Here is a 72,089-nt window from a genome sequence, read left to right as displayed (position 1 = left end):
AGAAGCAAACGGAGCACGGGAGCGGTGGCCGAACTAAGGGACCTTAGGCCGAACTGCATCGTTGCGCCGCGTATGGGCGCCGACGGGAACCAAGCAGCGCCGGTCAAAGAGTGTTTTCGAACTGCCCCAGCCGCCCTATCTGATATTCTTAGTCGCCGCTCTGCTGGCGTGTCATCCTGTGCGTGACAATCTTCAAAAGGCAGGGCTGGGCTATAGAGGGGTGCTGATTGCATTGCGCCCACAGGCGCCAGCGCCGACCGAATCCACCGCTGTTGAGCTGGACGAAGCTGCGCGGGCGCGGAAACGTGCCTTGTTGCGCGCTGTCAGTGGCGGAATAAAATTGTAGGCCGCTGCGTCTTGGGATAGCAAGTATTTGCGATATAATTCATTGTAAGCCCACAGCAATATTGCCTTGGACAAATCGAAAGCATATTCACAGAAATGTTTGTTATTCGGAAAAAATCTCGCTTTCAACATTGTTTTTTGTTTGGTTTCTCCCAAGTTACTGCTGCAACTCAGCTCAGGCCTGTTTCTGAAGAAAGTAAAATACAAAATGACCATACGGTGGAAATTTTATGTATAAAGAACACCGTGAATAATAGATATAATGGTTGTCTTCTATTAAAGCGGGCCTGATAGGTTGCATATTTTGTTGTCGCTATAAAACCGGCGTTACTTTTAATGAGCACCTTCTATTAGTTAAGAAAATGTTGCAGCTTTGAATTAGGCCCCGCACTGCATTAGAAGATGGCTTCGCCGCATGACCTAATTGTCTTGCAAAAACGCGCCTTCCGGGTGCCAGAATGGCCGATGACGAGTATAGTCGTCGTGCCAAATGACCGTACTTGCCATCTGTCATTTTTGTACACAATCTTATGACGGCCATACTCGTCAACGGGAGCGAAAGGGGCAATGCGACAACAAAATATGCGTCCTACGAGGCCCGGTGTAATAGAAGACAACCATTCTATCTGTTCGTTGCGGCGTTCTCTACTACAAAATTTCCACAGCATGGGTATTTTTTTTTATTTCCCTTTCTTAAGAAAAGACCTGTACTGAGTGGCAGCAATAACTTGGGACAAAACGAAAATGTCCGAAGCGAGATTTTTTTCCGAAAAACGAAAATGCCTGTGAATGTGCTTTCTATATTTTCCAGGGCAATTTTGTTCCGGGCTTACAAAGAATTATATCACAAATACATGCTATGCCAAACCACAGCGGCCTACAGGTTTATACCGCCCTTTACAGCGTGCAACAAGGCATGTTTCCGAGCGCGCGCAGCTTCGTCCAGCAAAACAGCGGAAGATTCGGTCGCCGCTGACACCAGCGGGCGGCAACGCAACCAGCGCCCCTCTATGGCCCAGCGCTGCCTTTAGGAAACCGTCACGCCCAGCATGACATGCCAGCAGAGCGGCGATTAAACATATCAGATAGGGTGGCGGGGGCAGTGCGAACACACTCTTAGACCGGCGCTGCTTGGTTCCTGTCAGCGCCCATACGCGGCGCAGCGATGCAGTTCGGCCACTGCTCCCGCGCTCCGTTTACTTCTGCGCGGACCTGTGCATTGCGGAAGCGTGGGGCGCTGTGTATTTTCACACAAATGCATACTTGCCGAACTTACTACATTTATTCTTTTTACTGGTCTGTTGAAAGACAATTGATGTAAGAAAATTAAAAAAAGAACTATAAGCGCAAACAAAAAAAAAACTAAAGAAATAATAAAACTTAACTAAAGAAGTACAACATGTCTATCAAAGTTCCACACTACAAAGACCAAGTACACCGCAAGAGTGTGCGCCAGCAGGAATTGTAAAGCCCACAATATAACCAAGTGGCACAGACTGTAACGTGAAGGAGAAGAAGTGGTTCGGTTGTGGCTGCCGCTGTTGTGTGTGTGCAGGATCTCCAATAGACTGAGCTCTGTTGTTCGGAAGCCCTTCCCTCCACTGTGGCAATATATACAGCACTCTCACAAAAGGAAGCCACAAAAAACCCGAAAAAATAACCCGAAATACAAATAAAAGTCCTAAAAGTGGGCTAACCGTAAAACGCCCTCCATTCGGAAATAAATGCATAATTGGCATACTTGCCGCGTTTATTCGTTATGGTAGCGTAAATGGAGATAATTAGAGAAACGACACAGAGGAACACTACAGAGCAATGAACTAATCAAACGTATTTCTACTCATAGCCAAATCAGGTATGAAAAACTGCAGTTAAGACAGGCCGGGTAAGAATGCTAACATTCGAAGGCAATTATGCAGAAATTATGAGTGTCTGCAGTTTTTCTATTCTCTTGAGCATTCAAAGCGATAATCCTGAGGGGACCATACATTCATGTACGTACTTTTACTTTGGCTCTACTGATCTTAAAAATAGCGGTGTTTACATCTGTTCAAAATGTATTTCCATGCGATGAGACGCATAGGAATAGGGTATAAGTGATGTTTCGAACCTGAAAATGGTGCTTGGTATTAACTATAGTACTCAACATACATATCAAAATAAAGAGATTATAGGCTTGACACCCAAATAATATTGTGAACAGCGTGCAAACTCGCTGGTGGCGGCGTGCCGATACCACACGCACTGGGACGTCCATTTCCCAACGCCTCGCCCTATAGAACTACTCGCACTTCAAAGATACTGGCAGCCTAAAGAATTCTTGGCCGCGGACATGAAGGATACATTTAAAACCATATAAATCATCTCCCCTTTAAAGTTAGAACCACTGGGACCCCAACGCAGGCCCGTCAGAACCCGCGACTCTATCCGTGAGGGGTGGGCCACGTTAGTCTCCATTTTAGTGACTGGAAGAAAGCGCGTCGGGGGTGCGGACACACAGGAGAGTGTGCTTAAACCAAGAAAGGACCGGCGTGGGTATAGCACAGGAACTACAGATAGAACGCTGATGTGGACGAGGAGAGTACACGAACACTAGGGATAAAAACAGAATGACAATTGCTATACTAGCAAATGCGAAATTTGCGCGCAGCGCGAATTCTTCTCAGTCACGGCGCATAGCTAATGTGTCAAATAAAGTAATCGCGTGGTCAGAGAACTCATGGTGGCGCACCGGAGAACAAGTTGTTTAAAATTGTGTTTGAACCTACAGCGCATATGTCACGTGGACAAAGGGGGCATCAGGGTGTGGCGAAAGGTGATGGGGAGGCACGTGATAGAAGTTGCGCTATAGCATCGCGTGCCGCCCTCCCTCCTCTTCACTTTCGCAACACGCTCCGATGAGCGTCTCGTGCAGGCTCAGCATACCGCTCTCCCCTACGAATTTTCGCCACACGTTCCTCTCCCGTTTTCTTTGTGTCGTCGCTGGCTGGGTTACAACGCCGTCACTCGTAGCCGCCGCCATCGCCGCCGCCACACCCCCGTGGCGGTCACCAAAGGGCTTTCGCACTAAAACGAGGGAAACAGAACGTCCAACGTAAGTCTCGATTGGCCGCCGGTGATTTTAGATGCAGAGCATCTGATTCACTCGCCTTGTCCCTCCGGCGTCGTCGTCGTCGGCGGCGGCGGCGTTGTCCACCCCTCCCCCATTCTCCTCGCCGCGCCAGCTGCGCTCTCCGCCGCTCACCCCCTCCCCTCTCCGATAGCGAACACTCTCTCGCGAGGGGCATTGGATTGGATTGGATTGGATTGGCTTGAATTGGATGGGATTGGATTGGATTGGATTGGATTGGCTTGGAATGGCTTGACTGGGATTGGATTGGATTGGATTTGGGTTGGATCGGATTGGATTAAAGTAGATTGTGTTGCGTCATCGCCGCGGCACGTTGCGTCATAGCCGCGGCAGACGCGCTGGGGCCGGCGCATGTGCAGCACTCTCTCTTCCGCGGTTTCCTCTCCTTCGGGCGCGCTGCGCATATAACCGGTGTGCTGTTCTCCGGGGAAGCAACATCCCCGCTTGGCTCAAACACGTAGAGTCCACGCCGCTTTACAAGTACGCCAACGTCGTCATCCACTGGGACCGGCTTACGCAGTCCCCTCAACGTTATGCGCGCTATAAAACGCGGTCCCTTCGCCGCTCCTCCTATGCGTCGCATCTACACAGGGGTTCCCGCGAGGGGAGGTAGGAGTTTTTCAACGGAGCGCCGTCCCGCTGTCGTTTGGGCGGAGCCTTTTCGGAGGACGCGTCGCAGATCTCGCCAGCGGGAGTTGTGCGGACACGGGACACGGGACTCAGGAACGGCGATGGCAACGGGGCGCCGGGAAACCCCGTCTGAGGCTCGCGCACCCACGCGAACGCCGAGTGAGATGCCCGGCCTGAATTCCCGTGTGCCGAATTGTCGCCTGTCTTGGTCTTGCCTGGTCCAGGCGCCTTCAAGCACCTTCGAGCATGGAAGCCGCTTACGAACACCGCCGTTCGAGCCTCCATCTTCTTCTTGTCTATTTTTAATGGTGCATGCTCACTGAGGGGGATTGGCCATGGCTGGAGTACTGTCTAATTCTGAAAGAAAGTGCTCTTCAAAATTAGAAATGAATGATTGGTAATAGAAAAAAACACATACGCGCTCTATAGAGGCGGGGATGACATATGAACGTACGAATCAGCTAGCATATAATCCTTCCGGTGGCCATAATGAATTCATGAAGGAGGAAGAATAAATTCCCTTCCTTGTTTTGCCAAAGCTGCTAGCACGAAATGAGAGAAGAACGGAATTTTTTAGTTCAGGTGGAAGGCGTTCGAATGGGACAGTTACGTAAATTTTTATTTGCTCTGAGATACGGCGATATTGAAACAAATAGCCTTCTAATGATTCGGGTTGGTTGCAAAACAAGCACGCATCTTTTAGTGCCAATCCTGAGCTGCTCAACTACAGGTTTGATTTTTGAAGGTGGCAACCTCATGGCTGTGAGTGCCACTTCACACTGGCAAGAGACACAAACCTATAACTTCCATTTGAATTTGAAGTGAACATACTATAGTTTATCGAGAATACCGGTGGACCGCCTCCTGAGTAAGAAATATCTCCGAAGACCTTCCTTGTGGTCGTCACATTTGGACATAAATTTAGTGCGGGGCCACCTAAGGCGAACCCGCACATGAGTCCGCCCTTTCATTGAGCAGGCACCCGCACAACACGTACGGATACGATGGGCTTTGGAAAAAAAAAGTGGCGAAATGTTTTTAGATGAAGATAATTTGAGATTTGACAAAGGAAGAGCAAAGGGACAGGCAGTCAGTTATAAAAATTGCAGCATGTGCTAGAGAGCTAAGGTTTTTTTTTATGGCCAGGGCCATGGCCAGTAGGTCCGCCTCAATATAACAGAAAAACTCCAGTCCAGATCATTAGAACAAATACCTACCGCTGATTTAGATTCATATTGCGAGCCATCAGTAACAATAAAAACATGGACTGGAAAATGAGCAACGTGCCCTTCTAAAATTGCTTGTCGGATACGACGAGGAAGCAGCTTGGCATTCTTTGAGAATACGTAGTCGATATAAACCGGCCCTAGTTTATCATCCGCAGATAATGGTTCAATAGAAAAGAAGTCAACGTCCGTAGAGGAAAGAATTGCATTAAGAAACAGGAGGTGAGGGCGTCTGAAACTAGGTCATAGCGTCGCAAGAATGTAAGGGGTCGGTGTAAAAATATGCCGGCGCTCTACGAATCGGGGAGCCTATTATCCTGTTGTATGGTTTTACTGACAACAGTTGGAATCGCCTCTCTAGTGGTGGAAGTTGCGTATGTACGTATAGCACAGTGCTAGCAACAGACCTAGCAACCCAAGGAGTAAGCGCAGGACACGTTTTCTGAGAGGACGGTGCAAAGCCAAATTCCTGGATTGCACGAATGTTAAATTTGCACAAACTTAACCATGTTTCTCGACGTATTCTTGATTTGCTGTGAGCCAACCTTCTCTCTCGGCATATATAGAGCCCGTTCCCCTTACAAAAGTACGGATTTAATGTGGGAGCACCAAATCAAAGAGCGATAATACATAACGCCAAGGTATTTAACCGTACTCACTTGCTTCATGATGTGATTTTGAAATATAACAGAAATTAACACATGAGGTTGTAAAGCAAAATCTAACAGGCAACGTTTTTTCGTTTAGCGATAAGTGAAGCGATTAGAGCCATCTAGTCCAGGTATCAAGATAATTTGGAGCCATTGGCATAGGGGCTTGAACTTGCTTGAACGCGGGATTGAACTAAGTGAAATGTTAAAGATAGTTGGGAAAAGAACGCACCCTTGAGGGACTCCTCTGGTTTAGGTAAAGTAGTCGGAATTCAGTCTGCCAACTGCACAAAGAAATTCGCGCCCTTGCTAGAACTTATGTAATCATTCTGTAGTGTAGTGTGGTATATTACAGGCATTAGAGGATCAAGCAAGATCTCATATTCTGCACGGTCGTGGGCCTTTGCAACATCCAATGTGACTAAGGTCGAAAGCTTTCCTATTTTCCTGGTGAGCGGAATCCTTCCTTCTAAATCAACATGGGCGAACCAAATAGAGCATTCAGGTAGAAAACCAATTCGGCAATGTCTGAGTATGTAATCGCTTGCAATATAAGCCATCAGACAGTCATGTGGAACCTTCTCCACCAATTTTACAGAATTCGAGGTGAGAGCAATAGGCTTAATGTTGTCGATATCCCAGAAGAAGAAAAACCGAAGAAATAATGTCTGTTTTGTGTTCATAAACGGCAGGTATAAGTCCCCGTACAGCCTTACAGGAGGTCCCCGTACAGCCCGAGGCTGTACGGGGACCTCCTGTAAGTAAGTACATACATAAATTGCAAATGATGAGAGCAGCTAGTTTGATAAGAAGAAAATACACGAACACAGAAAGGGGGGAATTACAAAATCAAAAGAGTAGTCAAAAGTGTTTCTACAATGCCAACCATCATGAAAGAAGGAAGGAAGCGCAGTTTTGAACGAATTTGTAAATGATCGCGTTTTAATTCCACTAGGAAGCCTATTCCCGTTTAAAATTGTCGCAAAATAAGCGGTGTGTTTGCCATAGTTACTGTTCACTATTGGCAGTAAATGGTGATTTCTGGAGGTGAACCGGGTACAATTTTTATTAGTTATTGTTTCTTGGTGGAACATGATCGTAGGTATCAGTTTAATTACTCATTCGTAGATAAGGATACTAATGCCATATTTGAAAAAATTGCGTATTGCTAGTAATCTATTAGCCTTGAGTAGCTAAGCGGCGTTGCTATTTTAGGGACTATATGTCATTATTCGTATCACTTGAGTTTGAATGTGCTGAATTGGGGCGGTATGAGTATGATAGGTATTACCCCATGATGCAATACCGTAAGTGAGGTGAGTGTGAACGAAGGCATAAAAAAGCGATATTAAGGTTAATAGACAATATAATGCAGAACTTTAACTATTATGCGGATACCATATTACATTTTTCGTTTGATATTCGATACATGGTTAATGTATTTTAGATTTTAGTCCACTATGGATCCTAGTAATTTGAATTAGTGAGCTCTGTGAATAAATAAATCACTAATCTGTAAGACCAGGTAAAAAGTAAGACTTTTAAATAAATAAATAAAGAGAGAAATAAATAAATATTAATAAATAAATAAATAATATATAACTATTAAATAAATAAACAAATCGATTGACCGGAATGACTCGAGAACGGATTTTTTTAAACCTAACAGGGTTAACAAATTTGCCCCGTCTAAAATAGGAAGTAATCAGGGGAAAGCCACAGGTCACTGTTAGTCCTGCAATCCACCGTGTCGCAGTCAAACAGAAATTCCATTTGAAGCAAATGTTTGATCAAAGGGCGATCGGACGCCACAACACAAATACGTAGTGGAGCGAGAATTTGTATTGTGGAGAACGAGAGCGAGAACGACAAAATCATTGCCTGATACCCATGACCAAAGGCGCCTCGCGAAGCTATCTGTGCGGACGCCGCAACAAACATGATGCGGATTAAAATATCCAGCTAGGATTAAATGCCTTTGTTTAAAACAATGTCATCTACACAAGCAGTGCGGGTGACACCCACCAGTAAATAAAACTTTACTATGTATAATAGTCTGATCCCATCAATGTGTACATCCAATACTTCAATCATTGGGGACAAGATCTGATGCGGCATAAAAACTTTGGGGCAAAACATGGAAGAGATCAATATAAGGAGGCCCCGCCGTGACTCTGGGCCCTATACAACCCAAATGAGCGAAAATTATGATCTTCGGGGGAAGAGCAGCAAAGCTGCTCATCAAGGTCTGCCTCCATAGCCCGTTCCAAATCGAGGCGCCGTTCCCGATCCCAGAGCCGGGCTCACTCCACATCGAAGCGTCATACTCGATCCCACAGCAAGGCCCACAAGAACTCGGGATGCCGCTCCTGGTCCCGGCACCGTTCCCGGTTTCGGAGCCGTTCCCGACCAGGCTCCAGGTCTGCCTCCAGATCTGGCCGTCTACCCAGCTCCGAAAACAGGCCCAGATCCAGTTTCAGACTGTCAACGTGGACCAGAATCTCATCGACCCGCAGGCAGGAGGCGGAGGTGCCACCAAGATGAACTGGCCGGCCCATGTAACGCTGCCTCCCACTGCTCGAAATCGCGCCGACTCATCTCGTGACACAACACACACTTCTGGCGACACCTCACTTCTATTCCAACAGGCACTAGCGGAGGTCAAAGCACTTCGAGCTGAAAACGTGGAGTTTAGGAATACAAACCAGTAACTGACAAAAGCGCTCCAGGGTAAAGAATAAGACAGTGGGCTCCTACCTGAGCAGCCAATCGAAATCCCGTCATCCAACATCGATACGCAGGTGCAGATAAATTTACTAAGCGGAAATCAAGCCCTAATACAGCAGAACATGTTGGCCATCCATGAAACCCTTGCTAAGCTAAGCACGATGGTGGAAAGGATGCAGAACATGCATATTACGACGCCGACCTCTACCCCAGTGCCCAATAAGAATCGCGAATGTCCATACGCACGACCCACCATAAACCTCGCCGCATACATCTGTTTCGCAGCAGGATGGCTAGGGCCCCAAACCGACAGACAAAACCCCTCACGCTTTGGCAGTGGAATGGCCGGAGCTACTCAAACAAACAAGGCGCGCTTATACAGTACATAAGCAATGCTACCCCAAAACCCGGTATGATAGCACTGCAGGAGATAGAAAGTACACCACATCATGCAGGCGACGTCACACATCTCTCTGTGAACCTACCGCATGGGGTAGCAACCCGCACGTCACGAACCATCATGGTTGTGCATCAAATTGATGGCTGCAGCATTGAGCATATACTCACAGAAGTCGTGCCTCGTACCAGGGGCCAACCGAGTGCATATGTGTTAAACATATAGAGCCCGCGAAACCATCGCCGCCATACCTTCGAATAACCAAGTGAGATCGTCTAAAAGTGAGAGCGTCGAGTAAGATCGTCTAAAAACGGGTTTGGACTTCCTTTAATTTTATGAGATAAGCTGCTCTTTGCTTCAAAGGGAAGCGTTTTACCTCTACCTACCAAGGGTTCTGTCGCGACCGTTGGTGTCAATACAAAACTCCCGCGAACTAATAAAAGTTACTGGCACCGCAACGACTCGAAACTGGAATGAATACACAAATGCAGTGAGAGCCCGTTGTCTTACCGATTGAGCTGCCAGCCCACGCGTGGCGGGGGAGACAGACGGTACACTTACCGAGCAAATCGGCAGGTTTACACCCTGCGTTCTCTCTGAATGCCACGTGATAGCGCCAAGCGACTTCCCGCGCCGCTTTGCGCTCCGCCCACGGCACGTGTAGCGGCAGTGCACGCGCCTTGCGCATGCACTAAGAGTTCTAAAAATAAATGAAATTCACAACAACCCATGGAATCGCACTTCTCCGTCCCTGCCGCCGATCTCGTCGCCTCCGTATGCGGTGGCAGAGGCGGAGGAGAAGTGAGATCGTCTGACAACGGGTTTTAACGTCCTTTAATTTTATGGAATAAAAGAATGTCCACTCATGCGCTTCACAAATGCGAGTCAACCAACCGCCATTCATGAATCATGAATTGATTTAACCTTAGCAAATGATATCTCTTTAAAGTAATAAAAGGTGTGTTAAGTGCATTCCACTCGTCTCTGGTTTCACTCTTTCTAGAGCCGCGTGTGTGAATTCAAGTGATGTCGCATGGGCAATCGTAGTGGCTGCCGTTTACTGCGTCGCTTTCAAACCCCTTTCACGGGGTGGATTGGCGCGCATATTTTTAATACTCCAATAATTTAGCTAAAGACGCGTGAAAGTTCCCAACATTTGTCGTACCTGATCTTCCAAACTCCATAGTCTTATTTCAGGCGACGAACTGAATTTGAAAACGAATGCGCCGTAATTTCAGTCGCCGAAGTGAAGGAGCCTTTAGTACGCTGCGTGGATTGGAAAAAAAAGTAATAAGAAACCGGAAGTTTCCTTCTTGTCGACTGTTGATAAGGAACGGTTCCACCCATCGCTTTCATGCGTAATCCGCCAAAGATTGCATCCCTATATGGAGTATTGGACGAGCCATGAAAACAAACTCATGGCGTCCTGGGACTGATAGCCAAAGACGGCACGTGTTTGAAGGATTAGGTGCTCATTATACGCGCAGATTACTTTTGAAATCGCCGCCTCGTCGCGCTTAAGAAAGGATTATGTCCAGCAACAAAAACTGAAATAAAGCAACTCCGATTAAGAAAAGTTGCCAGACGCCAGGCTTTCTGAAATTTCAACTGCACGCACGATCCATTGTTTCGGCATTTATATTTGGTTCGGACAAAAAATAGTTAAGTACTTTACGTAAAATTGGGGATTAAATGTAGAAAATATCAGCGGTCTCTGCGCTGCATGAGATTACAACTGAAATCAATAATTTCAGTTCATGAGGTGCGATGCAGCGTTATATGCTATGTACACGCTATGTATGTACTATAATGAGCAATATGAAAGGGAACACAGGAACGCGTGGCAAAACGCCTCGAAACAGGCTCGGAGCGATACGCGGATGGCGCTGCGAAAACCAAAGGGGGAAAGGAGGGTGCTCTTCCACTTACTGTTGGCACCCCTACCATGGTGGAATTTCTACAAAGCATCAGCTTACGTCCTTTCACCGATAATATGTTATCGTCGGGCAGCCGATGAGGCGCACGGCGAGAATAGGAACAGTTGCCAGAACAGCGTCCCCCTTTCCGCTGTTTCCGACGGCGGCCGCTGCATATCAGTCATAGCTGGGTCTGAAGGTGTTTTCAACGCGTTCCTGTGTTCCCTTTCATATTGCTCATAATAGTACATGCTATGTACACGGAATTGCAATTGAAGCTGTGAAGGAGGCTGAGAACTGCGCTGGAGATAAAAAAGTTGCAAGTGACATCTACGTTTGGGTCTTAAGATGTAAGTCGCGATAGCGTTACTTCGACTCCCAGGGAGCGTTTTTAAAATCCGTAGCTCCATTTACGATCTATGCTTCACGAGTCCTGGAGGTCAGTGAAGCGAAAAGGCTAACAGCGAAGGTTTTTAATCGCCGTGGGCCAAGAGAGACAAAGGCCCTCTGCGCTTCTGGGACTACAGGTTTGATGGTGAAAGATTGCGGCTGCAGGGAGTTTGTCAGTTTGAGCAAGAAGGTGTTAGTGCCAGTGTTCAACGTTTTTATTCTGTGATGTCTAGGCCGGACTGAATATTTTCTCTTTTTGAGTAAAGAGAGAGAATGAAGATCTTTGTTGCGGACGAAATAGATGACGTTTAGGGAAAGGGGTAGAGATATGGTAGGGAGCTCAAGGGTGGAACATGAAGTCTACCGCGCCAGATGCAGCAGCTCCTTCCCTTGCTCTCTAATCAGCTCACGCTGATCTTGAGGTAACGACCTAGTAAAAGATGCCCCCCATATCTCGATAGAAGTATAACTTGTTGTGTTTTAGTTTTTCCCCCAGGGTACCCTGGACATGGCTAGGTTGCGTGGAAGAGGGTGAACGTTTGTCCGATTTTAGCAGTTTTAACTTAATGTGTAATGTTCCGACCAAAAATCTTCACCCACATAAATTTGTAGATAATTGTGTTGGTTTTGGTTTATCCTCCACAGAGTTTGCGATTCATGGGCATTGAGATGCCCTTCTATCAAGGGAAATCGTGTTACTAGACGTAGAATGAGATGGGGATATTAGCGTTTTTCTTGGAGGGAAGTGCGGCTGTCTTGGTGCCAAGGAGCACGGCATGTGAATTCGTACACCTTTTGATCGGTGCCTACTTCTCTTCCAGACCCTTGTGTACCGTTGTCCAGTTCATGCTAGTAGCTTTTTTTAATTCTATAATGGTGTGTCTTACCGAAACATTTAGGTATTGTGCCTGCAGAAAGCGGTCTAATGCCCGTTGAGAGGCTGTAATGGTATTTACGTTTCTATTCGATACATTCATTAGTGGGATTGCAAAGGGGATTTTCCAAACTTCTTTTTTGTTGTTTCCGTAAGTAAAAGGGCCATTCAGTCGCAAAGATTGCCTAAGTAGTCGACTACGACAATTCCTGTCTTCTCGATTTGTACTTGCCTGAGTCAATTAATACTGGGGTCTCATGTGTTTGGAACTTCCCTCAATTGGACTTGAACCTGCCATGTCGCCTGTTTTTGGGTAGGCTTGGATCCATGTTTTTTGTAGAGGAGAGCTTTTATGCGGAGTCGCTGGATCTGTGACATGTCTCTCATGGCGCGGTCGTTTCTTCTTTGAAGGGGTCTCCCATACAATGGCCCGTTTCCATTTTGTTTTTCCAACCGCTCTCTTGATTCTAGGAGAATGGTTTCGCTGATTTCTTCTGGAGCGTTATGAGCACACAATTTTTGGGCCTATTCATCGTCATCATCATCAACTTCCTATTTTGGTCGACTGCAAGACGAAGGCCCCTCCAGTTGACCCTCACTGCTCTTGTCCTGCGCTGCCTGAGTTCACTCTTTGCCTCCCAATGTTCTTTCATCGATTTAATGCCCTTATCGTTCTTCTAGCCTCCGTCTCAGGTTGTCCGTTACCCTGATTGTCCACCGGCTGTGACTTAGTCTCTCGGTCAAAATTGCGAAGTTGAGAACTGCCTTATATGTTTTCTTGATGATAGTGTTTCTCTGATTTTCTTCGATGCGGATAAATTTGAGGTACGGTAATCTGTGTGATATCCTGCTCGTTATCAGTGGCTCATTACCGTTCCTACTTTCTTTCTTGCGCTTCTATTGTTTATGCGTTTTATAATGGCAGCAATTTAACTATTTTTTGTTTCGACGAGTGTGAGCTTTGTTCTGCCGCCTGACTCAAGAGCCCAGCCGAGAATTCTTACGCGGCAGTTCTCTGGGAAGGCATCCGTGCCTATTTCAGGGTGATTTTTAAAGACGATAGTCTTTCTTGGGCTACTTAAACCCAGAAATTTTGGTCTGTCTGTATGTCTGTGTGTCTGTGTGTGTCTGTCCGTCTGTCTGTCTGTGACTCGATTCAGCCACCCGGCCAAAGCAAAGCAATGCCTGTGCAATAGTCTTATATAGTTACAGCTAAATCTACCCGTCTTGGTCCGGTGTAATGTTCATACTTGTCAACATTGTTGAAGAAGAACAAGACATTACGCAAATATGAGACAACAAATCAATACAGAAGTGATATTTGCAGTGTTCCTTTATAAAAATTCAAACATGCTTGACTTTTGCGAAATTAAATACTTCATCAACTGCAGAAAAAGAATTCACTCCGCCGTCGCCTGCTGCCACCCGCGCCACTATAGCTTCTGGCGCCATTTTAAGACATCAACCGGCAACAATTACGCAAGGTTCCACTAGGTAGTTTCCACGTTCTGCTTGCAACGCACGTGGAGTAGGGAAACGCGGTTCTATAAACGTTTTAGTAGGGTGCCTCAATTAAAGCCCGTCTTCGCCGTACGGCAGCGTTCGCATCGAGACACCCGGTTCGGAGCAGTGGAACGCGGGAAATTTAAAATGATTTAAGCAAACATTTGGCATCTTTACCTTGGGAGGAGCGCGACGCAAGAGGAACAACATGAGAGGTGAGCGGTAAAGCGAAAGGAGGCATTTACTTCGCAAAAGCCGATAAAGATTATCGTCTTTTGACGTCATTTGCAACGAAAGGAGCAGATACGCGGCCAATTTTTTACCTGGCCGTGGGGCGCCCTCCGTCGTTTGTCCAAGAAAGATGCTGTGGAGACAAAACCAAGGGTATATTGAAAAGCAGTTTGAAAATTCATGTTATTCGACCCTATATGGTGGGGTTCATTTTAGTTCGTCTCTGCTCTGTATCAATGCCTTCCTTCATGGACTTAAATCGTTGGCACTTTTGTGATCGTCGTGAATGATGCGTACAGCTTCTCTACCTTCACGTCTTGCGCGTTAATGTGAGATTCCTTCATTTTTTTTTAAATATATTATTATCCGTGTGCGAAGGAATCAAACAATGCTAACAAGCGGCTCAAACCCATGTACACCCTGCGTCGGAACACGTCCGAGGTGGCAGGCCGGGTTGCCTGACGCCGACACGGCAAGGGCCGGACGGCAAGGGCCGGACGGGAAATCGGGTGGCGGCGGGGCTTTTTTTTTAACAGTTCAAAGAAATACAGTGAAGATGTTATCCTGCAAAGAGTGAACAGGGGGGATGTTACATTCGCGAAGACGTCCCCGAACCTGTTCGGTCGCCTCCGTCATGCAGTGGTAGTGAGGTGAACGAGTGTAGAGCTAACGCAGCTGCCTTGGAGTTGATGACGAAGAACGGAAGTCAAACCATAACATTTTTTCGGCATGGCAAGAGGGGAACAGCGACGACACAGGAACAGCACCCTTCCGGGCGAGCTTACAGCTTGACTCGAACAGAGCATAGGCAGGATCCTATGCAGACGGCCGAATGAAACGCGATCAAGGGAACGCGTATTTGTAACTTCAAACGCCAACAATCAATCAGCCCTCACAATGCTTTGCACGTGTAAACACGAGAGAGACCGGGGAACCATCTGCATCCTTTCTTTAATGGCTGCCAGAATTTCGATCGCGCCCTCGCGCCACAAGGAACAGATCTTCTTGCTCTTCGTCTTCAGTGTTCGTGATGGTGATATTTTACAGAGTCCCGCCCGCCGGAAGTGCGCTTGAAGGATCAGTGGGGCGCTTATTTGAAACCATCCTCGAGCGGGTAAACGTGCTTGGTAGACCGCCGTATAAGCTCCTTGTTGCTTCTCCGCAGAAGACACGCCCTTGTCCCACCATCACGTCCTGTATACGTCTTCTCTATTCTACACATTTCCCAGAATGTTCTTGGGCCGGTTCCTCCCAGAAGAACTACGTCGCCTTCCTCCAATGCTTTACTGACCGTTGCTTCTGTGCGCGCTGTCGCTCGGATTTCTCTCAGATATTCTCGATGCCATCTTGCCCACCAAGTCCGCACGATCCGACACCTACTTCGCCAGGCTTCTTCGATATTCCCGCAGATGAGACGTTGTGAATCGTTAAGTTGCTGTCTCCCTCCGATGATATCCGCAGGGGTTATTGGCATAGGCTCGCGAGGCTCGCCGTGCACGTAGGTCAACGGTCGGTTATTTAAAGCTCCTTCCACTTCTGTTATGACGGTTCGCAGCTCTTCTATTGTAATAGTCATCCTCACGATGATTTTCCGCAGGGAGGTTTTAAGGCTGCGTATAAGACGCTCATAAAACCCTCCCCACCACGGTGCGCCCTCCGCTATCAGCTTCCACTTGATATTACGTAAGCTGCAGTAATTATCCAAGTTTTCTCGTTGAACGGTGCCCAGTACATCATTGATGTCTTTCGCCGCCTTCTTGAAGGTTTTCGCATTATCTGAATACACTATTGCTGGCATTCCTCGCCGCGCTGTCAATCTGCGGAATGCTTGCAAGAAGTTGAGTGTTGACATGTTGTTGACCACTTCCAGATGAACTGCTCTTGAGACAGCACAGGTGAAAATCACGATATACTGTTTCAGGCACTGGCCCTTGTCTGCTGCGTAGAGCGGGCCTGTAAAGTCTACTCCGCTGACTTGAAATGGCATGGTTTGCGTGACTCGGTCCGCTGGTAAGGGAGGTGTCACTTGGCTCAGTGGTCTTGCATTGTGTCTTTTACAAATGATGCATTTGTTTATTACTCGGTTGACCGTCTGACGGCCTTGCAAGATCCAAAATCGTGTTCGCAGCTGAGCAAGCGTTGCTTGAACTCCACCATGCATCGTCAGACGGTGAACTTGATTCACAAGCAACTCCGTGAAATGTCCTTGCTTCGGTAACACGATGACGTGCTTGTTTATCGTATTGCTATATCGAACGCGTCCTTTTTGCCGCATAATCCCCTCATCGTCAATAAATACGTCTTGTCCTTGTATTTGAAACACGTTTTTTTTTCCTTTTCCGTGCGAATGGCTGTGCCCTGTATATGTTTCTTGAGCTTTCTTAATCCAGTAATTTTCCGCTGAGGTTATTTCTTGCGTTCCCAATGGCCCCTTCCAATGTTCTTTTCTAAGGTTCTTGACGAATCTAAATACCCAAGCAGTTGTTCTCAGAAGGCGATTGTATGATCCATAGTTCTTGATGTTCAATTTCGATGATGTCGCTCTCTCTGTTCCGTCTGTGTTCCGTCGTGTTTACACTTGTAAACACGAGAGAGACCGGGGAACCATCTGCATCCTCTGTTCTTCAATCATTAACTGGTCGTCTCGTCCGCAGTTTTTGTAGCGATCAATTTCTTGTGACGCTAGCCAACTGGGTCCGCGCCACCACAGTTGTGACTCAATCAAGGCACGTGCTTTGATTCCCCGCGTTAGTAGGTCTGCTGGGTTATCTTCTCCTTGTCAAAATGACCAGCTCCCCGCTCTCGTTTTCGCCCGTATTTCCGCGACTCTATTCTCTACGAATGCTTCTTTCTTGCTGCTTCCGTTGATCCAGTGCAACACTATCATAGCGTCAGTCGAAAAGTGACTGCTTCCCAGGTTTCCCACGTAGTGTTTTTGTACGTAATCTCCTAACTTTGCGGCTAGCACTGCTGCCATCAGTTCCAATCGAGCCAACGTTCGTTCTTTGATCGGAGCCACACGACTTTTCACCACCATCAATGTTGCCGTCGTTGTTCCATTGCTGTTTGATGTCACGAGGTACGCTGCTGCTCCATATGCTAGTGGGCTTGCGTCGGCAAAGACGCGCAGCGTTGAGTCTTGTATCATACCTTGATTTTCAGCATAGCACCTGGGCACTTGGAGGTGCTTCATCGCTAATGCCTCTTCAATTAAAACTCTCCACCTTTTGTTTTCTTCAGCAGGTAAAGGATCATCCCATGTTGTGTCCAGTTTCCATAGCCTCTGGAAACCTATTTTCGCTCGTATGGTGAATGGCGACAATAGTCCGAGTGGATAAAATATTTTAGCAGTTGCCTGTAGCACCGTTCTTTTAGTCAGTGGGAGCATTGTTAGTTCTGACACCCATTTCTCCACTGGAAAGCACAGAACGTCGTCGTGGTGTTTCCATATCATTCCTAACAACTTCGTTCGGCCGCTTGACCGAAGCTCCTTGTGCACACCCTCGTCCTTTTTGGTTGCGTCGAAGACTTCATTTACTCGCTTGTCGTTTGACGTCCATTTTCTCACGTTCATCGAGGCTCTGTCGAACACCATTTTCGTCTCGTTGTACAGTTTGATGGCTTCAACGACTGTGTCCGCTCCGAGCATCACGTCGTCGACGTAAATTGCTCTCTGTAGCCTTTTTGTTGTTCCTGGAAATTCAGAAGTCCTTTCTTTTAGACGGTGCTTAATTGTGGCTGCCAGTAGAAATGTGCTCGGTGTGGTGCCGAATGTCACTCTTGTCATCCTCCACGCCTGAATTTCGTCAGTTAGTTTTTCCTGGTCGTCGTGTTTCCACCACAGAAACCGCAAAGAGTCTCGGTCTTCCTCGTGGATGCTGATCTGCAAAAATGCCTTTTCCACGTCTCCGATCAGGGCAATCTTTTCTTTTCTGAAGTTTATAAACATGGACAGTATGTCCTCGTTAAAGTTTGGACCGGCTTCTAAATTGTCGTTTAGCGATCTGTTTTCCATCGAGCCTGACGACGCGTCGAAAACGACTCTGACTTTCGTGGTTGCTCGGTCCTCTCGTATGACTACGTGGTGGGGCATTAGTAGCAAAGGGTATTTGGTTTTCCTGCTCCCTCCTGTACCTCTTCCGCCACCCCAGAGGTGAAATATTCTGAGATTGCCTCGTCATACCTTCTGAGAGCACCACTCTTCTTCAGCCTCGTTGTTAATTGCCGTAGCCTTTTCACTGCAATTTCTCTGTTCGTGTCCAGGTTTACGTTCTCTTTCCATGGCAGACCTACTGCGTAGCGACCATTTTCCATCGTTATTTTCTCCTCGAACTCCTCTAACACCTTATCTTCGTTACTTGGTAGACCATGTTTCATTGTGATGCCGATTGACTCCAAATTCCAGAATTTCTGTAATTCGTCCTGTATTCCTTTATCAGTAGCTTCGACATGAAGTACCATGACTGCCTGGTCTTTTGTCACTTTCGGTTTGTTTTGACGGTATGGTCCTTGCACTACCCATCCGAGCGTTGTTTCCGAGGCCATTAATTTGTCACCCATTCGTTTTATCTTTCCTGTGAAGAATTCCCAATAAAAATCTGAGCCAATTAGCAAACCTATCGACTTTTCCGTTCTTGTTTTACTGGTGTCGTCGGCAATTGCCAAATCTAGTTTCTTCATATCTTCGCTGATGTCTTTGCTGGGTCCTGGCAAGCAATTCGATATCACGTCTACTTTCAGTGCTTCGATTGTGGTGGTCGAGCTCTTGGTTTCCAGCCCTACTGTTACTTGCCCCACATCCATGGTCTTCACCGTTTCATTACCGCCGAACGAGCCAATCGTCAACTTTTCTTGTTTGATGATCTTTGCACCAATTGCTTCTGCTAATCTAGCTGCGATGAATGACCTTTGGCTGCCGCTGTCAAGTAAGATTCGTGCGTAGTTGCCTGAGGAGTCTCCTTCAATCCAAGCTACCGCAGTTTGTAGCAGTACTCGCTGCCTTTCCTGCCGTTCAATGGCATGCATGGTGCAGGCCGTCGATTCTTGTGGCTGTACCATCGCGGCATGTTGTTCTGCTTTCTTTTGTCGCTTTGTCGCGTGCCTTCATTGTTGTCGCGTGCCTTCCTTTACACTGTTTGCATCGCACGCTGGCTCTGCAGACACGCGCACTGTGATTTGGCCGCGTGCACCTGAAACATGCCCGGTTAGCTGTTAGTGCTGCCTTTTTCTCTTCCATTTGCATATTGCGCCGGCAATCCTCAGTCGTGTGGTTGTTTTGTTTGCAAAATACGCACACTCTTTCGGATGAGCTGTAAAAATTTGTTGTCGTTGGAAACTGTCTCGTGCTTTCTTTTGACTGTTTTTGAGAGACCGTTGTTTGCTCCTTTTCTGTCTCCTCTCGTAAGTTTACTTGATGCCGAAGGAATTCAAGCAACCGGGTTAGTTCTTCTGCGCTTTTTTTTCCTGTTGACTCGTTTTGCTGTCTTTCTTCCCTGTTCCGTGTGTTCTGCGACAACTCCTCCAACTTGAACTCTACTGACAGTTCTGCTGGAATAGCCCTCTTCAACACTGGCATTAGCATTGGTGCATAGCACTCGGGTTTTACATCTAGGGATTCAAGGGCGAGCATGTTCACTTGTACCGCCTGGACCAGCCGTCGAAGATCTTCAATATCCTTTATTGATTTCACTTTTCGAATGTTTAGCAGCTCGTTCATGTGAAGATCCACCGATTTGTCGTGTCTTCCATAAGCTTCCAATAGCAATTGAACTGCATGATCGTAGTTCTTTTCTGCGCAAAACTGTAAGCCTTCTATTTCAGCAGCTGCCTTTCCGTCTAATGACGCCATCAAATAGTTGAACTTCTGAGCTTTGCTCATGTTAGGCCTGTCGTGAACTGATGACTTGTATTGGGTCCAAAATCTGTTCCACTCAAGCATATTCCCGTCGAATTTTATAAGCTCTAACTTTGGCAATTTGACCAACTCCGATTCATCTGTCCTTGCGCTGCACTGTGGGAGTGGTGCTATCGGCGGGCTATTTATGTTGCTTGGGATGGATTCCACAATGCTCATTTCAAGCTTCAAGAGTATAGCCAATATTTTCATGTCATATTCAAGGATTCTTTTAAATTCGCTGTCCGCCACTTCGTCTGTTAGATATTGCTCCATTTGGTTATTTGCTTTATTAAGTCGCGCTTCCATTCCCTTGATCTGTGCTTGCGTGGAGCATAACGTTGTCCTTTCGGCTCTTTCGGCTATTTGCTGTTCGGCTGCGTTGATAAGCTGCGTAATTTGCACGCGTATCGCCCTCCTCTTCTTTGTTACTATCTCTTTGCTCATCTTGGAAGAGGGTTGTCGGAAGTCCTCTTACGTTTCAGCCAGCTCGGCGGATCCCGTTGATTCCGCCGGGGTCTCCTCGTTGTCTGGACCAGGTCGATCAGCTGCTCCGACGCCGCCGTCTTCTCCGCTGCTCCACGGCAGGCTGCTTGCTTTCGTGGCGTGGAGGTAGATATCCTGGTCACGGCACCACTTGTAAACACGAGAGAGACCGGGGAACCATCTGCATCCTTTCTTTAATGGCTGCCAGAATTTCAATCGCGCCATCGCGCCACAAGGAGCAGATCTTCTTGCTCTTCGTCTTCAGTGTTCATGATGGTGATATTTTAGAGCACGTGACATGAAACGAGAGCAGTACAGACACGAACAATCTTTCTCGGTGTCGTGAATACCGGCGCACGTTGCGTCTGAGAGAGGGGGAGAGGAGATCTTGGCGAGTGGCGTCCGCTCGCAGATTCAAGTCTATTCGTCTCCGTTAGAACAGTGTTTGGTATTTTGCAACTGCCGCGGTCATGATTCCCCGCCAGGGAGGCTCACGCGCGGCGGACACACTCCCGCTTCTCGTAGCATGTTCGCGGAAGGCGGGCTTAGCCACCAAGCACAGGGAACTTCCCCGCACTGCGTAAAGCTTCAAGCACGCTGGCAAAGGGTAGCGCCGCGCTGAATCGTAACAGGGGCAACGTCAACTGGAACTGACCTGGCTCTGTTTTAACCCCATTTGAGGTTTAAATTGCTATGTCAGCCTTCGGATAAGAATTGACATAGGGAGGGCGGGTTCTGACGTCGTTCTGGGGGCGGCATAATAGTTTACAGTTGGCGACAAGTTGCCGACCACTGATATACATGGTTGCTGACAACGAAAACTAGCAAAAATGCCGCCAGACGCCTACGAAAGGCGTGAATAGGAGCTCAGGCGATTGGCGTCGGTCAGAACAGCGTTTTAAGATACTTTATGGGCCATTTTTGGGACTAAGTAGTCTCTGAAGGTTGGAACACAGTATCTACGCGTACGATAAGTTCCTCTACACAGCGACACTCAACGTAATTGTACAATTCGCCCATAAAGCTGCTGCGGCGATCGACGATGCGCCCCGGCCCCATGGAAAGCCTCGTCGAGAAACGCGTTCTTCAATGTCAGCAATGGATAGGCATGCCACAACATCCAACATGGCTGCGCACAGGCTGCCGCTCTGTAAACTGTGTATGCAGTACTCTACACCGAGGACCTTTAAGGTCGGATTCAGTGCTGCACACAAATGAAATGCTGGGAGGAATTCGGCAGGACGATCAAAAGAAGTGTTGTGTCCAAGTAGGATGAAGCAAAGACCTCTTATTAAACGCGTCCGTAAGACACCGCGTATCCCTCCCCTCTGGAGAGATATACACCGCATCTCCTTGTAGCGAGCTTCACTGTTATATTCCAGTTCACTGCTGGATATACGCTCTTTCATGGCATTATGAGGAGTCTGATACTAAAGAATGTAGGCCCTAGCGCGTCTTACTAATAGAATCTTAGAATGCGGTGAAAGTGTAAGACATCAGGCTCTCAAACACGCACACACTCACACTTACGCAGGCACACGCGCGCACGCACACGCACACACTTACACACGCATTCTCACGCACACACGTACATGGACACGCACACAACACACACAATACACACACGCACAGACAGACAAACAGACAGACAGACAGACAGACAGACAGACAGACAGACAGACAGACAGACAGACAGACAGACAAGGGTTTCTACATTGAGTTCTCAAAGAAATGATTATGCGTTTAACATTTCATATTCTATGGGAATTAAACCCGGATATTCGGAGTTGGAGCTTACTGCGTTATTCGTACGCCTCCTAAGCACATTGTTAGGGGCCGAACAAGAGGTAGGCAAGTCCTTCCCGTCCGTAGCTGTCGCCCAGTATTTTTTGGGTCCTAGCGGATACTTCGGACACCCCGACTGCTCTGAGCTGTGGCCTCGGTCAGCCATCCCAGAGCTGTTTTTAATGTGACAGGGGTCGTAGTCATCTCTAAGGATACGCGGCTGTTGCTCAGGGGCAGGCAGTCGCTATATGGTGGCCGCGATCCTTTCCATCTCACGGTCCTAGAAATGGAGCAGTGGTGCACCTGCCGCTTTCCACTTTTTCCTTCCCTGTTAACCCAGGTGATATAAGTTTTAAAAAATGTAAATTTCAAGAACGTTGACAATATTCGTCATCTTCCTTCGTTTCTCACCATATTGGTAGCAAAGACTTAGATTAAATTGGTGGTACGGTGCCATCTGCTAGTGCAATTAGCGTTCGTTCGGGATAGGCAGTCCTAGGAACTCCAGCGGCTGACCTTGTCTATCTTTCTGTCTCTCTTCGTTTCGTTTGTTGGTTCCACCCAATAACGTCGTTCCAACTCGCCCAGTTCTCAACAATTCTCCAGCTACCCGTGCCCTGGGTTGGCGCTAGGTATTTTAGCAGCATATATGCCACGCCGGCCCATTGTACATTATTCGCGCTTAGGTCCTAACAAATGAAAAAAAATCTGGGCCCTTTTCAATCTGTCTACGCGCCATGGAGGCCAAAGTTTTATCGCTACCATTATCAGTGCTTATCACACATCGCTTTACTGCTGAATCATGTTTGGGAATCTTTCTTCACTTCCGTTCCTTGTCTTTTGACGCGGATTACCTCGACAGGCATACTGTCACCACTTCACCCCACAGCTTTCTATGAACAAGAATCCTCTGTGGCTGGGGGAGCACCTCTTCTACTCAGTTACCTGCACGGTTAATTTTCCGCGATATGACGCCAGCACCACATGCGTTGGGGTAACTCTTATTCCACCGGGGCCAGCATGCTGGGGTAGCATGGTGGTCGCGGCTCCTGCGTTGGAGAACCGGGCTCAATTCTCATACCAACTCAAATTGCGGTTTTTCCGCGTCAAAGCGCCGGTATGTTATGTAGCGGACAACGCCGGCTTTTAGCACAATGGGGGAGTTAAGGCCTTTGCCTTAACCTTATCTTCTCGGAAAAATCTGTAGCTAAAATAGAAGCGTTAACGTACCGTCCTCTAGCTCTTGTGAACTTCGATGTCATACATGCCAAAACAAGGTGACTTTGTCAGAAAACGGAATGTGTATCAACAAAGTGGCGATTGCTGGAAAGTCGTGCTCCCCTACTTCAAGCCGAAGAGTTTTAAAGTAGCTGTGAAACTCACCTCATGTGCACCCAGGGATACTCAGAACATCTTTGTACAAGAACGACGTTCGTAGAGTGGCGGGGGCAGTGAAACGAACAGGGGCATATTGGAAGGAGTCCAATTTTGAGGATGACATAAAGATGGGCAAATGTATAGTAGTAAAGGAAGTGAGTAATCAGGTGGTTCGATAGACTGGTGCAACCATAGTTCTCAGCAACGGCCGCTCGATGGTATTATTGACGTTTTGTTAGACACTCCGGAGCGATCAACAGAAATATAAATCCAGCGTTCTTTAGCTGTCATAACAGCCGCTCCGAAATACGCACTCTTCGGGTTTTTTTTTATACCCTTGCAGTTCCCTCATAGCGAAAGCAACATCCTTGAGCCGTGGCAAATTTATCGTTTTATTGCGGAAAGCTGAGTTGCACTAAATTCCTCAGTCAACTAAGTTTTTGCGTTTCTACTGCTTATGTAACCTAGAACCCGGATGTGAAGGGGATGGCTCAACAGGCAAGATACATCTACTGCCATCGATTGCAGTCTCTCCACCAGCTCCGCTCACGAAGATTCCCCTGTGTTCTCAACCAGATGGCGGCACTGGATAAGCTCTGCAGTACGGCTTGTCACTGCCAGGGCCGTACGTGTTCAGCCGCAAATAACAAAGACCCGGGCTCCAACTCATGCAAAATGAAGGGATGGGAGCCCACTTGGAAAGTGGAGAAAGACGGCGGAATAACCATTCGTCGCGCAATCCTTCCTTCTGGCCTGTTGTTCGCCCTCCTTTATCCTTTTTTTTATCTTGTCTTTTTGCCTCCTTTAATAAGTAATTTCTGTGTAACCTTTTTTATGACTATTTTCCCCTGTCTTTTATTGTTTACCTCCCTTCTTTACTATCCTTGTATTTCTGCGTTGCAACTTTTTATATCATTCGCTCTTAGTTCTGGAGGCGGAAGTGCTCATATTTTCGTCGGTAGAGGCGAGTAAAGGCGTGAGGGGGGACATAAGAGGGAGGTAGATTTATCGCCCGGTAGACAGCTTAGCAAGCAGTCTAATTAAACATCCAAAGCAACAACAATTCAACGGCGCAGCGAAAACTACAAAAGAGAACATCGAAGCAGGCATGTCAACAAATCCAAACCGCAGTTCCGTAAAAAGTAATAACATTCATATTTTAAACATTACGCCCCTTAAAAAATAACAAAAGACGAATGTTTGAGACTAACAAATTATACAAGACATTTACTGTACCAACCAGTTAGTTTGCACAATATCATTACACAAAAAATGTGACGCTGTCGTCGTTTTTTCTGTCTCAACTACGCAGTCTTTGTCACCGGCTTTGTTCGAAGCGAAACAAGGCTTATTACGGCGGACAGACCGCTTAGACAGCCATGAAGGGTAAATTGGCACACATCCCATGTGTTGACAAGTCCGTTGAACCATGCCGGCTTCAAGGGGATACTGCAGTTGCACACTTTGATCGGCTGTACTACAAGCGGATACGAATTCTCCTTTGTTACTTAAACGACAACGGACCGCTGTAATTGCTTAAAAGGACCCTGCAACACTTTCAACTTTATTTGAAATCTTAAATGCATGCAGAACGTAGCCACCCAACACACCCAGTACTCAGGTTAGGGGGTCGCAAAGTACCGCAGCCAGAAATTACTGCTCTGTGCCCATAAGATAACTTGCAAACTCGCTCAAAACATTTTTCTCTCTTTGCCGGTCTTGACATTCTTCGACAGCTCGAATTACGTCACTAAGGCCATTTAGCGGCTGTTGGCCGGTTTCCCTTCAGTCGCAGCAATGAACGCTTTTCGATAGAAACTTAACAAAAAAAGGCACAGAAACAAAGCAGAAATGGAAGGCGTATCTGGTGCGACGAGGAAATCGCGCAGTGCCGCTCCGTGCTGGCGATAACTATAGCTTTCGCAGCGGTTCCAGAATCTAAGGAAAGAGTTAACGAGCTTATCGAAAGTGTTTCAGGGTCCCTTTAATGATCATGATTTCCAGGCTCACACCATCCGCACAAAATGCGTGTTATATTGCCAAGAACATCTGTTAATGTTTTGTTACTAGCGCATGACTGCATCCAGTTATCCTATCGTTGTTGAGCTGAGCGGGTGCGCCATTTTTGTCGTGACGCACCCCAGGCAATCTTGTTTGACAGTGAGAGGGTTTCACCCTGTCATCACTGGCCTAGACTGTGCCTGTCTGATCAACTATGTTCTTCGTGTACTTCGATGGTTTTGCAAAGAGGGTGTTAAAACATACATGCTCGCCCGGAAAACGCCGATAGCTTGTGTGGTTTAACGTGCCGAATCTACACCTTGGTGATGACGCACGCCGTAGCGGTAGACTCCGGATTAAGTTTTACTACCCGGGTATTTTTAACGTGTGCAGGAATCCCGACACACAGGCATTTTCGCTTTCCGTCTCCATCACAAAAAAATGGCGCAGCTTGCAATAGTGGTGCAAGGATGTAGGAACAGCACCGTTGGCGGCCATAACTAGGAGAAAGTTCTTCGAGCTCCTTCTTGGCATTGCGCACTCGAACTCGCTCCTCGGGGAAGCACGTGGGAATGTAAACGACTCCTCGACTCTTCTCGGGGATGTCCTGACGGAGAAAAAACCACGCGGCTTCCTGGGCCCACATCTCGACCTTCTTGAGCACATTCAAAGAAAGCGCCTTGAGCACTTCGGGATACCCCATTTCCCCGCGTTCCTCCAACATCTCGGCCACGGCGTTGTGCAGGTTAGGCTTTCTGCGGTCTACCTTGTTCACGTAGACGACGATGTACGTGGCGTAGGCATAGCGATTGAGAATGACCTGAATGTCCATACTGTAGTCACGCTCGGAGGCAATCCAGGGGTGGAATGGACTGACCCACTTCTGATCGGGGCGCCGCTTTTTCAAGACGCAGGGGCGACCGACGGCGGCTCTGAGAATCTCCAAGTAGTGGACATCGTTGCACACGCCAAAGCGGTGCTGGAACTGTTCGATGTCGTCGAACTTAGTGTGTTTCAAGCAATCGTGCATCTCTTCGTAGAGGCGCTTTATCTTTTGAATCCATTTCCGCACGTGTTTGTGTCCTTCTCGTCGTCGAAATCTCGCTCCTGGCCATCGCTATATACAGGAGCCGGGTGGAGAGACTTTATTTTAAGCGCCTGCCTCAAGTATGTCTGCGGAAACCACATCTTCTCGCGCTTGTTATCTTAGAGAAATCCGGACCCTACTTTCTCCCCTAGCCCTGGCCAAGTAGTGTCCGAACATGTTACGCGGCGGCTGGATGGAAGACACGAACCATGACAGATAAAGGGATGATTTAACTGGCGACCATATTAGCACGACCACTCGGGGTATGCGCTATTCTGTTGGACGTCATCTGCCATCATCACAAGCCTATCTACGCCCACTGCAGGGCAAAGGCCTTTCCCAGTGATCTGCAATTATCCCGGTCCTGTGCTAACTGCGACCAATTTATCCCCCTAAACTTCTTGATCTTATCTGCCCATCTAACTTTCTGCCGCCCCTACCACGCTTGCCTTCTCTAGGGATCCACTCTGTTACCCTTAATGACCAGCGGTTATCTTGCCTTCGCATTACATGCCCTGCCCACGTCCATTTCTTCTTCTTATGTCTTTCACACGCGTTTGTTCCCTGACCAACTCCGCTCTCTTCTTGTCCCTTAATGTTACACCTATATTCTTCCGCTCCATTGCTCGCTGAGTCGTCTTTATATTACGTTGAACCCCCTTAGTGAGCCTCCAAGTGAGCTTAGTGAGCCTAAGCTTACTAGGCTCACTAAGCTCCTTGGTGAGCTTAGTGAGCCTTCTGCTATATGTCGGGTTAACATGGTGCAGCAAGCCCCAGTTCCGGCTTCTTCCTTCTCGTAGCATTTTGCGCTCGGCCTTATCTTGGTATGTTTTCCTGGCGCTCCTCACGAGGCGCACACTCACGTGCCCTCGGCATTTACTGGTATTTTTCTGCGTATGGACGGCGCAACCAAGAGCTTAAACAGCTCTACAGTTACAACAGCCACAGCGGCCGGGATACAACCCACGTCCTTGGGCTAAGTGGCACAACGCCTACCCACTGAGCCTCCGCGTCGGGAACAGCAGCGAAAATGTCACAGGCTCATTCCCTTCGCCGGCTCTCCTCTGTGAACGTCCTTTCCCTGGCTGTTTCTCGACGTTTTTGTATTGTTTGAGTTTTTTGAGGTGCCCAAGTTCGCTCTAGTGAATTCTACTCCATCAAGAACACGGCGTTGTCCTTGGCCACGTGGTAGTATAACAGTCTTTATTCTTATGATATAAGACATTACTCATATCGAGTTGATAACCACCCTTGTTTGCTGTCGCACGGTGGGACTACACTGAAACTTACATTAGGTAGGAGCATTTTGTTTTATTTTTGCGGCAATTTTTCTTCTCCATTATTTACAGGGGCATTCTAAATTCCGGGAGACGCGGTTTTCGAAGCGGTGAAAGGAAATGTCCTTTTTCCCTCGACTCTGCTTCCCCGCAAACCGCGCAGCAAGGGTTATAGGATATCGTGTTCTCATCCTTGTAGAGCGACTGGTGCTCAGCGAAACAAGAACAAATAAGAAAGAGATGAAGGAAGAGTGGAAGAAGCTCACCTAAGCCCCGAATTTAAAGTTTTGATAGCACCGGCACAAAAAAGAAGACGGATTCCCCGCCACTTCTTCCTGCAATTTTTGAACAAGAGAGAAGGTAGCATCGTTTGTCTTTTATTCTGTTCACGCTCCCGGAAAATAAAGGGGTGGTCCAGAGAGCGGGTGGGAATGCGTCCAGGACGGAAAGTAATAAAGACAGCTAGGTAAAGAGGAAATCCTAGCAGAACTTTAAACGTTCCCGAACAGCAGGCGACGTGTACGTGAACGGCATTCTTTTCAGGAACAGGCCAGTGACGAAAAGAAGGCATTATAGCATTAATGTTATATATAGCAACATATGCCCATTTCATTGTTCGTTTTTTACGTCCCTTCAGATCCCTACTCATCTCAAAACGGATCAACTGTAGCAGAAAAAAAAATTAAACGCGAAATTGCCGCATTGCGTTGAGCAACGACTAGGGTTTTTCAGAGTAACGCGTTCACATGTACAAAGGTTGGATCGAGACATCCATGTTTCGGCGCATTAAAGATCATCATAATCATCGTTGTTGTCGTCATCATTATCCAAGCAACGTTTCTGTTGCATTCTAATCACGTGAACGGGCTACATAAATGCCGTACCACTGGCATTGGCGTATTTCCCTTTCACGCGCTACCCTGTGTATTACGAGAGCGCTGGAAACGAAGACACCTCAACCGTACCCTCTAAAAAAATATCCGTGGATCTCCTTTACCACACTTCAAGAAGGACCAATCGCGGCGTCTTCGGTAACAAGTTTGGCAACTAAAGAGGCCTGACATAAGATTTAACTGAAACATTTCATCGCGCAGTGCAAATCGTCATGTTTTCATTACGCGATGTTACAGCGCAACTCGAATTTCCAAGCCATATCTCATCAAGGGTGTCATTCATGGCGTCTTCTACTGCTCGGAATTCCTGTGATTGTCCTTCTGTGTACATTATGGGCCAGCAGATACGTGGAAACTTGTCAGAAACTTCCAGCATAATGGATTATCACGTAGAAAACTCTCCGCCATCAATCACGAAAACAGCGGAACGACGAATTTGACAATTTGTGCATTCGGAAAGTTTTAAACATCGCAGAGTTAATCGGATCAGTAGACGTGAGTGGAACGCATTCGAGAGAAACTCAGTGCACTGAAATGCATGCCAGAAGTCAGCGTTTTTTCTCGCAGACTCGCTGCAAAAAGCCGAATGCAACCGTCCCTAGTTATCGAGTTCATGAACTCCCAATGAGCACCCACCTTCCTTCTAAGTAAGCAACTTCGGCTAGACTGACATGCAATTCAGCCTTGGTTCCATTACAGGCGGATTGGAGAGCAAGTGATTTGATTAATGGTATCAGTGCCGCCCGAAACATGGATGGCACACCGGTAGAAACTTGGTTCTCTGAAGGGATATAAAACTTCTATTCAATAAATATTTCAACAGGATCTCAATAGGAGATCAATAGGATGGTCCCTGGACCATTTGAAGAACCAGAGGAGGCTGCCGGTGTTCTTCAGCTATCTCGTTGACTTTTGGTACTGCAGTCAAATCTCATTACTACTAACGCCACATTACTAAATTTCTCAGATTTACAAACATTGTAAATATCCCCGCCAGATTGGATATATTTTTAACGTAAAAATATTTCAGAACTAGGAATTTTACTATAGCGATATTTCAGAATAACGGACGTAATTTATTCTCTCCTTTTCAGTCGAGGAACATTAGTGTCACTAATTCGGGTAAAGTAACAGCAACGCAACCCTCGCGTGAAGTAGAAATCGCCGTTGCTGCGTGTGTTCCACCAAGCTGAGTAGCTTTCATCATCATCATGTTGGGTGCTAGTACCACAGTACCACCACAAAGCTGCAGTTTAATGGGCACTAGCCTATCCAGCGTAGCCGCCTTTGCCCGGTTTCTCTCTCGTTGCTTTCGGTGTCAGTAGGTGGCCTGTCGGTGGTTCGGTTGTTTCTCAGGCTATTCGCGTATGCGGGCAGGTATTTCTTTGTTGTGAGTGATATTGCAGCGACTTTTGTGCGATATCCATCGATGAATGTAGCTGGCGACACAGCCAAGAAGCGACAGCAGTCACCGTTCCGACGCCAACGACGACGTCTGTCGGTCACAGAACGCAGAAGAAGATGAGATAGTGTCAAAATTGATGTTTTACTGCACATGAACAAAGTCCACACTTCCATTGCTCGATGCGATGATGTACCCGATGAGGTATTGCGCAGAGTGGAATCCGTCGTGCATGCTGCACTCGCAAGAACTGATTTCTTCAAATAAAGCTGCCTCGAAGTGAGCGCAACGTTTTGATTTGACAGTTTGCTTGTCTGCACACGCGTATACCTCCAAGGCACGTCATTTTCACTCCCAGGTATGAGCACTGGCATATAGACGGAAGTTTTTCATTACAACAGTATTTCAACACAAGGAATGATTTTGGGCGGTCCCACGGGATTAATTATACCGAAATTTGATTGTATCCAGCCGAGCAATGCTCTTCGCAAGCAAAGACACAGCGCCACAGGGTTTCTGAATCCTAGACTCCAGTGACCGCTGCGTATGTTCTCGGTGGCTATGCTGGCAAGCGTTTCCTGGAGCTGCTGGCAGATTTCATCGCAAGGCGATAAACTCGTCTGGCGGCTGTCCAACAACGTATTTGCACCGCCTTCGAGCAGGAAGTAATCGATACGAATTTTCTGCTGACATTCCCCCTGGTTGAGCAAAGCGACGCGCTCAAACTGTTCAAGCGAGTCGTCAATGTTTTCTAAGACATCGCCCTGCCCACACACAACACAAAGGAGCAAAGCCTGCTGGGAAAGCTTGGGCTTCCGCACTTAAAAGGGCGAGTTTTATGGCGCGCACTCGGCATTCTATTGGCAAGAACCACCAGAAAGCCAGCGCCTTTCTTTTCAGTACGAAACGTATGAATATAATGTGTAAACCTTCGGTATCGTCTGAGGCTGCAATTCACTGTTCTCAATCGCTTATTGGGAGGTCTCCCATCTTCCCGCCTACAATGAACATACAGGTTGCCCCGGATCTCTGTAGGAGCAGGTGAACCGCTTACGCACGAGCATTCGTTCACACAACGTGGGAGCGGTGAACTGAGGACTACGTCCAGATCCTGGACCTAACTCCATTGCAGAACAAAATTTGTTCTCTCTCTCTCCGTCTTTCGGCCGCAGTAAAACGCGACAGTAAAACGCGACTGTCCACGGGTGCGAGTGCGCCACAGAAGCAGTAAGCGAGCACTCATAAATACGGGGCGTACTTGGAAAGTTGAACACATTCTCTATTCCTGCCGACGTAGTTTGATCCAGCCCGCAACCGATGCGGTGTCAGACGCCCTGTTCATTCCACGAGGAAAGCAACATAAAACAAAACTGCTCACGAACTCTCTCCACGCTGGATGGAGTTTAACGGTGGTTGCATCCTTCCCGCGGGTGAGAATAAAACAGCGAAGGAACTCTGTCTGCCGTAGGTGGAGCCCAATTGCAGTTTAACTCCCGCACTGTACGAGTGAAAGCGTACATGTACTCTAGGAAATATCATGAAGCGTCAACTCTTGCATAATTCATAGGGCACGCACGCACGCGCGCGCACACACACACGCACACACACTCACACCCACCACAGGCGTACATCACGCACACAAACACGTACACGCAACACACGTGCGCAAGCACACAAATTTTATGCATAGAACCAGACATAGAGAGAGAGAGAGATTTTTAATGGGCACACGTTAGGTCCGCCTTTACTGCGTGCAAGTGAAAATCATCTCGTTTAATTGCATTGCAAGTGTCTGAAATTATGAAAGTTTGCTGCACTGCTGACATCACAATTCCGGTCGTGTTTGGAAAAAAAACCTCCGCTACGGATCTGAAATTATTCACGCAACTTAACACAAATCACGCTGATGTTAGGCCATATCAGCATAGCCACCAACCCAATCGGCGTGATTTGTGCTAAGTTGCGTTGTTAATTTCAAAGCCGTGACTGACGGCAAGCGAGTATTTCGCTGTTTGTTTCTGCTTTAGTCCACACACTAACGTCCGCGTAAGTACCTGCCCTGGATACATCATCGCAGAAACCATCAAACACACGGTGTAGTGGGAGAACTGCAACGAATTATAAAACAGCAGTTTTCCAAAATAATAAAACTTGTATTTTGTCTTAATGGCCCATTTAAAGGAGCACTGACAGATAATTTCAAAGCTGAGATGACTATCTAAGAGGCTTCCTTTGTATATGGAGATATCACGAAGCAAGTTTCAACAGTAACCATTCTGTATAACATATATTTAATCCATTTTATTCTTTCCGCACGAGAAAGCTCAGATGGTATACCCCTTTCGCAATCAGCACCGCCATGACGCCAGCTGCTCCTCCTGGCCCCAACTGCTGACGTGAGGGCCCCTGTGACTTGGACAACGTTCTTCCATGCGGTTGGCGCGCGATACTCCGGCATGTGTATCACGCCAAATGTTTTGGAACTGGCTTCATGCTACCCGGCCACGTGTAGATGGTGGATACCACGGCCAGTCTGGGTGCGCGCGCGTGCGCGTCGTATACCGTCAATGGTGCGACGATAACGGTGACGTCACGAGAGCCTTCCTGTCATGGCAGCTGCCTCGGAGTTCGTTGTGTGGAAACCGAAACTAAAATCAGTAAACCAGGCTGTAAATACTTATTTAGCCTGCGACCTACCGAGTAATGTGCCATTTTATGATTAGTGGGTTGGTAGGCGCCTATAACAGCGAAAAAATGTAAGACGAAAATTGTGTGTGAGTACATTTTTAAAACACCTTGGAGGAAACAGCTGACTCAGAACCATGTACGTTCTCATGCAGGACAGAAAATGAAGTGCAGTGATAGTAACTCTTCTGTACAACACAAAACCGGAGTTTCCCAGCCTCCCTTGATATTGATCCAAAACACTTTGTCTGAACTAGCCGAAATTACTAAAATTAAAGATAATGGAGCCTTGAGAACCAAAGTACTACGACTGACTCACTTGCATCATGGTAGCTTCCCGGGTAGTGCCCGCCAAGCTGCACACAATGCCGTTTGGGCCCATCGAAGTGTGGTATTTTACCATGTGCATTCTTTTGTGGCCCGAATAGTACAGCGTCTGGTTCCTCTTGGACCGCCAATTTGGGCGGGCCTTCACATCAACTATGGGCCAGCAGTTCGTCAGTGCAGCACCTTTGTCTTGTACTGCCGGCGAAAAGTTGATAAAATATAGACACTTGGTAGTTTTACAGGCTGCTCAAGTTTTCAGAACCGCAGAAAATGTTTTTGTACAGGGCACACTATCTGTGTGGGCAGCACATAAGAGAGCTTTTGTACTGCGTAAATTTCTGAAATAATGGGCGGACAATGAGAAAATGTGCGTTGTACCCCAGCGAACTGTTAGGGGAGTCTGGCGTTCATACAAATCAAATGCCAAATGTTGCTGTGTAGAGAAACATGTTTTGGTTTCAACGCCGCACTCAAAGAGGACAATTTTCGTTTACATTCAGCTTTCTGTCGCCATCTCCTGCGTTAACGAAGATCACCTCGGCCACGGCCGCTCGATGGAAACTACCTAGTTTCCATCGAGCGGCCGTGCCTCGGCAATAATGGCGAATTCGTTGACTGATGTCTTTATGTTGACAAACACGACAGCGACAATCACTGCTTAACAACCTTCACTTGGTCCAATCTGCGGCATCAAGGCAAATGACAATAGAGAGTTATAGCAGGGCGGAGAACCTGTCCCGGTACGATACACGGAACACCTGCGCATGCGCACAGCCAGTTTTTCCGCCTCTGCGCAGGCGCAGTACCACCGGTTGCCTACCGGATACCGTACCTGCCCAGTTCTCCGCTCTGCTATAACTGTCTAATCACGATTGATCCTACCAACTAATTGACTGAGTTACAGTGATATCCGCCAACGCAGGATAAGCATGCTGTGTAATAATCTCAGTGGTTAGTGCCAAAGACAAATCAACAGCCAACAAGATATTTTGTGACCGGGTCGTGGTAAAAACCACTCACATTCAAGAAGCAATAGCAGCTAGTGACGAAAAATGAGGGGAAGAACGTAACATTAGCGTTATGAAGTAAAGTTAGAGCCAAATACAATGCATGAACGGTGAAATATGGCATGATATACATCATAACAGTTACGAGGTACAGTCATAAGCAATGGGAGGACGGGTACATGATTATAGGAAATTTTCTCTGTCATCTGCCCAGTCAGCAGCATTAAGGCGAGTTTCGAAGAGCACGCCTTTGAACTGAACATCGCCTGCCCAAGTATTTTCAGTATATGCTAGCAGCTGTGAAAGTACGGGAATGATAGGTAAAACAACCAGACAAGCTCACATGGGCAGCCGTTCAGTTGAGTGCCATAGAGTGAGCACTATATATACTTGTTCTATGGGTACGTTGTTGAGCACTACTTTTCTATACCACCTTTTTGACCTGGCCCTTCAAACTAAAATGTTTAGAATATAACCAGCTTTTGGCGCCCATATAAATCACAGCCTGAAGTGACTCAGCATTAAAAAAAAAAAGATACCCAGGGGAAGGGGGAGCGGTAGAAATGACGGCCAGGCGAAAATCACGGTCACGCCAGGCGAAAATTGCTTGTCCAAAATTAGTAGGAAATTACTAAAATACTTGAGCGTTGCGCACAATAAATACCTGAAATATTGCGCAGTAATGCTCGCTCTTCTTTTTGCATTGCAGCACAGTTTATTTCTTATAAGGGTGTTAATTGTTAAAGATTCCGGAAATTATGAGCAACAACAATGAAAGTCGGCTCCGCCACTAGACATTTGCTGTATTTTGGCTTCACCGCACAGCCCGCTCCCCATGTGTTGACGTTCCCGCAACCTCGACTGCGAGAGAAAATTGGGGAATAATCAATTGAAAGGACTAGGAGTACGGGAGCAAGTGTGTTTTGACAGGCCAGGCTCCTCTAAGGTGGCTAAGTTTGATAACTTCGTTATCACCAGCAGTACTCAGCCCTTCATGGTTAAGCTGAATGTAAAAACTGTGATTCGACACCAGAGAGTAAAGTTCGCAGAGTCGTCTTACCCGTGCGAAGGACCGCAGCGAAGCAACTGAAATCCAGTCATGATTATTCAAGTATTTTAGAAGGTGCCAAACGTCGTCACGATATGGTGAACGACTATGTACGAGCAGCTGGACGTCACGGAGGTGTGCCGCCCAGTTTCCCCAGGTCGTACTAACGGCCCGTCTGAGCGACAGGGACAGCGCTTCTCGCCCAGGTATCGTGACGCTTTGCGCTCTCACGATTTTCTCTGGCAGCATCAGGGAGCTGTACAGTTCATCCAAATCATCCTTCCGAAATCGGAACTGCTGTTTGAAGATCGTGCTTTCAATGTTTTGGATGTCGACAAGGCCATGGCGAGACGATACGGAAAAAGTTCCATCTCTTTGCTCCGCCTCATCAGGTACTCCAAGTAGTTCATCGTAATATTTCCCTGCAGGAGTTGGCGTTAGGCACGTGTAAGAAGTAAATCGTCCATCTCCTGCCATGTCAACAGCAGACGACGATTCGGCTGTATCCACACCGCGGGAGGGATTGCTAGGATAACGGGAATAATAACGGAATAACTTTGCTTGCACAAGAAAAACAGGCGTGAAGCCGCTGGATTGGGCTCGACTTGACTTGCATTTTTGGGGAAAAAACGGCAAGCGTTTTCATCTGGTTTTTTTTTACAGGGCGGTTTTAAACACGCTGAAGCAGTTGTATCGCTCTTTCGTATAACCGCTCAAAAACCCGTTGCAGAATATTCAAATAAAGCGTGGAAGGGCGCGTAGCGACAAGCACGCGATCCGTTTTACGCCTCGCAATACGCTAACGCTGCGAACGCCCAACAAAATTTCTCTTGTGCGGCGCCACAGACACGTGCGGGTTTTCACGACAGTGTACCCTTCCTGGTCTTGCTGTACGGATGTGTTGTCAACGGATCAAGGTTCACAAAGGCAAGGAATCAAGCTAAGGATGGCTTTCCATAAAAATTCTCGTGTTCTGCTTCTTAAATAAAACAGGTTGAAGATATGTTTGTCCACTTGTGTATAGCCGCAAGGAATAAAGCGAGCCAATTTTCGAACCCTTAAACATGAATGCTCAGTGAACATTTTTTATTATTGAGCAGAATAAATTTGCTTCCACAAGCCGATTGAGTTTTATTGACGGAGTGCAATGACGCACCAATGGATTCAGCAGTACAAAATCAGCTGAATATATAGCCCAATTTATTCTGAATATAATTTGTAGCACTGCTTACGTTTACGTGAAGAAAGTGGGTCATTGGTCCCTGTTAGCAGCTACGTGGGTTTCTAATTATGCGATAATTAAGGGGAAAAGCCTAGCGCCGGAAGCTTCCAAGCACAGGGAGCTCCGCACGTTCCAGCCCACGTTCCAGCTCGTGAAGGGCAATGTACGACAGCCAGTTGAGGCACGAACAAGCAGTTTCCGAACACCTCACAGTGAGTTCAGCAATGAGCAATGCTGCTTCTAATGAATGGTATGATTTTGAGAAAATAAGCTAACCGTCTTCGGGAATTTCAGGCAGGGCTCTGGTAAAGCGTACCATAACTCCGTGGCAGGTGGGATTCCCCAACTCGTGTTAATGCAGTTTTCCGATGCTGTTTGAAAAGGCGCGTCGCCACTCCTGTAGCAATACCTTCACCCCTTCCCCGAGACCACTATCAAGTTCTTGAGCCAGAACCCTCCGAACAAAAGGGCATTTATTGTCTGGACACCGGGTCACACTCCTCTATGCAGTCATCTCTGCCCACGAGACTGCTCGAGGTCTGACCGGCCAAGCGCTGCTGGAGCGTTGGTTAGAGACGACGATCCCCTTGGCATCATTCGAAGAGGTGTCGCAATACTATAGGCCAGCCCGGCTTATGCTCCCCCCGGGAAACCCCTCTCTCAGGAAGAACGTGGAGAGCTATGGCGGCTCCTACAAACGAACACGTTTCCCCATCCGACCAAAACTGCACTTCATGTAGCAATGTCAATTCTGCGAAGTGCCCTGCACTCTGTCTCGTATTGTGTGAGAGTGCCCGCTCAACCCCGCTGTTTTTCCGATTTCAAACCCGTCGATTGAGCAGTGGGAGGGAAAAGTGGTGAGAGTCGCAGATCAGCTTCGGCTGATCCACCGGCCTGAGGCGCTTCAACGGGGTCCTGAACTGAAGAAAACGACCACTTCACTCCTTTCATTTATTAAAGTTTATTCTTTCTTTCGCCCCGCGAGAGTCTGTCAACTCCCGGTTAAGGCTACGGGTGTGCTGGGGTAAGACGAGTTACCCGATGCTGGTATAAGGATGTGTATATAGGACAATCGCTTCAACTACTTTGAAGAGTTACCCGGGCTCGTTAGCTTCTTAAAGTGGGCAGACTGCAAAACGTCGTTGTCAGACAGTACACTACACGCACTACACGCACTCTGAGTACGGTTGAACGAATCGCATTACACAACAAGACGTCAGGACTGAAGTTACAGCACGCCACAACGCAATTAAGATCTCACAAAGCTACACTCGCTGCAGTCATCCGCGACCCGCCATCACCCGTCCAACCGATGTCATGGCGACGCGAACGCTGGACACCAAACCTCTCCATGCCACACGATGAGGAAATCCTGGCCACAAAAGCAGACATTGGCGGATAGAATCTACCCGTCGACGTCACCGAATGCGCTGTACGACAAAAAACGGACTTGAATTCTCAGCAACACTGTCCGAATCACCCCTGTCTTTCATGTTTAAGTGAATATGCTACCGTAGAAACTCTGGAAGTCAACCAGCACAAATTTAATTTAAAAATCTTAAACTAAACCCTACTGGGAAAGTCTAAATCGTTACTTTTAGCGCACAGCTAGACGGGGCTCATGGCGGTGTGTTGAATTAAACGTTAATGATTTCGCATTCCCTGCACAGAACAGGTGCTGTAAGCCCTCGAGGTCTTTTCTGTAGAGTGTTACCCGAGGCAGTCAATCTGTGCACGCTGAAAGGAGAGTGAGGAGACTGTCTCGCCCCGCCCTCCCCCCCCCCCCCCCCCGGATTGAATTTTTGGGCCTTTGGAACGAAAAGGGGTTGGGGACTGGTCGAGGCCACTGCCCCTGCCTATATCGAGAACTTGCAACACCCAGAAATATTTTTAAGGACGATAGACTTTCTTGGGCTACTTAAACGCAAAAATTTTGGTCTGTCTGTATGTCTGTCTGTCTGTCAGCCTGTTTGTGACTCGATTCAGCCACCCGGCCAAAGTGAAACAAACTATGCAATAGTGTTATATACCCTCCACCAATCCTAAACAGCTACTTCCGATGTTAATGTTCGTACTTGTCAACATTGTTCCACAATAATATCACATTACGCAAATATAAGGCCGGAAATCATTAAACGAAAGATGTTTGCAGTGTTCCTTTATTACAGAAATTGACGGTTGCTTGGTTTTTGCGACAGCAAATAAAATACTACATCTACTGGAGAAAAGCGTCGCCTTTTGTTTCCCGCGCAACCTGGGGAAATTTCAAAAAATCAAACGCTGTCAGCAACGAAATCGTCCATAGATAAATTACACGTTCCGCTTGGAACGCTCGTGGAGTGGCGCAACGTGGTTCTATAAACGCTGCAGTAGGTTGCCTCTGTTCACGCGCGTCCCCGACGTTTGTCTGTTTTGTTTGTCTGTTTGTCTGTCTGTCTCTGACCCGATTCAGCCCCCCGTCCAACGTAAATCAAGAGCTGCGCATTAGTCTTATATACGCCTCGAGCTTCGCGATCACTGCGCCGCCTGCCGCCGCTTCACCGCGGCGTTTACGGGATTTGCGCGGCCTGGTTGATAGGGGCTCGTGCAGTGTTTTGGTTCTGTTTCGCTCGTTTTCGCATTTGCGCGCCATACAAAAATTGTTATGGTGACGTCTATAAGCAAAGAGTACGTTTAGGTCACTTAAAAAGCAGCGGCGTCTTCGTGGAGTACTCGAGCGCCAACAATAGCTACCCGGGTTGTGTTCCTGCGCTCTTCGTCGGCGCGCATCAGGGCGTCGGCGACGGCAGCAGTATATATCACCACTGTCAGCTCCGAATACGTCAGGCACAATTTAATTCTACTGTCGCCTCGTTTAGACCTGATACTGGCACAGTGAGAGGTTGGTTTCGTTTTGTAGCGCGGACAACGGATGCGGCTTCGTTTAGAATATATACGTCGCAGAAAAATATGATTCGGGGATGTGATTACGCAATCCCGGACAACCTGTGCCTTTTGTAATATTCATGCAACAATTTTAAGTATATTGCAAGGATGTACTCCGTTAAATATGCGCCAGCTCACGCCTCATAGAAATAACCAAGGAAAGCTAATGAAACCACGGAAAAATAAATGCTATGCAGGTCCGGAAGCTACAGAATAGCTCACTCTAACTGGAACGGAACCAAAAAAACCAGTGCAGCTTCTGGTATGCTAAAGACGTTCGTCGAAACTTAAGCCTGGTAGGAGTCACCAGACCAACGTAGACGCGAAATGCACTGCTTTTTCGCGAGACATGGCAGGGGGGAGTGGGGGGACGCTGTGCAATACGGCGCGATATCAAGCAATGAACGTTTTAGTAATCACACAAAGATTTCGCGTTCACTTCCCCTTGGTTTTTCGACTTCAACGAACAGCGGATTGTTCGGCGGACGCGTTTTTGCAAGTACACATAATAGCAGTTCACAAGCGATGAAGGGTGTCGTTGGAAGAGTGTGGTATCTGATAAGGCCCTCTGATTCAGTATTTGCTTTATCCTGCAGGCTCCCTGTGTCATATGACGATGTTTCGAAGAAGCGTTTAGTGGCGGACGCGGAATATATTCTAAGCCCGTCTCCGCGCTGCTCGGGGGATGAATGTTTACGGGCGCTCACCTCACGACGAGACGACTCCGTCGTGGGCTGATCCCCGAGTATAATTCGGCATTATCCATCCTACTTTCCTTCAATTTTCACGAAATTAAGACACCTTGGCTTTTAAATGGGGGTGGTCCATATATGAGGTATAACATTGGCAAACGTAACTGGCTTGATGTCAGGTATGAATGCTCTGCTAGAAAACTGATTTACATCGTACTGTATACCCGTAGCATGAACATCTGAGGAACCGGTGGTTACGGAGACACTGCTAGTAAATTCAGGGCAGTGTAACTACAATCAGCTCGATGCATACGCCGGTTCCGCGACGCTGGCGTGTGAAACACACCTGGCGCTTATTCAGGCAGAATGTACCACACTAAGATCGCGTCAGAAACATGTACACTCTCGTAAACACACTCCATTTGCGAACAGAGTAACTGTTCCACATAAACATGGATTTCCAACGCCCAGAAGCGGTAAATCTTAGTCATGAACGTGCCGCAAAAGCAGCACGGGGTAGGGGGGGGGCGTGGGTATGGTTTTCTTTTAAGACCGGGTCAAGCTGCGGCAGTGGGTTTGGTGCGGTTTACTTTAGAGCTGGGTTAAGGTTGACTGGGGACGGCCTTGGGGTTTTATTTTTTTATTTATTTATACAGGTACCTACATCGCCCTCACGGGCATTATTGTAGGGGGGAAAACAAGCAAAGGAATACAGTACAGTCAATATAACAAAAAATGGTTGCGGGTAAAAGGCTGTATGGTTGAAACAACAAAGTGTTGACTTACACTGTCATAAATAAGGCATCACATTGCAGATACAAAGCAAAAACGCAAAAAAGAAGAGTGCTATCGGTTACACAGGGCAATAAAGTAAAATAAAAAGCAATTAGTACGGAACGCATCAGAAATGTACAGCAGGGATTAGTTCAACAAAAAATTGTGCAAATTTCTAACAAAAGATGAGGGAGGCGCAGAGACAATTTCCTCTGGCAAGCCGTTCCACTCATGCGTGGTCCTTCGAAAAAAGGCGTATTTGAATGCGTTGATCCTGGACGCGTATTCACGCAGTTTTAAAGAATGGTCAGTACGGGGTGACACATAGGTAGGTGGTCTTATATACTGTTCTTTGTCGATGCCTGTTCTGTTCATGAATATGCTGTAAAATAGGGACAGTCGTAGGTATTTTCGTCATACCATCGTTAAACGATGGTATGACGTTTTGCGTTTTTTTTGTTTGTTTGTGCTGACTGGTGGCCAGCTTCGCCCGCACCGCTGCTCTCTTTGAGGCAGTGGTTGGTTAATGTTTCATTTCTTATTGCACTACTTTCGTTTTCTTTGAGCTCGATTCCTCCCCTCACGCACCCTACCTAGCAGCAGTCCGCAATGAAATCTTGCACACTCTAGCACCCGAGACTAATTCCATCGTGCCGGAAATTAGAGTCTTGAGAATTTTGACATGGTCCTTAACGTACGCTGAACAACGAGCACTCGGATTTCGGCGTTTCGTGTTCCCAATATGCAGAGCGTTTCCCTTGCATGAGCTCCTATCACGCATGGCCTGGAATGCAGCCTTGCGAACGCAGTTTTAAAAAAATTGAGTAAGACGCAGAAAGCACTTCGAATTCGCACGCGCCAAATCGGGGGTAGAAAAAAGAAGCATTGGAATGAATCCTGTTGTCAGAAGCGGGTCAAGACATACATGTAAACAGATGTTTGTCGCAGGTGCGACACTGGACTGAGAAGCCGGCAAGCAATTTCATCACGATTTGAAAGGCGACTTTCATTTTCCAATCTGAAGAGCTGAATGCGAAGCGCGAGCAAAAGAACCAAGAACCTCGGCGCAGGGGCCCAGCGGTTGGTGATGGGATGCATTAAGACAGCACCGGTCCCATGTCTTGCCACCGAGTAGTCGAGTAATTGGTCTTTAAACAGGAGTCTGGTCTAAGATGCCCCCGAAACGCGGAGCCGAAATGTGGCCAGGTGGAAGATTAACGGCGTCGCCGCAGGTGGCAGTAAAGTTTAGGATTTCAGTTCGAAAGCGCCGCAAATGTTGCCTTGTTATCGGAAGCCCTAGTCGCTCCCGGGGAGAACACGGCTCTCTGGCCGCAGCGTGGTTTCAATATCCGAGGGACCCAGCAAAAAATAAAGGCGCTGCCTTAGCACTCGTTATCAGCGGAGAAGACCAAACGCGGGCTATGATCGGTGCAAAAAATGCCTTATTGCATTCTCCGGGTGTAAAGTGCCCATTCCCACCAAAAGCCCGAAGAAGTGGAAAAAGAAACGGTTGTGGCAAGTTCAGCAGAGAAAAAACACTTTGCCGAGTAATTCTGAAAAAAATAGAGGCTCGATAGGTAAGCCAGTAAGAGCGCACAATTAAAAATAGCGACTAATATGAAGGCGGTAATAGGAGAAGGTATAGAAGCAAAGACAAGAGCTGGAGGCGGGCACTGGAAGGGGCCTTTGTGAGGCAGTGGGCCTGAATTGGGTGTTGTTGATGATGATGAAGATCAAGGTTATAAAAGTGTTAACATTTGAAGGGGTACCCTCTAAGTATTCTTGAAGGATGCGAAGCATACAATTAGTGAAGCGCATTCACACATTCGCTGTGAGTGAGCGTTAATCTCCTCCTTTAACAAAAAAAAGTATTTGTGATATGAATACTGTGGCTTTTGCAGCTATTCGAAAGTCGATGCCTGCTTGAGTCGAGAAAACAGAACGCATAGGCAAGTAGTACAGAAAGTATGTCCAGCTATTGGCACATCGCGAGGCGTCATTCGGCCTGGTGGAACTATGGCAAAAGCTGGGCTGCCAAGAAACTTTATCTCTTTGGCAAGGGTTTGGAGACGAATTGCTGATTCTCTCTTTGCCCGATTAGGTGATTAAACAGGATTGAACCACGCACTGCTGGATTCCTGTTTGGATAGCTGTGGTCAGAAGATGAACGATTATAAGCGTTTCGCCACAGTGTCCGCTCTGCTTTGGCCAACCGTGATCAGAATATGAACGGCTAGCGTACGGCCAGCAGGGTTGTTTTTTTCCTGTGGGCGCTAGATGTCGTACGACTTCTCGTAGTCATTATAACGCTTCGTGATAGAAAGTATGATTAGCTACCTGTGCGGAAAACCCTCCCAATTATAGATTTGTCAAAACTGTCTGCTTTATGTTTGGCCACCTTTGGGTAAACGGTTATCAACAAGCGTGTTTGGTCAAAAGAACGATAAAATAATTATGGCGACCCCACCCGTTCAAGCTGGTTGGCTAGCGAGACTGAATTTTATGGTTAAGAATAATCATTGCATAATTTATCACTTTGTCAAAACGACTTTATGTCGCTGCGTATACACTCAGTGGCAAAGTTGCCAGGTCTCGCGACTTGTCGCCAAACTGGCGACTTTTCGAGACTCGTTGCGAGGGAAGTATTAGTGTGGCGACATGACTACTTCCTGGACACTTTGAGCATTGGTGATTTTCTATATTTCCAGGCCCTTCCGACGCCTCACTTTCCACAAAAACAGCGTTCTACGGCTTTTCAGTGCATTGCAGCCATCGAGACAAGTCGAACAAACAGAACAGAAGAAAATTCTAGACAGATGACAGTAATCTGGCAAAGTCTAGAATAAGTGCAAACGAATCAGAGATTCAAACAAACAACCGTACAGTGCTGCTTACCGGCTCAATTGAAACTTTGCCTCACCCTGTTTATTATGCGGCACCTGCACTTGATGTCATGTGAATAGCGTCAAAGGCATCAAGCAGCGCCGTTTATACAAAGTGTAATGCTTCTGTAGTTTACGGGAGCTTGTGATTTCGTTCAGTGCTAAAAAGAGTGTATGATGATGCATAATAGGCACGGGAAGCTAAAGAGGCAGTGAAAGTGGTAAAACATAGTGTGCAGCAAACGCCCGTTCTACGTCATTCATATACCTTGAATTCTTTAGCTAAACCTGCATATTATAGCATTTTTGTACGCAGTAGGGTGACGAATTTTCGGTCTACTTTCAGCAATTTCCCGGGGACTTTTCCTGCTGACGGCCTGGAAACCCTGTTCACTGGTAGAGTCCCAACCGCGTCCTATCATTCTTCCCATCGTCATCCTTAACCGCCATCGTTCTCAACCGCTTCCTAATGCATGCTTTGACATTGGCAAATTACTGCACGGCGGACCCTGAGTTCGGCGTTCTTTTTTTTTTCGTCATGAGCCGCGACTTCCCACATTCCCGCTGCAGTCCCCCACCCCCCAACCCCCCATCGCTTTTCGAACTCACGCTGCTCTTGGGTAGTCATCATAGAGTTTCATAATAATATATTGGCGGTGAGCTCGACCACGGGCGGCGCTGCCAAGCGCGCCTCCGTGACGTCGGCTCAGGGATTATCGCATTTGCCGTCTGCTTCACTCGGATTCGCTCTCTCTGCTGTTTCTTTGCGCTCGGTTGACGTCTGATGCTTGATTTTGCGTAATCATAATAATAGGCTGCAAATCGCCCACACTTGCTCAAGCCATGAGTTAAATTATATTTTTGGATACCGCTACGGAAGAAACATTGCCAGCGTCGGCCCATTCATTGCGAAGCTGGTCCTCTGCGGAGCACGAAGAGTCGGAGCTAGGCGTCAATTCTTTAATAATCAATCTTTCGACCAAAGGGTACAGCCAGCTGCTAGTAACTGACAACAGCGAAAATGCGAGACCAAAACAAATTCCATGCCTTGGGGGCTGTCAGCTTTGGCAGATGGCATTACCATCACCGGTAGTCATATGTAAGGTAAAACAGTTTTTGCAACCTTGCCGAATGCTCGAAAGTATTGTATTACATAACTTTACGTTTTCATGGCATGAAAGTATGCCGACATGCACTATGGCGCGCAAAAAATGTTGTTTTAGTTCTAAATAATTTACTGTGTGTACAGGCGCGGGCTAATTTTATACCAGGTTTCTAACCACTATGGAGGTTTATTGAGCAAAATGAGTCACGCCTACGGTAAATATACAGTAGCACTATGTTTGTTCGGACCTGAGGGGATATTTCGGTACGTTTCCAGCAGCCATATCTTCCCACTATTCAGATATGCGTTACAGGAAAACTGCACTCAAGAAAACTTAGGTCACAATAAAATCGAGGTGATTAGTGGGCCGGGTCCATAGTCCAGAAAAACATAGCAAGATAAATTTCCTTCATTTCATAGAACGCCATCCCGAGAAGATGAGGATTAGTTCTTTACGTCTGGGAGGGTTGGAAAACAACCAAGAGCTGCTTGGAAATATTAATCTGTTTGTATTCTTGTAATATGTGCACGTATACTATTGACTGCGTTCGTGAGCGAGTATATCAAGCCTTCAACACCGTAATCATGTCATAATTGTTTGGTTTGAGAGTGTATTTGTTATGATAACGATAATTAAGACAGAAATTTGGAGCACAAAAGCCGGCTTCGAGTAATCCTGACCACGTTGTCTGGAGCGTGATCGCGGTGGCGTAGCACAAACCTTCTCATTATATTTGCTTGCGAATAAACTACGCACGCCGCGGATATGCGCCTTCCCGCACGCAGCCATAAGAAAGTCAGTTTGTGAACATGGAGCCTGGGGAAAATATCCAAACGACCTTTGTGAGCCTCCGAAACATACCCAAACCTCCTAATAAGACGTTTATGACGGGGCAGAAAAATCAATAAAAACATTCATCTCATACAAGTCAACAAAAATGAAAGATATACAAGACAGCCGCTTTATTTCCTGCTGTGCCATGCGCGTGTAGTGGCCACTTTCTTGGTACGTGGTGCCGCCCGTGGTACGACTGTTAAGTCTTCATAACAGCATCTCAAAAATACTGAAGGGAAGCCTACGCATTCTGAATATCTATCTAGGAGCTATGCGCGCTGAAGCTGAACCTCGCTAATAAGATAGAAAGGACGAGTTGTACCCGATCTTCTAACCGATTCTCAGAAGAAAGTTGTTCTCGCTCTCTGCTCGTGTGTTGCAAACTTGTGGGGGATACAGCTTGAAGTTATTCATATGTGTCAGAAGCTGGCAAACATAACTGAATTACTAGAGATGCGCTTTTTAATGCACTAAAGCATCAAAGCGGGCGATTTCTAGCACAGGAAGTGCTTCCCCTCACAAGCGCAGTGTAGCAGACGACAGCGGCGCAAGTCCCTAAGCCGACGTCAGAGCCAGGGGGCGCCACTCAAACATCTCACCGCCAATACTAGAGGGAAGTCTGCTGCGGCTGTCTAGTGAATCCGCGCTTCAGCGAGCGTTCCGTCATGTACCGGGCAGGCACGTTGCACTTGTCCTTGGCATGACTCATGAACAGGCTAAAAAGTTGGCTCTGGCTGAAAAAAAGCAACAATATTACTGTAGAAGGTTCATCCAATATATTTTGTTATTATTAAATTGAAGCTCCACGAAGATTATTTGTCAGTGATTATGTAGAAGCTTGTCGCACGATAAAATAGAAAAAAATGTTACCCTTTTTTCTCGATTTTGGCTTCGAGACAAAAAAGAAGCCATATGACTAGCTAAGCCAAGTAGGCGAGGAACTTCGCTAGCGGCAAGGGCGCCGCCCACGGCGTCCCGTGATTGCAGCGACAGATTCCCCTCTAGTATAAGTATGAAACTTTGGCTTTAACCTGTGATAGCTTTGCTGGTGCAGGTTTTTGTTCCCTCTTTCATTTATTTTGCTTTCATTACACAAGGGAACAGGAATTTGTTTCATGGTAGTCATACTAGTGCCACTAGGTAAGGCTACAGTGTATCGGCACTGTATTCGATCGTTCCGTGCCGTCGCCGTGATCACTGGTCAGTTCACATCACGCGACACTTGTTTACACTCCGACGGTTCATGGGCGCGCCATTTCGTTGTTTATGCGTTTTCTGTCGGTCAACTGTGGTAGTCTCAGCTCGTCTTTCCTGCTCTGCGGCTGCACGCGACTGGCGTCGTTCCCAATGCGCATCAAAGAGAAAGCGCTTGGAGCATTTCAGCTGCAGCAATGTGTACGAAGATGCCGTGCTGCTGCGTGTTCGGAAGTGTTGTTCACAAATGACGCCGTCAAAGTTAGGGCTGATGCCGCAGAAACGTCACTCTGGCAACACTGATAAACAACAAAATGGCCGCTGTTGCTCACTTGCGTGCCTTAGTGACGGTACTCTGTATCGTGTCTAGTGACACAAGTAACCGCGCGTGGACAGCTCTTAGACGTATAGTGCTGGAAGTGGTCGCCTGCGCGCACAACAATTTTTCAGGGTCCTCCCGTATACAGCTTCGCACTAAAATGCCGCGCACACGGGTTACGCTCTCGGGCGCGAATGGAATGGTGCGGACGGATAACCAGGCGGGATGGCGACAAACAGTGAGCTCGTTCTATAGCTTCACAAGAGCGGCGTGGTGGCAATGAACTCCAGCGTGTTCCTCGCTTTCCTTAAGTTAGCCACTGTCGCAAATTATTGGCAAGAAAGACTTTGCTGTTTGTTATTGTTAACACCTTTCGAGAAAAGCTACGGAGCAAATTTGCTTAAACCATAAATACATAAATGCCTTTCCAAGCATAATGTCAAGCATCAATTGCCCTATACGGATTGCAGGCTTCGTGTTGTGTCCAACGTCCCACTGTCCTGCGGGAAGTCGCACGTAGCGCAGACGGGGCGTTGCATCAACGACCGCCAACGCGAGCATACTAATTCGCTCAAGACGTTCCAGGGTGTCAATCTTGCTTCTCACTACGGAAAACATTGGCTGTTCGCCTAAGCTCGAGTACGCCTGGATTGTGACGAGGTACCCTGAGCAACGAACACGTGAAGTTTTGGAGGCGATCGCAACCTATAAAATGGGGGACTCCTGTATAAGCATGTCATCAATCGCCTGCATGCTAAAGAGATAAGTTATTACGGTGGCGTGACTGCGGAGCGTGGAACCACTGTTTAATAATCTCTTCGTAACGTTTTTCTTCCTTTCTTGTTTTGCTTGTGTTCTTGCTTTTTTCATATGTATATTGCGCTGTACGTTTTAATAAAATGTCGTCAGTCAGTGGCCGTCCTTTTAAATACGGAACTTAGGCTCGCGATGTCACTCGTCGATGTTGTCGGCGCCGTCCACACGCTCACTGCACATGCGCGTCGCGTCGAGGCGCAGGTGCGCGTCTCTCCCCCGTACCCTCCTCGCTCTCAACAACAGGTGCGGCGGTGCGGGAGGAGCGCGTGTACACCGTGCGCTCCGTCGCTCTCAACAACAGCTGCGGCGGTGCGGGAGGAGCGCGTCTCTGCGCGCATGCGTCGTAGCTACTCGTGCGCTGCGTCGCGCTCAACGGTAACGGCGGCAGGGCGTGAACACGTGATAACGGCGTGGTGGGTGCGTGGAAAGTTCGCGCGCTTGTGTACGGAAGTGTGCGCATGCGCGTCTCTCCCCGTACTCCTCTCCCTCGAACGCGGGCGGTGTGTATATAAGCGGCGGAGCGCGCGTTCGGAATTCAGTCATGGGCGTCTTTGCTTGGCTTTCGCTTGACTTGACGCTTTGCTTGACGGCACCAAGCAATAAAGACAGACTTTAACTTTACACTCCTTGCCTTCGCTTCTCCTTCATTCAATAAATAAGAATAATAAAGACGAAATAACAATTAAGCATTCCCAAACCATACCCAATTACGCAACATTCACACGATACCCCCACCACTCTGCGACGCATTTACTCGAGTTCCCCCCGTGGGAAAATGCGGGCGGGTTTTTTATACTTTTCTCGTCCTGTTCCTTGGCTGTTTTATTCATGTATCCTTACCGACTCGCCCAGGTTCGCACTCTTGTTCAATATGGAATTTATAACTTAGCAGCGTATGAACCAGCGGCCCGTCACATATAAAATTATGAAGGTCAAGGCACATGAAATTAAAAACAATTTCAATGTTCCCCGCTTTAGTTTTAATGCCAGCAGGAGCAGGAGGAAGCACGTTCAAGAAGAAGTCAGAATTTTTGCTGCCCCATTTGCGTGCGTCAACTAAAATATCCTCTGCCAGGCACGGGGTGTCATTGTATTTACTTATTCGTGGTAGAATCGGCGTGCAATTGTTTTTTTTTTTTTTTTTTGATTTCACATGCGCAAACTTACCTGAGCGTCACAATGGGGCGCGTTAAAATCATGCGAGTACGGAACTGCGCTGCCGGAACGCTTTCGCGCCCAATATTAACTGTGCCGAATGACTTTGCACTACACTGAATCCAGAGTTATCACTTCTGAAATAACTGCGATGAGCCGTAAAGTTGCGCATGGAGCAACTGCGAATTCGTTTCCGGGTACCAATTCTGGCGCTCAACATGGTGCGCTGTGAAGTACTGCCAACATACAGCCAATCACGGGGGCTGAAGAAGAGAACGGAACGAATGCCTTGTGGGTTTGTTTTTGCAAGATTCAAAACGAAGAAGCCAAGCAGAACCTCGCATATATTTCAGAACTCTTGGGGAAGAAAGCTCGCGGAAATTACGCATGTGTAGCGCTTCGGTCGCGAATGTGAGAAGTTAAGGATGACAAGAACCCGAGCAATCCTTTGGACACAGGCTCTCTCTCTCTCTCTCTCTCTCTCTCTCTCTCTCTCTCTCTCTCTCTCTCTCTCTCTCTCTCTCTCTCTCTCTCTCTCTCTCTCTCTCTCTCTTCATGGAAGTGCCAAGGCAGAGAAATACATCTGCATGTGTGTGGTTTTGACAAGACGGCAGATGCATACAGCTTGCATAGAGAGCGGGATAGAATTTCCAAGGTTAAGCGACAGCCGTCACGACTGAACGCGGAATGACCGTGCCAAAGCATCCTCGCTAACGGCTGTCGGATAATTATAAACGCGGCAATAATGCGCGCCCATTTGGGATCGCAAAACGTAATTTCATCGGTTTCTTTTTGTGCTTTCCACTTGTCTTTGCGCACTCCAAGCGTTTTTCTACCAGACGATGCAATTTCCCGAATCCGGGTGCTCAAACACAGTGGCGCCCCCACCAAGGGGAGATCGCGCTGGGTCTCGCTTGCGTTCTCTAATCAAATGCAGCGGCAACCGAGATGGGGTGTTCTCACAGCGCCTTGTAATTGCTCCCTGCGCTTGCCCACTGGCCGCGACGACGAGCACGGCGGTGTTCCAGCCCATCAGCTCTGATCGACAATTAGGGCCAATTAGGCTGCGAACGAGAGCCAAGGGGCGAGGGCAAGGGTGGCGCTGAGCGTTGGGCGCCGACGCAAAGGGATGTTGGGGAAGAAAGTATTGGTGCGGGTTTGGCACGCTGCAGGGCATGCAGTTTCAGACTTGAGGGAAATCTGTCGCCGCAATCGCGCGCTGTCGTTGGTGCCGCCTTAGCAGCGAGCGATGTTCCTCGCCTACTTGGCTTTGCTAGCTATGTGGGTGCTTTTAAATGCAGAGCACTTTCAGGGCTCGCCTTGTCATCGTAGCTAGCGGTCACGCTGTTAGATGTCATGCGACTGCCGGAATCAGACGGGACAGCGAGACTACGGACCCAAGTGCAGCCCCACGGCGTAACGGTAACGGCGTACCACACATGCTTCGGAAAGCAATCGGTTTATATGGTCATAACCATTCTAAACTCGCGGACCGCTGGTGCTTACCATATATATCCCCGTTGTTTAGCGAAAAAAAAACTGCAGGTATATTTGAGGCAGTATGTATGTAATAAACCGGCAGCCACCGCGTTCATTTAATTAGTGACGGTCGTTGCGTTGGTTTTTACGATAATAAGTTAAGTGGCCGCCAGAAACCACGCGTCCCAAACTGCGCAGTAAGGCGCCGGCACGCGCGACATGAAAGCAAGCGAAAAAAGAACAGCACTGCCGCTCGCGCTGTTCCAGGTAGGGGGCGCACGGGCACTGCGAAGGCGGGAAATTTGAATTGAATTGAAATCACTAGAGGAGTGAGACAGCACGGCGAAGAGCATGATGGGTGGTAGCAGTGAACGGGTAACGGCGCCAGAGCCCATTCCCACAGCTGTTACGTTAAGTGGAACGGCTTTAACTTTTTTTTTTTTTGAAGCCAAACTTACAACTAATGGTAGCAATATTGGGCATCCTCAATTTACCACTCGTCCCCGCACGGGGCACCTTGAGTATTCATGGTGACGGTGAGCAGCGACACCGCGGACCCCGAGCTCCCAACATAAGCCGTGTCCAACCGTGGCGAGGTGTTTAAAGGTGAAGGGTAGAAGCCGTAAACGGTGGCCGTCGGAGCCTTGGTCAAGCTCCGGCCGATGGGCCGGAGCTTGACCAAGGTAGGGAGACCAAGGTCTCCCTACCTGGTAGACAGGCTCCCTGCCTGTCTACCAGGCAGGGAGCTCCGGGACCTCTTTGACTACCAGGGTAAGGTCAAAGGAGAAAGTACCCCCATCTCCCTGCTTTTATACTATGCTTTATGGTATTGTTTAAACCCCCCCCCCCCAACCGTGATCGGCCCCCTAAAAGGGGCAGCACCGAAGTATCGCTTCCCCCATTGCCATCTTTGACATTTCCTGAACCAGATCATTACTCTCGATTTCTTGTCATGGAGTCCCTGAATCCAACCCACCCTCTCGCATCTCAGTCAGTCTTCTTGATCGCCAAGTATCTTGAAGCCATAATAGGAAAATCATATCAGGCCAAAAAACAAAGAACTGGTGAACTCCTCAATGACAAGCAGCAGACCACAAAGCTTCTAGCTCAGACTAGACTGGCTGATCTAGACATCAGGGTCACACCCCATCGGAGCCTCAACAGCTCGCAGGGTGTGATATCAGAGCCAGATCTCCTGAACAAAACCGATGCGGATCTCCTTGCCGGCTTGAAGGATCAGGGCGTCACTGCCGTGAGACGTATCACCATCCGTAGAGACGACAAGGAGATTCCCACCAAGCACATCATCTTGACCTTTGACCGCGCAGTTCTCCCACAACATATATATGCAAGTTTTATCCGTTGCTCCATCCGTCCGTACATCCCGAACCCGCGGCGCTGTTTTAAGTGCCAGTGGTTCGGGCATGGTACAAACTCTTGCCGTGGGCGAACAACGTGTGCGAAATGCGCGGCGCATGATCATCCAAGCGATAATTGTCCATCCGATACCCTGTCTTGTGTGAACTGCGGCGGGCCGCATGCAGCGTACTCCCGCAAGTGTGAAAAGTTCCAACCCGAAAAAAAGATCATAAACATTAAGGTCACTGAGAACATCACCTTTCCACAGGCGAGAAAGAGGTTCGCCTCTTTCCCTCTGCGGAGGTACGCCGACGTAGCTCGCCGGGGCGCGGAGCGGCATCTAGTGTCCACAGGGACCCAGTTCAGCGAGTCTGACCTGGTCCCGCCCCCAACCCCCGCTGGGTTGCCTCACGCAGCCCAACCCGGCACCACGCCGCTTGCTGAGGTAGCAGCGGTTGTGGTGCAAACCACTTCTGTCGGGACCGGTGCCGCTCCCGCCTCTGTCTCCCCGTCCTCCAATGCGTTGGAGGGTACCGAGGTGATGGACACCACGGGCCCCGCACCGGCTCCCACCGCCTCCGCACCGCCCGTGCCACCTCTGGTGCCCCGGACGTCCTCGGCGGTGCCGGCTCAAACGAAGGGCTCCCGAGGGGGGGCCAAGTCCGGGGGGCCCGGTTCGTCGGGCACCCCTCGGACATCCGACGTCGAGATGGATGTCGGGTCGTTCCTGCCTGCAACGCAGCTCAAGGAGCGGCCACCGACTTCCAAGCCTACAGACAGGCCTAAAAAGCCTAATCCCAGAGTAACAGCCCCGAAAGACGACACATGAACACACACACACACACACACACACACACACACACACACACACACACACACACACACACACACACACACACACACACACACACACACACACACACACACACACACACACACACACACACACACACACACACACACACACACACACACATACACACACACACACACACACACACACTCCATTCATTCTTAAACGTAAATAATGGGAACAGAAAACATCATTCAATGGAACTGCAGAGGCCTCCTTAAAAATCTTGATGATGTGTATGATATCCTGCATGCCAATCAGCCAAGCCTTAAGTGTCTCCAAGAGACACACCTCAATTCCAAACATACAAATTTCTTAAGTAGGTACATGCTATTCAGAAAGGATAGGGTTGGCTGCACACACTCTTCTGGGGGTGTGGCCATAATCGCCCGGAAATCCTTAGCATGCCACCCTGTCACTTTGAACACTGTACTTGAGGCTGTAGCAATTCGCACAATAATATTCAATAGATTGATAACGGTGTGCTCCATATACATTCCTCCTGATCATGCACTTTCGAGCTCTGACTTCGAGGCACTGGTCGACCAGTTACCCGAACCATACATCCTAACTAGGCGACTTTAATGCGCACAACTCTCTTTGGGGCTCCTCCAGAACGGATGCCCAAGGTCGCCTGATAGAGAAACTTCTTACATCTTCAGGAGCATGCCTTTTTAACAAAAAACAGCCTACATACCATAACTTAGGACATAATACGTACTGACATCTAGACTTGGCTATTGGTTCTGCAATTCTCTTTCCATGTCTTGAGTGGGGCGTGGGCACGGACCCATATGGTAGTGACCACTTCCCTACTTCCCTAACATACATAGGTAAAGGCCCATGCAGTCCATCTTCCCATAACAGATTTAATGAATCAAAAGCAAACTGGAGTACATTCACAGAAACATCTAAACTACACCACACAACCATAAAACACCTACACGTTGAGGAGGCAGCGCAACTCATCACTGCACACATACTCCACGCTGCCGAAAAAGTCCATTCCTCAGGCCTCTAGTGCGTCCCGCACCCTAAGGAGGCCCTGGTGGAACGAGGACTGTAGGCGGGCGCGAGAGGCCCAGAACAAGGCGTGGGGTGTCCTTCGCCGGTACCCGACGTCAGATAATCTCATTTCCTTTAAACGGGCAAAAGCTCTTGGGAAGCGTGTGCGTCGTGAGGCGAAAAGGGAGAGTTGGCGCACCTTCCTCACTTCCATCAACTCATACACCGACACTCACAAAGTCTGGACACGAATACGCAAATTAAAAGGACAACAGACACACAGCCTGCCCCTGGTTAGCACAACAGGGGACACACTCGAAGACCAGGCCAACACGCTTGCACAACACTTCGAACACGTGTCCAGTTCAGCACACTACACAAGCACTTTCATGAATCACAAAACATCTGCGGAGAAGAAGTCACTGCGTGATAGCAACAAGTCGCACACCTGTTACAATTCCCCTTTTTCAATTTATGAGCTGAAGGTCGCCCTCGTTACTTGTAAACCTTCAGCTCCAGGTGCAGACAGGATTTCATACACAATGATACAACACTTACATGCAGACACACTTGAAACACTTCTTCACCTCTGCAATAAAATATTTCTTTCGGGGCACATTCCACGCTCTTGGAGGGAGGCCATAGTAGTGGCTTTCCTAAAAGAAGGGCAGTACCCTTCCTCTCCCGCCAGTTATCGTCCCATTGCCCTGACAAGCTGCCTGTGTAAGCTCTTCGAGAAGATGATAAACAGGAGACTCGTGTACTTCTTACAGTACAACGGTCTTCTCGAGAGCTGCCAGGCAGGCTCCAGGGCGGGGCGATCTACGAACGATCAACTCGTTGCGTTAGAGTCATATATTAAAGATGCTTTCATCCACAAGCAGTACTGTATGACAGTATTCTTTGATCTTGAAAAGGCGTACAACACTGCTTGGCGGTACGGCATCCTCAGCGATTTGAAGTCCTTTGGCATGTCGGGTAACATGATGAACACGCTTGCCAGTTACCTGTCTGAGAGAACGTTTCGCGTGCGAGTTGGAGCTGCACTTTCTAGGGTTCATGTGCAGGAAAACGGCGTGCCGCAAGGTGGGGTATTAAGTGGCACTTTGTTTATTGTGAAAATGAATTCCCTTAGGAAGGCATTGCCACCGTCGATTTCCTATTCAATCTATGTAGACGACGTTCAACTCTCCTTTAAATCTTGTAACTTGTCTGTCTGTGAACGCCAGGTCCAGCTTGGTGTTAACAAGCTAGCTGGCTGGGCAGATAGCAATGGTTTTAAATTTAATCCCGGAAAGTGCACTTGTGTTTTGTTTTCCAAGAGGCGTGGCATGCGGCCGGATCCAGACCTTCAACTCAATGATGTCTCGATTCCTGTAAAAAAGGAACACAAGTTCTTAGGTGTTATCTTTGACGAAAAGCTGACATTCATCCCACACATAAAACAACTAAAACATAAATGCTTAAAAACAATGAATATCTTGAAGGTTCTGTCGCACATCTCTTTTGGTGCTGGCAAACAACTTCTCTTACGTGTTTTTACCAGCTTCATAGGTTCACGATTGGCCTATGGTAGCGTTGTTTATGGGTCAGCAAGTAAAACATCCCTCAAAACGCTGGACCCAGTGCTCCATCTTGGGCTCCGCCTGGCGTGTGGCGCCTTCCGCACTAGCCCGCTCGAAAGCCTCTATGGGGAGTGCAACAAATAAAACCTACAACGTCAGCGAGCATACACAGATCTCCTTTATGGCTTTAAAATTTCATCCATGCCACACCATCCTTTTAAATCAGTTTTTCATGATACATCCATGACTGAACTCCTTTTAAATCGACCATCGTTCTCTGCGCCCTTCTCTTACAGAGTTAGAGAGGAAGTGTCAGAGCTTGCTGTCTCCTTTTTAGATACAATCCAAAGTTCTCTAACGGATTTTATAGCACCATGGCATCTCCGCCCTGTATCATGCGACACTTCTTTTACACATCTAGATAAAAACCGAGCTCCCACATGCGCAATTCTGCAGCATTTCTTGTATTAGCAGCAGAAGTACCAATGTTCTGAATTTTATGCGGACGTTTCTAGAACTGCCCCCTCTGTGTCCTGCGCGGCGCATGGGCCCGGCCTTAATGTCACTAGAACTCTGATAGTCATACTAGTATCTTTACGGCAGAGGCTTACGGTGTACTTCTTGTTGTCAATCACATACTTCAAAGCCACATCCCACAATCCATTATCTATACAGATTCCCTCAGTGTTGTGCGGGCACTGTCATCAACAATGCTTTCGAAAAACCACGTTGTCAATCTGATCATCAAGGGTATTATGTCGGTGTATGTACGCAAATTTGAACTGGTTCTTTGCTGGGTCCCTGGCCACAGTGGTATAGCCGGGAACGAAGCAGCGGATCGAATGGCTGCTGCTGCTACACTCTTGAATACAGTAGACATAACCACATTACCCTACACCGACGTGAAACCACACATCAGACAACAACTTCGCAAAACATGGCAAACACACTGGAGTGAACAAACATACAACAAGTTACAAGTAATAAAACCTCACTTGGGACCATACACCCCCGACACACGCAATAGATACTCTGAAGTCGCCTTGGCCAGATTGCGGATAGGGCACACACATGCAACGCACTCGCACCTGCTCACTGGATCTCCAAGACCTCTGTGCAGCAGGTGCGGAGAGGCCCTATCCGTGGTGCACATACTAATCACATGCAAGGCACTTCACACAACACGACACAAACACTTCAGAGAACTCTACAGACAACATATCCCACTACATCCATCGCTGCTTCTAGGTGACTATGCCACTGTTTCTGTGAAACGTGTGTTTGAGTATTTGTCAGACGTTAAGTTTTTAAACCTCATTTCCTATCACGCATAATCAAATCTGGCCCTATACACCAGCCATCACCATTATATTTATTGATCTTACTATGTCCGGTTTTCACGTTTTATACCTACCTTTTGTGGTAGTCATTTCTTTTCATTAAATAACTTCTCTGGCGCTCTTTGCCCTCGTCGGCCTTGCGCCATTAAACACCAACCATCATCATCACTTTACCACTCGTGGATGGCCCGCACGACGTCCCGAGCGGGAATCCCAAAGGAATACATGGCAAAATCGAGCACCAGATCGCGTCTCGGGCAGTCGGAGGACGATCCGGAACTGATAATCGAGGTGGTCGTCTTGCATTAAACAATCTAATAATCCCTGAAAATGAGTGTTTGTGATGCTCGATTGTCATAACAATTACACAACTATATGTTAACTTTCGCAATAATATTCTTGCTTTTTTGCAGCCATGGCAACTTTTTCAGCCCGTTCAAGAGCCATATCAAGGACAAGTGCAACGTTCTTACCCAATACGTTTTCGGGAATAGCCGTTGACAAAAGAGCGATTGGAAGTGTTTGTAATATTGGAATATAGATTAGATTGGAATATACATAATGTTTCGCCGTTCTAAGCTTGCGGCTTTAGCTTGAGTAGCATTTCTCAACATTAAAGCGACGAAATGGGGGCACAATCACGATTTAATGTACTGCTTACTGGGCGTTTGTATTCGCAATTTGCACTGCGTTTTACAATTAGTTTTTCTTCAGAAATTGGGAACATGCCTTTGTTGCAGACATAAAGCGTACCCGACTACTGGCTAACGAGATATCCCCGCGGGAGCGACTTCTGCGTTATCTCATCGGGCCTGGCTGCGCTGCGACCATTTGTCAGCCTCGGCTGATGGCCAGCAGCGCCGACTAGCAGATACCGATTGCACGCCCGGCCCGTGGAACTGCCGAATACCCTCCACCCTACTCCTCTCGCAGAAAGAGCCAAGCCCGGTTACACAGTACAGCCGGGATCGCCCACGCGCCAGGGCCCTTGTAAATGATGCGAGGAATCCCGAAGTGCGTTTCCTCTGCCACCCGGTGCGCTCAGACTCTCCGCGTTAGCCGATGACGCCACGTGGTGGCGAGCGACGCCAGCAGACTGAGAAGCTATCCTTGCTTCAAGTGGATAGACGGGTGTACGCTCCACACGCATTATTTGATCAGCTTCCAGGGCGGTCACTTTCAACCACACGTGCGTTAAGCGAAGAGCACTTCGCTGTTACACCAATAGCTCGCATCCCCTGCCATACTCATCTGTAAAGACAACGAGTGGTTCCCGAACGATACTATCCCCCTCGCACGTGAGCCTCGTGTGGGCCGTTTCAGACGCGGGTAATTGGTTGCGAGGTAGAACTGTTCTCACAGAGAGTGGTGGTGAAACGAAGTCACGCAGGGTGATATGTGCGCGCAGCTTGCGGCCGGAGTTTGCCGCGTCGTTTATCGGCCGCACGTGGGGCGCTGAAGACATGCACTGAACCGTGCACCTGCAGAAAAAGGCATAATTGAAGAAAAGGCACTTCATCGCGAAAAGAAACAAAAGAAACCGCAAAGACAATAAAATACCCCACCGTCCTTGTCTAACCATAGCCGAACCTGGCTGTAAAGAACTCACACTCTAGGGAAGTGGAATAAGAATTCTATGCATCGGTAGACAATTCCATGAATTTTTGCAGATGTTTTAAACATATTTACATTTAAAAGTGATTTGTGTAGTTTTCCTTTAATTTTAAAGTCTCCCGTTTTCTCCCCTTCCTTTTTTTTTGGAGACCCCCCCCCCCCCCCCCGCGAAATGAAATTTTGTGAGCTCCATTTCTGGAAATCACCAATTATTTTTCGTATGTCAAGCCTGAGCTTTGCACTTTGCAGTCCGTTTCATTTCCGCCAGCTTACGAAAGGGACGCTACTTTCATTGTTTGTTTGCATGTTTGAGCCATAGTTTTGCCCTCGCTTTCTCTTCTTTTATCATTGTGGTAAAATTGTCCCACTGATTTTTATTTTTTTGCACGGGAATGAGAATGGACTTATCAGTCTTAAGTTTCCCTGTTCTTCTGCTAATTACACTCTTGTTGTAGGCTTACATTTTTTTACGTTCTCCCCTGAGGCAGGCTTGAATGCGTATCTTTACGGATATGGGTCTAGGACATTTCGGTAGGCACACTTCTTTCTCTCTCTCGGTGTATGTGTGTCTACTAGCGGAGCAGCTGCGCTGTTGCTCTTCTAGTCCTTGTTGTATATCTGCGTGAGGCGATACCTGCAATCTGAGAATGGTGGTGTAGTGCGAAGGTTTTCTCTCAATGGCGGCATCTCAGCCAATGTGCTAACGATTCTCCTAAGACCTCCCGACCAGCCTGTGATGCTGCTCTGTACGCCGGCTCAAACCTTAGGAGGAACAAACGAGGTAGCTAACCAGCATTTCCGAGCGTTACTGCCCCGAGCGAGCACATTTCTAAGTCTCGCGCACGGAGCCTCGAGGCATCTGGGTACGCTCTCACCACATACCGCGACATCCCGCAACAATACCGCCTCACCGACAGAACACTACCGCGTCAAACGTATGATAGAGGAAGCACAGATGTGGGGCACGCTACTAACCCACTCGTTATCACATCACACGCAACTACAGCGCTCTCACCCACGCCGATTCTCCTTCGCATGGTGTCCGAGATGCCACGACCTCTGCACGCTTTACCACTCACTGTGCTTGGGCCCCACGGACACTTACAGTCCTTCCCCACCCTCTGGGGAAAGGATTCCCATGAGAACCCACCTACACTGACACAACGCGCCCCAACGCGAACCCTGTGTTTCAATAAAGTCTCTCTCTCTCTCTCCTTCTTTTTCTGTCGAGCTCCTAGACGTTTCTTTGGCTATATGGCGCTTCCGGTGCCCGCACTGAGGCAACAGTGGTAACGGTTGCGCGGCATCCTTTCTGAAACACAACCTCTTTCGCGCAATGACAAACTCCTGTGCTGAGCGGGAAAACAGATAGAATGTCGGGCGCGATCGCTGACGGCGCGCTGTGCATACATACACGCGGCCTGTGCAAAAGACGCGCCGTAACTTTCACTGGATGACGCTCGGCTGCGCCGCCATACGGATGCGGCGCGTGTCTCAAGTTGCGCAAACATCACGTCATCGTTCCGCAGCTCTGGCGAGTGTTAACCTTCACCTCGCTGCTAGAGGCGCGGGCTAAACCAACGTCTGCGATAACAGTCCACCCCTTGCGCAAATATGGTCACCCCTCTCCTTCCTATCTTCCTCTCGCTTCGCTTTCCCGCTATTGGGAGCGGTTCCTGCCATAATTCAGTTTGACGCGTAACATTGGAGTGCGAATGAGCAGAAACGTGGGCGAAGGGGCTAGATTTGTCAATACGGGAAAAAAAAGAGAAGCAAGCGAAGGAACGATCACAATGTAATTTCGTCGTGCGGCTATAATTAGCGATATGGCAGGAGTGCGATCGATTGCCATAAGCTGATCAAGGTTATGTGACAGGCTTGTGGTCCGAGAGCTGTTTTTATCGCTTGTTGAGGGGTGCAGATATCCGCCCGGGAGGAGCTTTTTAGTGCGGTAGCTATATTTGGTGAGCACACAGACACAAAAGCATGACGCTTTTAGCAGTCCGCCTGATATCTGAACAATAAGAAGGAACATTGGTCAACATAACACATGTTATTATTGTAATGTCGTAAATGAAGGTTATTGGCACGCTGAGAAGTGGTAAAAAAAATAAAAAATGGACCGTGTGTGTGCTCACTTCGCTGGAAATGTCATCCAATGACAATAGTCTTTTGCCATCTTAGCCGCGTAGACGCCTCCCTTCTTTTCCTCACCCACTTCTCATGCTATTCCCCTCCCTTTCGATGTCATGATAAACACGGTGAAGGTTCGCTCAAGGAAATTCAAGTTTCGGCACGTTGATGATGATGATGATGATTTCTATTGGTTTCCCCTTTGTATCGGGGTAATGACATGTCATCTGACCAAAAAGGACTAATATACCTATGTTTTACACTTTTGGTTCAATACTAGCGCTGCTTAGGGCAGGCACAAAAAGCTTATTAGGCACAAAATACTTTTTTTTCCTGTTACAGGTGGTAACTGTCCTAGGCAATATTCCCCTCTCTGCTTTTCGTCCACCAGCATTCTAATCTTCTTTTCGTCCCCTCGACAGCCTTGAAGTTAACTTCCTCTGTGATACCCTTAAATCCTAGGGCTTCTGAAAGCCAAATATTCCCTTCATGTAGATTTGGATGGATACCCATCACATTCTAACACGATGTGCCGCATAATTTCTGTTTCTTTTCCGCAGACCACACATACCCCACCATTTTGTGCATACTTCCTCACAAAACTCTTAGTTCGCAGGCAACCTGCTCTAGCCTCAAAAAGCAAAGCACTGCCCTGGGAATTATCGTAGAAATTTTCCTTTCTGATGTTCATCTTCTCAGCCCTGTACATCTCTAACGACGTTTTAGCTTCCATTTTTTCCCTCCATGTATTCGTTTCAATCTGCCTTGCCTCTTTTTTGGTTACCTTGGCTGTTTTGGATTCCCCACTGTTCTTTCCGTATTTCATCGTTAGCCTTCTAGTCTTTCTTAACCACTGCGTGTCCACGCTTTTCAAGTATAGGTACCTAAATACCTTAGCTGCCCACCTTCGTTGATCCATTGCCCTCAACCTCATCTCAAAGCATATTGTAGCGTACAGGGAATGCGTGCTCCGGGTGGTAGGGGTTTTTAATGAGGCACAAAAGACCAAACGGCTACAGCCAAGGGTCTAACCTAAAGCTCGAGAACCGAGGGACCGGGCCCAGCGCGCGATCCGAAGACGAAGATTCCGTTTCTTCTTCCTCGTCGTCGACCGTTGCGTGTGCCCTTTCTTATACAACACGTGACATTTACCTCCCCCCCAGGGGAAGCATCGTCCCCATGCTCGCATGAAGTTGTGGTGAAACAGCGATCCAGTATGGGCGTGTCACGTTCTTGCGAAGTAAGGCTTCATGCGGACGATGTGGACCACTTCCGACCGGCGTTGGCGACGCCGGGATGGAACACCGTCTTCCGGAATCACTGCGTACGTGACGTCACTCAGTTGTTTCAGAACTCTGTAGGGTCCAAAATAGCGTTTCAGAAGTTTTTCGCTTAGCCCTCGACGTCGGATGGGGGTCCACACCCATACATAGTCGCCAGGCTCGAAGGAAGCGTGCCTGTGACGAGCGTTGTAAAGAGAGGAATCCTGCACCTGCTGTTTTCTGATGCGATACCGAGCGAGCTGCCGCGCCTCTTCGGCGCGCTGCGCGATCGCTTGCGCAGTCTCGTCGGCATTTCCGTGGTCGTGTGGGAGCATGGCATCCAGCATCGTTGTTGCCTCGCGTCCGTACAGGAGAGCGAATGGCGTCATGCGCGTGGTTTCTTGCCGAGCCGTGTTGTAGGCAAACGTCACGTATGCGAGAATTGCGTCCCAATTTTTGTGTTCTAAGTCGACGTACATGCTTAGCATGTCTGCAATGGTTTTGTTCAAGCGCTCGGTCAGGCCGTTCGTCTGTGGGTGGTAGGCCGTAGATTTTCGGTGTGAAGTACCGGTGAGATCCATGATGGCGCGTACCAACGCCGAGTTGAATGCGGTTCCCCTGTCCGTGATCAAAATTTCTGGTGCTCCATGGCGCAGAACAATGTTGTCCATGTAGAATTGAGCCACGTCGAGCGCAGTGCAACGCTGAAGAGCTTTTGTTTCGGCGTATCTGGTAAGGTAATCGGTCGCGACGATTATCCACTTATTTCCCGAAGAGGAGGTTGGGAAGGGGCCCAAAAAGTCCATGCCGATCTGTTGGAAAGGTGTTTTCGGTATTTGTACAGGTTGCAGTAAACCAGCTGGGCGTCCAGGCGGTGTTTTCCGTCGCTGACATTCGCGGCAGGTGCGAATATAGTGTTTCACTGTCGCAGGAAGCTTCGGCCAGTAGTAGTTCTGCTTGATTCGGGAAGTTGTACGCGCGTAACCAAGGTGACCCGCAGTCGGCTCGTCATGACAGGCCTGTAGTATGTCGCGGCGAAGACACGCAGGGACTACTAAAAGGTAGGCTCTGCCATTTGGACCAAAGTTGCGTTTATAAAGGATATTGTTCCGTAAACAAAAGAACTTTAGGCCGCGTGCGAAGAGCTTGGGCTTCCGTGTAGAGCGGCCTTCCAAAAAGTCCACAAGTGGTTGCAGCTCGGTGTCTTGCCTCTGTTGTTTACACAACGTTTGGGCGTCGATTGCTCCCAGAAAAGCCGTGTCGTCTTCATCTTCAGTGCCGGGGCGCTCGACCGGGGCTCGGGACAGGCAGTCTGCATCAGAATGATGTTTTCCTGACTTATAGACTACCGTCAGATCAAACTCCTGAAGTCGCAGGCTCCAGCGGGCTAGGCGACCAGTGGGGTTTTTTAAATTGGCCAACCAACAAAGTGAGTGGTGGTCGCTCACTACCTTGAAGGGACGGCCGTAAAGGTACGGGCGGAATTTCAAGACCGCCCATACAACAGCCAGACATTCCTTCTCGGTGGCCGAATAGTTGGTCTCCGCACGGGACAATGTCCTGCTTGCATACGCAACAACTCTTTCAGCACCGTCTTGCCATTGGGTAAGAACGGCGCCTAGACCTACGTTGCTGGCATCAGTATGAATGGTGGTCGCAGCGTCCTCATCAAAATGGGCGAGTACAGGTGGCTCTTGCAAACGCCGGCGCAGGTCCTCGAAAGAATCGTGCTGCTCATTGGTCCATACGAAGGCGACGTCGTTACGGGTAAGGCAGGTTAGTGGAGCCGCGATGTGTGCGAAATTTTCAATGAAGCGCCGGTAATAAGAACACAGGCCTAGAAATCGCCGCAGGGCCCTTTTGTCCTTGGGCGTCGGGAAATTGGAGATAGCGGCTACCTTTTCAGGGTCGGGTGTGACGCCGGCGTTACTGACAACGTGGCCGAGGAAACGGAGCTTCTCATAACCAAAATGACACTTTTCCGCTTTCAAGGTAAGACCGGCGGCTCGTACGGCACGAAGGACTGAAGATAGTCGTTTCACGTGTTCTTCAAATGTTGACGAGAAAACGATGACATCATCCAGGTACACGAGGCATGTCTGCCACTTGAGGCCGGACAAGACAGTGTCCATCATTCTCTGGAATGTTGCCGGCGCCGAACACAAACCAAAGGGCAGGACCTTAAACTCGAAAAGACCATCCGGTGTTATGAAGGCGGTCTTCTCGCGGTCGCGCTCATCTACCTCGATCTGCCAATACCCGCTCTTTAAATCCATGGAGGAAAAGTAACGGGCGTGGCGAAGCCGGTCTAGAGAGTCGTCGATTCGGGGCAACGGATAGACGTCTTTTTTGGTCACTTGGTTTAGCTTCCTATAATCTACGCAAAACCGTAAAGTGCCATCCTTCTTTTTAACCAAAACGACGGGCGACGCCCACGGACTTCGAGATGGCTGAATGACATCGTCTTGCAACATTTGTTCCACTTGGCTACGAATTGCTTCACGTTCCTTGGTAGACACACGATAGGGATTTTGGCGAAGAGGTCTTACTGCGTCATCAGTGATGATACGATGCTTTGTGAGTGGCGTCTGTCGGACCGCAGATGTCGAAGAGAAGCAATCCATAAACTTCATGAGCAGTTCGCGGAGTTCTTGGCGCTGCGTGAACGGCAAGCTGGGGTTGACATCAATCGCGGGAGCGAGACTGCTCTCGCCAGGCGGGGTGCCTTGTAAGGCGAAGCAGTCTTCGTCACCGCCAGGAATGTCCTCGAAAAAGGCGACTGCAGTATGTTTGGCGACGTGTTGGTGCTCATTACTGAAATTTGTCAGCAATAACTCCGCTTTGCCGTCGACTAAGTGCACGACACCTCGGGCAACTGCAACGCCGCGACTGAATAAAAGCGCATCGACACGTTCTGCGATGCCGTCTACAGTGCTTCGCACGTCGCAGTTGACGGATACGAGCATGCAGGAGCGCGGCGGTATGTTGACGTCGTCGTCGATAACCCGCAACGATGAGCGACATTCTTCGCTTTCCGGCAGGCGGGGGCTCGGCGATAAGGTGATTAAGCGCTCGCCCACATCGATGACAGCGTTATATTCTCTTAAAAAGTCCATTCCTAAAATGAGCTCCCGGCAGCACTCTGCTAGGACCACGAAAGTGCCGACAAAAGTAGCGTCTCCTATGCTGATCCTGCCAGTGCACTTCCCCACCGGCGTCATTAAGTGGCCCCCAGCAGTGCGAATTTGAATCTTAGGCCATGGCGTCTTAACCTTTTTCAACCGATCAGCGAGGGTCAGGCTAATGATCGAGTAATCCGCTCCTGTATCAACAAGGGAAACAACTTCATGTCCATCCAAAGATACGACGAGATCGGCGCTTCCACCATCGGCGATAGTCACTCTCTGTCGTCGTGTTTTCCTTCGGCGGCTTCGCATGATTTCGAAGGTCTTGCGGGGTTATGCTATCAGCAACCCTGCCTCCCGGAGTTGCTGCTTCTAGTTTCCCCGCCTAGGGCTTGGGGATCTTCCCCTCGGCATATCTGTAGCGTCGCGGCGGCTAAGTGGAGCGTCGTTCCCTGGGGACGGTGATCGATATCGGCGGGACGGCGAGGGCGAGGCATTTCGGCGACCAGCGAGGAAGTCTTCGATTGCAGCAGGTCTTTGCCCGAAGCGAGGCCGGGAAGCAGCAGGAGAAAATCCGGGAAGGCCAACCTCGCGGTACGGGCAACGGCGGTAAACATGGCCTGCTTCGCCACAGTGGTAGCATAGGGGCCGGTTGTCACTGGTACGCCAGAGGTCAGTCTTCCGCACTTGTCCTCGGAATGAATTTCCCGACGGCCAGGGGCGTGTACCGGCGGCCGCTGCCTGGGGACAGACGTCGGCTTGAGGCATACAGTTGGGCGCTGGGGCGCTCGCAGGAGGCGGTTGGCGACGCACTGCCGACGCATAGCCTGCTTGGAGCGGCTGTGGTTGTTGTTCCGGGGCTGCAAACGTTAAGGCCTGCCTGATTTCTTGGCGCACGATGTCGACGACTGATGCAGACGCCGGCCCGGGAGGAACGAGTCCGTGCAGCTGCAACTCCTCCCGAACGATAGATCGGACGAGCTGCCGCAGTGATCCATCGGTGGACGCAGCAGTCACCACAGTGCCAGTTGGGCTGGAGGATCTGCCGGCCCCACGGTCGTACTGTCGGCACCGCTCCTGCAGGGCTCGCTCGATGGCTGTCGCCTCTTTGATGAAATCCTTTACAGTACGAGGAGGATTTCGCACGAGGCCAGAGAACAGCTGCTCTTTTACACCGTGCATTAGGTGTCGCAGCTTTTTCGGCTCGGACATATCGGGGTCGGCTCTCCGAAATAGGCGAGCCATGTCCTCCGCGAACATTGCGACCGTTTCGTTGGGCTTTTGAATGCGGGATTCCAGAAGTCGCTGGGCGAGCTCTCGGCGGTCTGTGCAGGCAAACGACTCTAGAAGCTCCCGCCGAAATTCGTCCCACGTCGACAATTCACCTCTCGCCTCTCGGTTTTCGTACCAGGTCCTGGTGCCGTCGTCCAGCGAGTAGTACACATGCCCAAGTTTTTGTTGAGGGTTCCACTGGTTGAACGACGCGACACGCTCAAACTGCTCCAGCCAGTCCTCGACGTCTTCGAACGCTTCACCACGGAAGACGGCAGGAGTGCGCGGCTGGTGAAGCGTTACCTGAGAGGCAACTGGTTGCGTCATTACTTGCGGTTGAACCACTTGGCGTCTCGGCGCGTCGCTGGAAAGGAGGCCGTACTCAGGAGACAGGCCGAGTTGGCGGCGGCTAATCCGATGAACCGGGGTGTCAACAAAGCGTGGCCGTACCGGGCTCCCAGGAGGGGTCCTGGACATCAGGTGGTTGTACCCAGCTCCTCCACCAGTGTAGCGTACAGGGAATGCGTGCTCCGGGTGGTAGGGGTTTTTAATGAGGCACAAAAGACCAAACGGCTACAGCCAAGGGTCTAACCTAAAGCTCGAGAACCGAGGGACCGGGCCCAGCGCGCGATCCGAAGACGAAGATTCCGTTTCTTCTTCCTCGTCGTCGACCGTTGCGTGTGCCCTTTCTTATACAACACGTGACAATATTTTACTCTGAGCTTCTCTAACTTCAAACGACGCCCAGCCCATATCTCCCTGAACTGCTTCGTTAGTTGTTTTTCCATGCGCGCCGAAGGCCAAACGTCCTACCGTTCTCTGGTTTACCTCAAGGCCTGATGGAACGTCTGATTTTAAGCAGAGTACAGCATTCGCAAACGTGAGACCCGGAACCATTACTCCTTTCCAAATTCCTCTTACTACTTCACATTTGTTATACCCCCACAGAGCTCTATGCTTCATTATAGCTGCGTTTCGCTTTCCCTTAACCTTAAGTTGCTCCTCGTGAGTACTTAAGTAGTTATCCCCTTCGTTTATCCACACTCCCAAATATTTATATTCGTTCACTCTAGGTAATTCGCCTTGCTGGATAGACACTACGTCGGCGGTAGCGTCATTGAAAACCATTATTCCTGATTTTTCTGCACTGAAATTTAATCCGAGGTCAGTGGCTTCCTGGCCGCAAATATTTATTATTTATTAGCCGCTGCATATCGGTTTGGTTATCAGCTAAAAGAACAATGTCGTCTGCGTATAACATTCCCGCAATATGCTGTTGTACCACTTCGCCTTGCAGCATATGGGTTAGGCTAAACCCTACTTGACTTTCTTCCAGTTTCTTTTCTAACCCTGCCATGTAAAGCATGAACAGTATTGGGCTCAAAGGGCATCCCTGTTTCAGTCCCCGATGGATGTTGACCTGCTGGGCGCATTTCTGTCCTTCCCAAGTAACGTGCACTCTATTGTCTTTATAGATTGCTATAAGGAACTGTACTAACTCGTCATCTAATCCCTGGAGTTTCAGCATTCTCCACAGCCGTTCTCTGTTTACGTTGTCATATGCCCCTTTAATGTCAAAGAACGTAATCCATAGTGGTCTCTTCTGTGCTTTCGCAATTTCAATGCATTGCGTAATCACGAACAGATTGTTATCCAGTCGCCTGTCTTGTCTAAATCCATTCTGCAGTTCCCCAAGTATTTCATTTTCTTCCATCCATGCTTGAATTTCTGATTTTATCGCCTGCAATACGAATCTATACACCACTGACGTTACTGTGAGTGGTCTGTATGAATCAATACTGGCTTTGTCTCCTCTGCCTTTATATATTAAATTCATCCTACTTTCTAACCAGTCCTCTGGTATTTGTTTGGTTTCTATCACCTTATCTATTGCCCTCATAAACGAATCCTTACTTTTAGGCTTTTTTCCAATCAAGGTTGCTCCAACTTATTTCCCTTTCCGCAGTCTTTTGTGGCGCTGATGTTATCGGTGCAGGTTTCCCTACCACTATTGTCCTAAACTTCTCACTAATCACTCGATGAATATGCGCCAACGCGTGCTCTCCTTCTAAATGTTCCCCCTCCTCATCAATCAGGAATTTTTGATGGTGATCGTTTTTTGAGCTTAGTGATTTTACATGGTTCCAAAACTTCTTGGATGCGCTTTTGTCCTTCGTCCGTATTTCTGCCATCCATTGTTCGCTTCTCTGCTTGATCTTTGCTTGCACCATTTTCTGCACTTCTAGTTTTTTCCCACGGTAGACCTCCCACTTTTCCTTCACTACCTCCGGTTCCATACCAGTTCTTTTTGCTTCTCTATGTTCTCTCGACGCCTTTCTTCGCTGGTCAATAGCCTCTTTTATTTCCTTATACCACCAGCTTTTCGGCTTTCTCTTCCCTTTCCATCGGTTTCGTTCCTTTGCTTCATTCATCTTACCCTTTATCAACGCAATCATTTCGTCGTAATCCCAATTTTTGCCTGGGTATTTATTGATTTCATCTTCCAATCTATCAGCGATGATCTTTAACTGCTCATTATTCAGATTATTTCCTCCTATTGTACCTATTTCTGCATTTGTCCGGGTTGCGCCACCAAAGTGCAAGCTAAACCGCTTGTGGTCGCTTCCAGTAGATGGCTCCAGTTCCAGTTCAAAGGTTCCAGTAGATGGCGCGCAAGCACGTTCCAGTGCTTGCGCGCATCTACTGGAACCTTTTGGTAGTGTTGGCCTTTTCGAAATTCCGCCGCGAAGTCTGCAGTCGAGCAAGGGTGCTTTTTGTATTTTTAGGCCAAGACATTGTTTTGAACAAGTATTTTTTTTTCTTTTCAATCGCGAAAACCAAGCAGCCACGCAATTTTAATAAACATAACTTTGCAAACGTAACTTACGTATGGATGTCTTGCCTAAAATGCGCCCAGTGTTTTCTGTTCGCTAAACAATGTTGACAAGCATATACAGTAGTGCGTTTTGAGATTTAGTGGTGCGGAAAACGTTTGCCTGTATAAACTCGTCTTTAAAGAATTCTTTTACTGTTTGGCAGGGTGGCGGAATGGAGGGGCAGACGGGAAGACATGCAGACATACATAGAAACAGGTAAAATGTTCGTTTTTGAGTTGTCCAGGAAAGACAACTGTCGTTAAAGAGAAAAGATGCCTACCGGTGTTTCGAACTTAGAACTCGGTTTCACGCTATAAGCGGTCCCTTGTGAATACGTGCTTTGTGAAGAAGTGTACAGAAGGGGAATGGGCATGTGGAGTCTGCCGGAGGGAGAGAGAAATGATTAGGCAGATTGTGTTGGAATGGGATTGTATCAATCCAAATCTACTACACGAGGAAAATGTTCGCCTTTCCGAAGCCGAAGGGTTTAAGGGTAACTCATAGAAAGGGTGTAGATCGGCTAAATGTAGATCGGAATGCCGGTGGAGGAAAACGTTTTGTACATTGCAGAGATGCTGTGTTTTTCTGGGACATTTTACAGCAAACGCTCAGACAAGACATGGACATTACGCCTTTCTCAGTCCAATTTTTGCCATTCGACTATCCTGGTCAGCCACCTTATGACGTGTTTGTGTTGATTGGTTTGTACAGTCTTTGGCGATGTGGCTTATGTGGTAGGCATACAGAGCCAAGAACATCAACTAAGTCATATTTCCGAGAAACTGTGGCATTTGTACAGAGTGTGTATATTTCGCTTAACCAGCCACCTGACTGGTTCCCTCTTCTAAACGCTGGTGTGTGTTTGCCTAAATTTTGACGTATATGTGCTTCTCCTAACTTCATTGTATTCTTTTGTTTGCTTGACTGTGTAGTCCTTGTACTGTCACGTATGAGCGTATTCTCACATGTAACAAAGAAAAAAAAAACAGCGAGCAGTAGAACACAGCGCAGGACAGTTACCACCAGGTCCGTAGAAAAGTCAATTGTAGCCTGCAGCTAACAGGAGTGTTGCAGTCAAAAGACTAGTACAAAGTAGATGCATTAGCTCTTTTGTGACATAGCAGACGTCATCATCCCTGCACGGAATGTATGGTATCACAATAAATAAATAAATAAATAAATAAATAAATAAATAAATAAATAAATAAATAAATAAATAAATAAATAAATAAATAAATAAATAAATAAATAAATAAATAAATAAATAAATAAATAAATAAATAAATAAATAAATAAATAAACAAGCCTACTTGTACAGATGACTGGAAGTGTAGTAATGAATAAAAATTCATTTCCTCTAGCACTCTCACGGAAATTGCTAAAAAACGAAACTAACAAAAATACAGAATAAAAAAACAATTCAAAGTAGAAGGAAACAAAAATTCGAAAAATTTAAGCGGTTGTAACTGAGCTAAATACATCCCAAACGTGTACATTCTCCAGCGCCCTCAAGCAATTGACTAAAACAACAACGCAAAAGAAAGCTTTATGTACACACTGTTTAAATAAAAACCGAGATAACAAAATTACGAAGGTCCACCTAGTTTAGTGGCCTCGCCTTATTAATGTAACAAACAAAAGAACTGCTAGACAATATTAAAAAGAACCTACTTCTTTTTTCAATGCCAACATGCAAGCGTAAATTTTCAGGAACGGAGAAGCGTGATAAGGTTGCTTAAGGATTACCATACGGTTCTACGAATTTTCGTGCAAGTGTGTTGTGCCTGCAATAAAAAGTCTGAAAATGACTTCTTGGAAATTAGCTCGCCAGTCGTGCCCTTCGAAATTGAGTGACCAGCGAAAGTTTTTAGCAAATCTAGTTGGAATAGATTTTAAATGAGAGTTCTAAGGTAATTTATTTCTTCTGTGTGTTCGTGGCGGTAATCCCTAATAAACAAACGTACATACCGACACGCACTTTCATTTTGACTCTACTGATCTTGTAAATACTGCATAATAGTGACAACTGCTTCGCTCCAGATGCATCTTGTTAAGAACGACGTGCGGCAATGGCGGTGACCGCATTGCAGTAGCACACCCGCCGCGGTGGCTCAGTGGCTAAGGCATTGCGCTGGTGAGCACGAAGTCGCGGGTTCGACTCCCGGCCCCGGCGGCCGCTTTTCTGATGGAGGCGAAAAGCAAAAACGCCCGTGTGTGCGAGATTTCGGCGCACGTTAAAGATCCCCAGGTGGTCAAAATTAATCCGGAGCCCTCCACTACGGCGCGCCTCATCGCCTGCGTTGCGTCGGCGCCTTAAACCCTACAATCAATCAAGCATTGCAGTAGCACACACACCGGGATGTTTGTTTTATGACGTTGCACGCTTGATTGCTTATCAGGCGTACACTCCGTCATGCACTACGTCATATATTCACAGACATTACCTTTAACGGGAGTGGAGATATTCGTTTGGTCTGTCGATATGAGTCTGCTTTCGTTGTTGGGTATTTCCCTGTCACTAGGATTTCTCGCTCTTACTGCTTCGGGTAGTTTCCGCTCCGATGCTAGCGGCGATACGCGTTTGCTTTGGCGATCAGCTTGAAATTTTAAGGTGGTTTTTCCACATAGCGATCTTCCACGAGCGCAAACGCCATCAAATCCGCGATCCTAGCCATTACAAGGTTCGCTTAATAAGTAGTGCGGCATTTTCTCCGGAAGCATACGAGTAAACGAACTGACGGGGAAATAAAAATGAGAGTAAAAACTCGCCGGTAAATAAGAAAAGGTGCGCTTTTCTTGTTTGCGACCTCCTGCCGCCAAAAGAACAAGAGGAGATGAGAATAAAGATTTAGTGAGCGTAAGTGCTGATGGCAGGGCACTCGCCTGGTGGAGGACGTCCTTATTCCGGGATACCCAGGCTGCGACTTGCCGTCCAGACCCTCTTGACCAGTTCTTGCTGGTGTCCAAGGTCCGGATCGACCAGACGAGCCACCCACTGCT

The 72,089-nt window shown here is 48.0% G+C and overlaps 1 protein-coding gene across 1 annotated transcript; it reads right to left on the bottom strand.

Annotated features, from left to right (window-relative positions):
* Positions 1-33,900: 33,900 nt before the first annotated feature.
* Positions 33,901-66,912, bottom strand: LOC144161518 (uncharacterized). The gene is made up of 2 exons (XM_077692178.1): positions 65,670-66,912; positions 33,901-33,914 (listed from the first exon to the last, which is right to left on the bottom strand). The coding sequence occupies exons 1-2, from the start codon at positions 66,688-66,690 to the stop codon at positions 33,901-33,903; spliced, it is 1,035 nt and encodes a 344-aa protein (XP_077548304.1). The 5' UTR covers positions 66,691-66,912.
* Positions 66,913-72,089: the final 5,177 nt, after the last annotated feature.

This window comes from Haemaphysalis longicornis, unplaced genomic scaffold (genome assembly GCF_048455015.1).
Source record: "Haemaphysalis longicornis isolate Haplotype H1 unplaced genomic scaffold, Haemaphysalis longicornis Haplotype H1 scaffold_12, whole genome shotgun sequence".
Taxonomy (NCBI): Eukaryota; Metazoa; Arthropoda; class Arachnida; order Ixodida; family Ixodidae; genus Haemaphysalis; species Haemaphysalis longicornis.
This window is presented reverse-complemented; position numbering and strand designations above follow the sequence as displayed.

Excerpts from the sequence above, each read along its gene's own strand:
- LOC144161518 (XM_077692178.1), bottom strand. The coding sequence starts at position 66,690 with ATGTCCAGGACCCCTCCTGGGAGCCCGGTACGGCCACGCTTTGTTGAC.